Source organism: Pinus tabuliformis, chromosome 9 (assembly GCF_031772625.1).
Source record: "Pinus tabuliformis cultivar Carrire ecotype Pingquan chromosome 9, CPIR1, whole genome shotgun sequence".
Lineage (NCBI taxonomy): Eukaryota > Viridiplantae > Streptophyta > Pinopsida > Pinales > Pinaceae > Pinus > Pinus tabuliformis.
The window spans coordinates 1,148,880,529-1,148,952,617 of record NC_142307.1 but is presented as its reverse complement, the minus strand read 5'-3'; the positions used below and the strand labels follow the sequence as shown (position 1 = coordinate 1,148,952,617).

The 72,089-nt window shown below is 35.7% G+C and overlaps 1 non-coding gene and 1 pseudogene across 1 annotated transcript; both read right to left on the bottom strand.

The window, feature by feature from the left end:
- Nucleotides 1-24,967: 24,967 nt before the first annotated feature.
- LOC149152702 (serine/threonine-protein kinase AFC2-like) lies at nt 24,968-25,478 on the bottom strand (annotated as a pseudogene).
- A 23,506-nt stretch (nt 25,479-48,984) lies between these two features.
- On the bottom strand, nt 48,985-49,057 carry TRNAH-AUG (transfer RNA histidin (anticodon AUG)). Its single transcript has one exon. It is a non-coding gene; the product is annotated as a tRNA-His (tRNA).
- Nucleotides 49,058-72,089: the final 23,032 nt, after the last annotated feature.

The following is a 72,089-nucleotide window of genomic DNA, read 5'->3' as shown; positions in this document are numbered from 1 at the left end:
CCATTGATGATAGCTTTTGAAGAGTGATTTGAGTATAGGTATCTTGCTCAGTCATCGGGGTTTGAATAATAATTTAAATTTTGAACGTAATAGCAGGTATCTCTATTTTTGTGAATATTATTATTATTTTCTCACTCTATTTTTTATACCTGGATTGATTTTTGCAAGGAAATCTTGATTTTAGATCCTCGGGCGTTAGGGGAAGTTTTCACTTAGACCAACCAACTCCTGATCTGTGTTTTCTAAAGAGCCCAACTAAATTAGCTCTGGGTTTGTCATAAGATTTTGTTGGTGATACACAAAGGTTTCAAGTTAGTACCTCTTTTTAAAATTTAAAAAATCTAATTTTTTGTGGAAAATTTGATAGATATGGCTATTAAGAGCCTTAGATTATCAGATCTCGAGGTAGAGTTGGATTCATACTCCTTAGATCTGGTAGATCTGTAAATTATTTTTACAGATCTGCAAATTATTTGTATAGATATGTTACTTGTGTAGATATGAAATTTTATAACATAATTTTGAATTTTAACGCTTGGGTTTTTGGGATTTTCTCTATTTTTGTGCATATTGGGTATTGGCTTTTTCTCCTTTCACTACTGAAGGAATAGATTTGAGAAATCAGCCAAGGAAATATTTAGATCTGAGCCAGATCTAGACCCTGGGGGGCAAGATTTGGGCTCAAAGTTTGTTTGCAGGAATAGATCTGAGAAATCATCTAAGGAATTTTTCAGATTTGATATTTTTTGAAGGAGATTTGGGGGTTTTTAGACAGATCTAGGCCATGGAGGGCAAGATCTTGCCGCAGATACTTTTGCAGGGCCAACCATTAAACCCCCATACTTAAATTCAAAAAGAGTCAAGGGATCTCTACTTGAATGGTTCATGAGGCACAATACTTGCTAAGGTTTTGCAAATGGGGTAGCAAGCTAAGTGGGCTTGATTGTGGGGGAAAAACTCCACAGTTAAGCGCGCTTGAGCCAGAGGAGTTCTGGGATGGGTGACCTCCTGGGAAGTCCTGGTTATCGGGTGCAAGCCCCAGAAGTGATGATTGATGCTATGTGATTCGTTCTCCACATTTCACTAGTTTCAATCCCACTTCTTCACCCCTGTGAGCATCACCCGATGCAATGAGTGCTAAGTGAACTATTCAAAAATCATGAGAAATTAGTCAGTTACGACTACCTCTCATGGAAATGGTCATACGTGAATGACTTACTTAACGCAGTTGAATCCCAAAATGATATCTAAAATTTGAAGATCTGAAGCAAAATAATTTTTTTACAAAAAGAGTTTCAAGTTTTGGGGCTCCGAAGCCCAGATCTGCCTTCTCCTAGCCCAACTCTAGCCCTATTGGGGCTAGTGTTAGCCCTTATTAGCCCTAGATTCCCCTTGCTCCATTTCTGATCTGAATATTTAATTTTTCGAAGCTGATCATTGGTGAATTTTTTGCAGAAAAAATGGTAAAAATTTGTGTTTCAGGTATTGAATTTTTTTTGGCAACTTGGGCAAGTGATCTTCAAGGCCTAGGGCCTAAGGGTTTGATCTCTAAACCCTCTTTTTCCTCACTTTTTGATAAAACAATCATATGCCTTTTTAATGGTGGAAACATTTGATGTGGGTTAGCCTAAAATCAATTCCTAAGTTATCTAATACATTAAGGAATTAATTGCTTGAGTTGGGAATCCATCATTAAGCCTATTTCATATTTTAATTGTTGACTGTAATAAGTATATCAGATCTGATATAGTTATGGAAATTATATCATAACAGGCTAGAATTTTTTGATAATTCATGTGGGCAAGTTTGGAAAATTTTCGGTAAATTTTTGGTATAAAAATAACATTGATAGCTTACAATTTTCATTGTCATATTGCTGCTGTCATAACATTTGTTTGTTGTTGTCTAAACAATTCACTTCTGTCCTAAAAATCAATTCTCTGAAATTCAGGAGTTTTAATATCGTTGTGGAAGTAACTGTCATAAGAATCTAGAAGGGTGATCTTCTTGATTGCAGCAAGCATTTCCCTACTATCATAAAGTTTTTTTGCTGCTCTTTTTTATCACTGAAACATATTGGCTGCCATAGATTAAATTCTAAAATTTCAAGTGATTTGAGTTCATAATACAATTCAGAATTTGTTTGAAATGTTTGGCTTAGTTTGGCATTTTAATTTTACTGCTGTTATTAGAGAATTTGCTGCTTTCCTAAATGTAATATTTGAAAATAAGCGCTTTTGGATGACTGTTTGCATAAGTTCAGGTCAACAATTTTTTGGTACAATTATTGGCAATAAAATCCAAGTTTAAAGTCTTATTTTATAAGTTTTTGAATCACATACACACAAGCTCATTGCCTAAAGGAAATTCATTTCACACACTTGGAACGGATAAGTCTAATATTTGAAATTGCCCAAAGGTTTTCTTATTTGGTGAATGGTAAATATTTTGAAATCTATTGAGCTAAGTATCATTGAAAAGGCTTGCATTCAATTTGGATCTAATAGAAAACTTAGGCTATTTGAATATCTCTTGAGTAGTTTTGGAATTTTAAAGTAATTGCCATTGAAGCATAAATTGGATAAATGCTCTAATTCTCTTTCTTGACATTAATATCATTATTGGCTTTTGGCTATTATAATTTTTTGGCATACTAGTGACCTTTATTTAAGAGCATATATCTTGTGTATCTTATTGGCACTTGAGATATCTGGCACTTTGTCTTGTCTAATATTATCTCTTCATTTAATTAAGTACTCTTGTCATAAATTTAATCAATACTAAGTACTTGAGTCTTGAACGATCTCACCTCAAGACTACTCACTCATCCCTTTTCTAATCGCATCTTGTATCTCTTTTCATCATAATAACATTTTCCTTAGCAGCAGTTGTCCATCATGTACTTGTTCCTAAGTTTACTAGCAAGACAGTTGACTCCACAAGGCAATAGTATCAATTGTAAAAATCGAATCATTTAAGTCTTGCTAGATCTAAACAAGTATTTGGTCGCTCAACTGTTTCTCCTGGACTGGTTGGTTCCCAAATAGTCCTCCTTCATTCCATTTTCATAGGGTCCACCCCCGTTAGTCTGCTGTAGGGTGACAATTTAAATAGAGAGATTGGGGATCAGGGTGATAGCCCCCGATCTGAGCCGTTGCCACGGTGCGTGGACATTCTATGCTACAACAAAACCCACGAGCATAATAGGCATCACAAGTTAGCCTGCAAAATAGTTCACAAGTTAACCATGATGGAAACATACAATAACATTCATTCAAAAAGGTTCATACTAATGCAAACAAAATATTTCATAAGCATTAGCGTAAATGAAATAACATATATTGCAAACATAACAAGAATAGTCCTACTATATGCATGAAAACATGTCGGCTCTGAGATTTTATTAAAGTGAAAGTCCCAAGCATACATATACAATTGACGAACTATGAGTCCCAGTAGTGGAACATGAAGCTAACACCTTCTCCTCTAAAGAAATATACTCCCTTTATGCTATGGAGAAGCCAAGGATCAAAAGTCCCAAGATTCTACTCCTAAAGAAAAAGCTTCAGCAAAATCCTAGTACAAAATCCCTTTACATGACAAATGAGGGTATATTTATAACAAAAGGGGTGATTATTCATCTCCCATTGTGACTCTTTGACTTCCCTCATGACTGCTTGGCTTCCTTCAACCATGACCTTTGGAATTCATTACAGATGACTCTTCACATTCCACAGTTGACACTTGGAATTTCACTTACAATTAATTACAAAAAATATCACAATATCGCTCATATCCATGTAAGAAAAAAATGGGTAGAGTCAACTACACAACCTAATAAGACAAACAAGTCAAGATTGAGCTTGGGGAAACTCTAACTCAGCCTCCTCAAATTTTAGCTCCTCGTTCACATAGCGGTGCCAAGCCTTGTAGTGTGCGTGACTTTCCCAAACTATGCGATGGGATCAGGCTGGAAGCGGACTCTAGCCTCCATTGCATATGGCTAGAGTAATTGGGAATCAATTTTAATTTCCTTCTTTCATAGGAGAAACATGGTGTTGATCTAGATAGGGCCACCAATGTAATTCTGCATATTTTTCATGTTCACCTCCATATTTTCCTTGGTGGCGATCTGTCTAAGTTGGTTCAAGTATTCTTCGACCTCCTTCCTGACTTGATTCCTGTGCTTAGCTTCAGTGGCTGAGCCAACTAAAGGGATCTTATGTGATTTCACCATGAAATCCATGCTATTGTATAATCGTGCATATGAGGCCTGAACACTGGCAATGAATAAAGCGAGTTGTTTGTTACTCTAAATTATCATTCGCACTTGTGCCTTCTCCAACTTTTCCTTTTGCCTTGTTTTCTTTGCCAATTCAGATGATGGCCCTTTTTGTTGCATTGACAACTCATGCACGACAGTGATGGCTGTATGGAAAGCCTTGAGGGCTTTTGCCTTATCGTTTCACTTCTACTGCATGCCATGCAAGCAGACAACTGCTTTATGTATGTTGACAAGCTCCTCATAAAGGCTCTACATGGTTTCTCCCAATGTCGATACTTCACCAAGTATGGCTGCCTTAAGTTCTTCCAGTTATACCTGTGCGAGAGCTACTTTCTAGACCTCTGCTTCGAGCTGCTCAATTTATTTCCTTGCAACCTGAACATTCTTTTCCATTTGCCTATTATCGGCCATGAGATTGTTATCAGGAAAACTAGTGTCTATGCAGAGCTACTAGTCCCACTAAGGCTGGTAACTACTTTAGAGACAAACAAACTAAAAACTACTTTCGTTTTCCTTTATGAGAAATAGATAAGAGGGGAATAAGGAGACCAACCTCTGTCTTGGGCTTGGTTCCTTGCTCGATTCCTCTCCCTTCTGATAGGTCTTCGCCACTCGCTTCCTCGTCTACCCAGCTTCAAAGAGCACCTGTAGAATCAAAGCAGCATAACACTATCAAAGAACATAGATCTATTATCATAAACAATATAGGACCAGATGTATATAATGCATATAACCTCAATCATACAAGAATGTGGAGGAAAACTTGAATAACTTTATTGATAATCAAGAAAGAGCAAAGAGGATTACAACCAATTGTTCTGACCCAGCATCATCCTCTCAGCAAGAAAGCCGTTCTTCACCTCATGAAAAGCTTATATCACCCAACAGTATGATATTGCACCAAGAAACCAACAACACTTCCTTACAAGATACAAAATTCCAGCCTCTGGATCTCTGGGATGAGGGATCCATATATAGATGTTTGCAAGGGGGGTGAGTTAGCTTTTGAGATTTGATTAGTGTCCTCTCTCTGATAGTTCTTGATTCCACTTGGAGACTGATGATCTCTTACTCATCCCTGGGCGAATGCAGAGAGGCAAGTGTCACAGGAGAAGTTTCTGGAAGATTCCATGCTCCACCTTGCGGATTGACCCTGCCATTTGTCCACTCTCGCCCATCACACCCCATAGAAGGGCTTCTCAACATGCATCGCACCTACTGTGTGTAGGCAGGTGGGGTGCAACGCACTTTGACCATGGAGCAGGTGAAATGGTCCAGTTTTGACCAGTTCTGAGTAGTTTTTCATGGAGAACTTATGGGAGATGCTGTAATCGGTTGACCTTGTTATTTTAGGGGTTGGAACAACACCTTTAGGGACTTAGGAGCCCTTGGTTTATGGACATTTATGATTGGGTTTACAGTGCCCAAAAATGTCTATAACAGTTGCCCCCTAAAGAATGAGGTCGTTATTCTTTTGATGTCGGGTGAAATGCTTTATCATGAGGATCCGAAGTTTTTTCGAGCTGGAAGGTGACCTGTAATAAGATACAATACAATACATTATCTTCATAATATTTTCATGATCTAACTGAGGCGGGCATTTCCCATGCTCAGCTTTATAAATTCATTTTCATGTACAGAGGACAGACAATCGTCTGAGTGTAGACTGATGATTCTGGTAGAGCGATCATCCCTTAGATTGGATGATTATCTGTGCAACAATGATGTACATTTGATGTTTTTATTTTCTTTAATATATATCGCAACCTGGATGGATGAAACTAGATCCGGGGTCTTCAATCTCGTTCGATCTTCACTCAAAGTACAAGTCGATCCATGTGAGAGATGTTCTGGAGTCGAACATGGAAAGACATCGCCTGATTACCAGCCAGTGATGTAAGCTGTTAACAGGCGCGAGAGGAATCACCGATAATGATGATGACCCTCAAGGTACTACAGTACAATTCACGTGGTGTGAATAAGGGACTTGGCATCAAGCACCACGCAAAATATTTTGGTCGAAGGCCATTGATGTAAACCTGTCGCCGGAAGTGAGAAACTTGCCATTGAGGCATGCAAGCTTCAAAGTACTGAAAGGGTTGTTCCTAGATCGACTTCTTGGATAATGAGTTGATGTCGAAAAGAAGTGATCCGTCATAGGAGGGCCTTAGTGAATCTCACATCAATGACACGGAACAGAGCAAATGATTTTAATGGAGGTGGAAACGATCTGGTGATATAAGTTTCAGGGTGGCGATCATGAAAGAATGGAGCGTAAATGTATTGCAGTGGGTGAGACACAGGTGAATTCTCTGAGCGACTTCTCTTGAAAATATCGGTGATACTGACATGATGGATTGGTAGCATTAACCCCAAATATGGATGGTGTGATGGAACCATGGTGATGTGACCAGTGAATGGAACAACCCAACCCGACTCGGATGCGGTGCGAAAGTGTCATGTTCAAGAGCGACTTGCTACCAACAAAGTTTCTTCAAGTTTTCTTCCCAATTTTTCACCAGTCATTACTGACCAATATCTCTTTATTTTTGTCAAGCTTGAGGAGGATAACATATGCTTGTTCTATAATTTTCCCTTCGGGCAAACCCATCGCTATGTTTTAACAAGCCTAGCGATAGTGAAACTCGTTCTTGTCTGCTATGGACAAGTTTGTCGCTATTCGGTTTTAACGAGTTTAACGACAAAGATAACTCGGTCCTTTTCAATTTTAGAGAGTCTGAAAAGGGACGTAAAGGAAACTCCAAAAATCCTTTTTCATCATCTAATCCCTTAAGTCCGAAAAAGTATAAAACAATACAAAAGGGATGAATTTCGGTACTTTTAACGAGCCGAACAAAACAAGCGCTCGATCTTTTTGTGTAATAATCCCTCAAGTCCAAAAAAGATTAAAATCTAAAGGAGGGATAGCACTTCCAGTCACTTTAACGAGCTGGAGAGGCCAATGGCTCGGCAATCTTTTCATATTTTACAAGTCAGTTGAAAAGAGCTTAAAGGAGACTCGTTTTTTGAGGAATGAGTGATAGATTTGGGTAGCAGCTGATTCCAGGTAAGGTTTGGAATTTTCCAATCATGGCAGTGTCACAAGGATGGCTAATAGGATCACTCTTCGCAGCTGTTCCTCAAAAGGGGTATACAATCAGGTGGAGGTGAATGATCGGCCAATACAGAGTGGAGGTGATGATGAGAACATGACCAAGGCTTCAAAGGTTGATGATAATACATTCACAATGGTTATTTACCGGAAATTGGTTCATTTTTTAATGAGCTTAAACTCTGGAGGAACATTTGCTCATTGCTTATGTTTATTTTTTAATGAGCTTGAATTCCGCGTTAAAACTGCTCGATAATCCAGTCGTATAATAAGGATGTCTCATCTAAGATGCCATTTTTTATGGATCTTGCACCTTACAAAGCTTTGCCCCGGATCCTTTCTTTATGCAAGTTAGGAAACAACCAATCCTACGAGTTTAAAGGGTTAGAGGACCTATAAATTTTAAAAAATAAATGGTCGCTCTTTGCTTACATGCCAAAAGGTTTGCATGCCCCCAGGTATAGCGAAAAATTTCCAGGTTACCAAAGATTGTTCTATCTGTATCACAGACAAAACACTTCCTCGGTGATGTCTACTGAAATAGACAAAGGTGAGTGGTGCAGACGCCTCCACTCACATAACTTTGACGAGGGAATCTTATTCCAGCCTAATCCCATTTTCCTAAATGGACGGATGTGTCAGACTAGTCATATATCCTCCGCGGAAACCTACCCTATACCCAAGGTTTTCCTGTCGAAACAGGCCAGGGTGCATGCCCCCTGGGTTTCAGTCATGTCCTTTGAATCACTCGCGCTCATCAGGAGGATGGACTGGGGATTGATGAGACATTCCTTGTGCGAAAAGACCATTCAGGGTTGGTATATGGCTATTTTCTATGTGTGAACCGGGGAACGAAAGCTGGTCTACGAGCTTGACCACTCTTCCTTCATGCGGAAAACACATTATTCTAAAGAGTGAGGAGACAATGGCTCCCATGCAATAAATATAGTCTCGTCCAAGGAGTAGATTATAATCCAAGGGTCCTTGGACTACCATTACGTTCATGTGAACGGTTTTCTTTCTCAATGTTATTGGCACATTGGGAAGAATCCCTAATGGTCGACTGGTTCCTTTGTCAAAGCCTGTTAGATTTCTCATCTTAGGTAAAAGCGATGGCGAACCAAGTGATTTCTAAGCAGTTGAGGAAAGGATACTCACAGAAGCCCCTTCATCTATGATGGTACCGGCCATGACCATTCTATATATTTGAGCCATGATTCGAAATGGTACACTAGCCGGTAAACAGGGTCTGCCTAGTAGATTCCAGTCAAAGGAAGCAACCAGGTTGCTTGGAGGTGGGACCGAATAGATGGCCAGATATGACTCTGACGAACTTCCTTCCTGCAGTAAAGGAATGGGTAGACTGCCCCCATGTTCATCGGAGTCTGTGCTTACGAAGAGAATTTGAACGGTGTCGTTCTTGTTCTCTTCGGTGACTGTATCATCTGAAGATTATTCCTCTGAAGGCAAGACCGGGTCAACTACCGCCTTGACCCTTTGACTTTCGTCTGGTGTGGATTCAGATGGTTTATCTTCAATGATAGATGCTTCGGCTGACCACAAGGGCGTGTCAGCTGGATTTTCAACTAGTGATGGACTCGACAAGAGTTTCTTATATCCAGGAGGAAGCCGTAATGGTGAAACTAGACGGTCGTCCAAAACTCTTTTAGCTTCGTCGAAGAAGGGACAACGGTGGACGGCGTGATCGCCTTCACACAATTTGCAAGGAAATTTATATTTTCCTTTTTGTCCAGGGGCTTCACTTTCACTAGTTGACAGTGTGCTTCGAACATGATCATCAGAGGTTGATGACACCAAATTGGGCAAACGAGGAGACTAGTCCCTTAAGATCCGAGGGATGCAAGGACAATCTTGATGATAGTGGTCTCCTTTGCAAATGACACATGGCGATTTAGGCATGGATGGTGCAGTGTGTGGATTTCGCTAGACGATGCTTGGTCACCCCTTTTCGCCTTTGGCTCCTTCTTCTTCTTCTCTTTCTTCTTCTTCTCCTTCTTCTTCTCGGTTACTTGATTTTTGGCTTTACCAGCTTCATCAAGCGAAGAGGAAGGAGGAAAGGAAGAATTGGACAAAGTAGAGGGTTGGGGGGTAACTCTGGTATCGTTTAGTTGCTGACTTGATTGTTCAGAAATCACGGTGTTCTGAACAATAGAAGTTGAGAAGAGCCATACGAACAAGCCGATTGTCAATCCTGGAAGAGACAATGTGGCCATATGGGGTGCACCAACATCTCCCCAAGAGGAGAAGGGACTAGGATTTCCTCCAAGGGGAACCCCTTGGTTGGTGGACTCCATTTTTCTCAACCTAAGACCAACGTAGGAAAGGTGATGTTTATTCTGATTAAAATAAATTTTAGACGCTTTGACACAACTTGTTTTTTCAATTTTTAAGAGCCGAGAAAAAACAAAAGATGACTCTAGTCGCCTTCGATTTTTAATGAGCTTGAAGTGACAAGTGCTCAGATGGACCTTTTCCTTTAAGGAGTCTGAAAAGGAACGAAAGAGATTGCTCTGGAAATCTAGACAGAGGGATTACCAAACCAATCGCAAAACTACAGAATACTTTTTACAGTACGACAGTCAATCTTCCCGAATGCTGTGTTCAGTGCATTGCAATCGATAGGGCGGCAGACACGGCTTCCTATGGATAAAGGATATAGCCTATTGTGGTCTCCCAAAATATACTCGATGGTACGTGGGAGCACAAATCCGTACTGGCACTTGTCATCTCAAAGTGGAGGAATCACCCAACCAACAGTGAAAACAACAGTTACTAGGCTTTACGACGCCGGAATACGTCCTAGCCTAGACTTCTAGATTTTGTGCGTTAGGTTCCAAAGCATTTTTAGATTCATTAAATTTCTTTTATAGTTGATCTTTCTTAAGAAATTTTCCTTTCAGGTTCACCGCATGATGTAGATGTACAATTCCTAAAATGCAATCTAAGATGATAAATAGTCGTTTAATCTTCTTCTTGCAATGAAAATCCTAGCTACTAAGGAAAGAGAGATGATTTTCTTTCAACATAGAGCAGAGAGCACACACTATATGCATTGTCCTAAATCAAACCAAGAAACAGTCTAAATGCAAATGCACGTGCATGTATTTTTTTTCAGCCTTCTTAATGTGTGAATGATAAAAAGAAAGCTAAGCGCAAATCTGAATTATTTTTCAAAGCGACAATTACTAACAAGCTTCTTTTCAAAACAAAATGACGACAATGACGACACTTTGCTATTCGGAATTGAAAACTTGCTTTCGACACTTGAAAAACTACTAATTCAAATCAAATACAAGAGCAACAGTGTAATCGACTATCAAGAACAATCAAATTCTCTTCTATGACTGAAAACGACACTTGCGATACTTTCAAATCAAGAAATGACAGTATAATTACGCTACTTCTTTGTAAAGGAAAACTGAAAATGACTCAAAATACATAAAAACATTTACAATTCTTTGCACAATGGATGCGGAATAATGGAAAGGAAGGGGGTTTCAGCAGAGGTGTACTGACTACAGGCAGCAAAACTCCTGAATAGAGCTGAAAAGTATGAACACAGAAGCCAAAATCTAAGAGCAGAAGAGGTCTGATCAGCGCACCTATAGCACAGGGAAACTGAAATGAAACACACCTACTACACTCGGGAAGTGCGATGCATTCAGGTTTCAAAGAAGACACAATGCGATGGACTAGGGATGAGACTTTAGCTGGGTTCCAGGTCATAGTTTGCAGCTCAGTTCAGGGATTTAGGCCGAGCAAGTGGTAATCAGTAAATCAATCACAGGGGTAGATCTAAGGAGGCTACTAGAGCCACCACAAGGGCAATTAGAGAGCTTGTAAATCAATTGTTTAATTCATAAACAAAACCAGAGATAGACTGAAGCAACATTGATCTACTTTGCACTTGCATAGCAAATGCAGTTCGAAGGCTAGCTGGCTTGACTTCAGGCTCCGTCTGTAAGTTTATAAAGTAAATAAATGTAGATAAACAAACAATCTATTCACTCCCCAGCGGAGTCGCCATTTTGTTATCGGGAAAACTAGTGTCTATGCAGAGATGCTAGTCCCACTAAGGCTGGTAGCTACCTTAGAAACAAACAAACTAAAAACTACTTTCGTTTTCCTTTATGAGAAATAGATAAGAGGGGAATAAGGAGACCAATCTCTATCTTGCGCTTGGTTCCTTGCTCGATTCCTCTCCCTTCTGATAGGTCTTCGCCACTCGCTTCCTCGTCTACCCAGCTTCAAAGAGCACCTGTAGAATCAACTAGCATAACACTATCCAAGAACATAGATCTATTATCATAAACAATATAGGACCAGATGTATATTGACCACACAATGCATATAACATCAATCATACAAGAATGTGGAGGAAAACTTGAATAGCTTTATTGATAATCAAGAAAGAGCAAAGAGGATTACAACCAATTGTTTTGACCCAGCATCATCCTCTGAGCAAGAAAGCCCTTCTTCACCTCATGAAAAGCTTAGATCACCCAACACTATGATATTGCACCAAGAAACCAACAACACTTCCTTACAAGATACAAAATTCCAGCCTTTGGATCTCTGGGATGAGGGATCCATATATAGACGTTTGCAAGGGGGGTGAGTCAGCTTTTGAGATTTGATTAGTTTCCTCTCTCTGATAGTTCTTGATTCCACTTGGAGACTGATGAACTCTTACTCATCCCTGGGCGGATGCAGAGAGGCAAGTGTCACAAGAGAAGTTTCTGGAAGATTCCATGCTCCTCCACCTTGCGGATTGACCCTGCCATTTGTCCACTCTTGCCCATCGCACCCCATAGAAGGGATTTTCAACATGCATCGCACCTACTGTGTGTAGGCAGGTGGGATGCAATGTACTTTGACCATGGAGTAGGTTAAATGGTCCAGTTTTGACCAGTTCTGAGTAGTTTTTCATGGAGAACTTCTGGGAGATGCTGTAATCGGTTGACCTTGTTATTTTAGGGAGTTGGAACAACACCTTTAGGGACTTAGGAGCCCTTGGTTTATGGACATTTGTGATTGGGGTTGCAGTGCCCAAAAATGTCTATAACAGAGATACTCCATATTTGACTTGGTAGCACTTGTGAAGGCCAAGTTGGCTGCAACTATGGATTCTGGATTTCTCCTTGTATCCGTCACAATCACCCCTTCTCTTATGAATGAAGGAGATATAATATCATTTGGAAAGTGTTTCTTTCTTGATTGTACAATATTCTTCTAAAGCTCATCGTAAGTCAGATTGTACATATTCATGATGGGACCATCATCGAGAGGACCAATTTCCTCTTCTTCACTTAGATCTTGCTATGCCGTCAAAGGAGGGGGAGACTGAGTGGTAACCTACTGAGTGCTCGACATAAGATCAAAATCTTGGTTTAGTGGCTTTGGTTTCACCTCCATGTCTTGAATCACAATTAGTTCTTCAATTTCTTGAGAAAATTCCTTCTCCTGTATCTATTTTCTCTCCTCTTCTTGTAGTCTTTTCTGCTCTTGTTCCTTGGCTTGTTTCCCTGCTACTTCTTCTTCCTCTATTCTCCACCTTTATTCTTCTTCTTGTTTATGCCTTTATTCTTCCAATATCCTCTTCTCTTGTTCTTCCATCTGCTTCATCTCTTCTTCCTACTTCCTCTGTTTCCTCCTCTTTTTTGCTGCTATGGTCACTTTCAAGATGATTAGATATTCTTTCATCTTACGGCTATGATCTTCCACCAAACTGTGTGCAAATTTCCTCTTCCCCTCTTCACACATTGGGTTATGCCTTTCTACTTGTGTTGCTTATGGAGTGACTTATTTCTGAGGAGTAACCTATGATGTTCTTGCGAAGCTGGCTGGTTTGCGAGACTTGGAGGCGTTGTAACAATTCTTCGTCTCTTCCTCCTCGAGCCTGTAAAATGTCTCGCTTGGCGACTGGAAATGAATCCTCATACAATGTTCTTTGAATACATTCCTAGGATCATACAGGTTGAAGTCAAAATGACCGAATGTGAATTTCTCTATCTCCTTTCCTTTAGTGTCTACAACTTTCAAATTCTTGATCTCATACAATCTAATTTGTAGAGGAAGAACGGGCCAAGGTGCCTTCTTCTCCCAGTGCAGCACTCCTGATAACCCTGTGGAGAGATGACAAGTGAGTTCTTGCATGACCATCTTGTCAGTGGAATACCTCGGCAGAAGATGTGGAGGCTTCAAACCTCCAAACACTCTGAGGAAGGTGCCATCCTATGAGGCAGACCAATTTTCTAACTCTAACACTACTTCCATTTCCCCACGGGACATGGAAGGTGGCTCTTTTTGAAAGATTAACCTATACGATGGAATGAGGAAGTGATCAATTAGATTTTCAATTACTCCTTTGTAACTACACTTCGAAAGAAGCTTGTAGTAAATGTGTGTCTTAGGTTCATTCGGGTACCGGGTCCAACTCATGCCCATAGATCTGACAACATAAGATTATCAAGTACTAATAATCCTTCTTTAGGAATTTGGTCTTGTAAGTGTTGCTAGGTGTTTAGCAGAATTTAGAAGGATTTTTCACCTAACTTTTCATAATATCCTTTGCACTCAAGAAGTTGGTGACCACATAGAAGTGGGAATCCATGTAAGATTCTGGTAGCAAAAAATGATACATAATCTGAAAGTCATGTGCCATAAAATATGCAAGCCTCTGTCTACTGGCACTATTGAGAGTCATGGTATTGTTATTTGTGTGGGACAATATCCAACTGACAACATCTGGACATGGAAAAACCAGGTACCTGCATGCGAGCTTATGTAATCCTGACCTTTGGACATTCACACACACATCCCAGTCTTAAAGATCTACTTTGAAACCTTTTGCTAAGAATACCTCATTCACCTTCTGCCATGTAATGTCTAACTCTTTCTCTATGAAAAACTAGGTATCTGATAAAACTAGAAAATTCATTGGAGTACTCTCAATTGCCTCCCTGATTCTTCTCTCTATAGTGTTCTTTGATACAAATCTCTTGGGAGCCAAAGTGGAAGTAACTAATTAAGGGAAGTGCTAAAAAACTACAATATCTATAAGAGAAAAATGCACTCATGGAAAACATAAGTTAAGCAGAATGACTTACAAAAAAAGATCAAGGCAAGAACCACAAGAATGAGAGGGAAAACAATTCAATTCTTGGGCTAAGGGAAGAGTCTCGCCTCATGAACTTCACATTTTGTAGTCTCAGCAGTCAAGGGTGAGGCTTGAGGCTTGAGACTGTGTAATTCAGAGTCTTAGCCTAGGCAGGCTTATGGAGAGACTGGGCATTATGGGGTCTCACTATACAAGGATGAGGCTTGAGCCCTAGAACTATGCAATGTGTAGTTGCGCAAGCCAGGGAATACAAATTGCATAGTCTCTGAGGCCAAGCATGAAGTTTGATCCTTGGAGTTGCACAATTCCTAGTTGATCATGGAAACTGCTAGACAAGTAAGGGGAAAATCTACCCGAGAAGAGGATGGGAAAGTGGCATATCTGAGTGATAGTGAAAGTAAGAGTGGATATATGACTAAGGAAAGATAGATAAGTGAAGATCAAGTGTAAAAGATCAAAATGCAAAAGGAAAAACAAACATGCATAGGGAGTCACCGAAACAACAATTGCTAATGGGTAAAATCAAGAAGTTGATGTGACACTTGTAAAATGTGAATGACAGATCAAACCAATAGTTGTATAGGCTAATTGTTATAGGCCATTTTGTCCCATCTAGTCAATAGGCCTACAAACTAAATCAATCAACATCCATGAACATCTTTTCATCATCCCTACATAAATCCATAAGCATGACTCTCTCAAATCCTTGACCTTCTGACCTTGACTGCTTCATTCTAGTGCTTTTAAAATTCAATGCACCCTAGCCCTTTAGGGACTTGCGTTCAACAATATGTTGCTTAGTTTTGCACCTGCTTTGATCAAAGCAGGTTGGACCTTGTTGGGGGTGCATTGATTTTAGAAATTCAGGAAAATTAAAAAGAATCCTGAATCTTCCTCTTCCAGAAGCTTCTAGGAGTTGTTACAACCATGTACCTTCGATAAGAACTTCGAATCCTATCTGATCCTACCTTGGAGTTTTCACTTCTTATTCCTTGGTCTCATCCTCCCATCAAGAGTGGATCTCAAGCCTAGATTGGTAAATGGATACGAATTCCTAAACTACTATCCTCTCCTATATATTTATTGCCATCCACAATATAGAGGTTGGCTTTTGGAGACTAATCATACCCTCATGCTGCTGATTTGAACATAAGATAGTTATAATTACCATGAATTAGGGTGACCTTGGGGTGTGCATTTTGGAAAGGAAGGACAATTCAACTTTGGGAGATCTCTACAAGACCAGCTTCGAATTTTGGTTGTACACTCTCTCCTTTCATATTAATATAAAGAGTATATCGTTTTTCGATATGCATTATGTTATGTTTACATTCATATATTTCAATGCTATGTTGATCCATTAAATAGAGTGATTGGGTAATGCTACATAGACGTTGTAGATCTTTGGCTTGTGTTGATTATTTGTGCAAGTTATAATTGTAGTGATCGGAGCTATAGTTGGAGATTACAAGTGAAGAGGAGAGAAGAGCTTAAGACATATCACAAGTAGGAATCTTTCCATTCACCAATTCCTCTAAGGATTAATTGATAGTCTTTGATATTTGTTGTTCTAGACCAGGCCACTAGGTCTAGGGAAGATACTTCTGTTCACAGTCATAGATTCTGTATAAAACTAATATAAGATAAAACACCAACAACTATGAAGATAAATAAGCAAAACAACACTCACAAAAGAGAAATGAGAAAAAGTGAGAGAAAAAGTGGCTAAAGAAAAACTCACCTGGAAAAGTGCCGCAAACTCAACCGAAGGTTCCTTGATCTCCTTGGGAAGGCTAGAGCTCCAAAATCAAATGTGAAAATGAGCTCTAGGGGTGTCTATTATATGGATCTAGGATGGTTAGGGTTTTTGATATATATGCCTATGATCAAGGAAAAAGTGCCACTTTCTGAAAGTCATAATTAGCAACTTAGTGGATTGAACCATACATCAATTGGGAACCATCTATTTTTTAGGGATGCCAACTCTGCTTTTTGACGAAATTGATTTCTCACACTAGTAAAGGGGATTGCACAATTCCTAGGCTCAAGGGATTGGGTAATTCATTGCCTCAGTCAATTGCACAGTTTCTGAGGGTAAGGATAACTTTGCACAATTTCTGAGCTCAAAGCTACATTGTTGTCCAAGATTGCATAGTTTCTGAGCTCAAGGCTAGCCTGCATATCTATATTTCAGATTTCAGATCCTCAAGGTTGGCTTGCCTTCCAATATTATACAATTTTTGAAGGGAAGACCAACAAAGCTGCAAAGTCAAGGTAAGAGTAGCTTGTGTCTGAAAAGTATCAAATCAGGGTCAAAACAAGACATCACAAGCACTAGATGAAATATAAGCCTTTAAGATAACATGAATACTTGAGGAAAGTGAATGATGAGCTCCTAGGGACAAAAGGGAGGCTAAAAAATATAAGCATGGGAAAAGTTTTGTAGGGTGGTTGTAGCAACTCCAATAGGTTCTTATGCCAGAAAAAAACTTCAAGGTATTCATGAAGGGACAAGGTTGATGCCTCCTAGGCAGGGTCAACAATTCATTATTGAAGTTTCCTCCAAGCTCATAGTCACCACTAGGAGAGATGAAGATTACACTATGTTTGAAGTGGAAATTATAATAAAATATGAAGGAAAATAAGTGTAATAAACTACATTATTTATCCATTTTTTGGGTAGCTTGGAATAGGTCAAATATTATAAAATTATGAAAGTAATATTACATTGGTTTATAATAATGTTTGTTTTTAAGGATTTTTGACTTTGTGGATCTTTTTATAAGTTTAATTAATTGTATTTTGATTAAATTTTATAAAAGATCAAAGTAAGATAAATAATAAGGTTTATTGAGAAAATCAGGTGGATAGAACATAAATTGTTGAAAATAAAGCTAAATAAGCTACTAGAATAAACGATCAATCTAGTTGAACAGGGAGTCTCCATAATTTGGATTTTTCCTTTGTCCTAGAATTCATTGTGTGTGTGCATGTGTAATATATAAAATTTGATAACATACTATACAAGTATGTGTTATTAAAGTGTATATTAAATAATTACATCAACTACAATAATGGAATTATTCTCTCCAACCATTCAATATTTATCCATAGCCATTTCCAACCTACCACTCATACAATTTTCATATATTTAATCATTGGCCACCATTTGTCACTTCTTTTCAGGGTATTGTGAACAACCATTTACCCTATTACCCTATAATCCTACCATTCATATGCAATATGGTGTTTCTTGATGTAGATAAAAGATCTAATGACTTCTAGGATGTGGATAAGAACATATCCTTTTAGTTTACGCAATTTGTTTTGTGGACAACATAAAAGGGAAAAACCTACTTAGTTATATAAAAAACTTCCTTTATATTAAAGAGAAGGAAGAAGACTCCAATTCAAAATTAGGGGTCTATAAAACCATGGTTAATGTTTCACTTTCATATGGTGGGAAAAGGAAGAGTAGATCGAGTTATAATTGAATTCATCCTAGGAAATTAGTCATGAGACTTTTAAAAGGGCCTACAATGAAGAATATTTCAAATAAAAATAATAATCCAAAGGATTTGTAATTAAACTTAGAATGCTCAATCCATATGCTTCTCTCTTTTGATTTCTACCTAACAATTATAAGAGCAAACTCTTACATCTTTAACATTTGCTAGATTTATGTTAAGTGAATGCATGTATCTTATCCAATGATTGTTAGGTAGAACTGAAAGGGAGAAGGAGATGTTGAATGGTGTTGTCATTGATGCCAATTCTAGTCTTTGAACACTTTTAATATGTCATTGGATTACAATAACTGGAAGTACCAATGGACAAAATCTACAGAACAGAAGGAAATGAAGCTCTAGTCCATATTCCTTGCTCTTATTGAGGAAAATGAATGTGAAGGAAAATGAATTTTCATGCAAGGCTATCATATGATGATGGCATTCGTTATGCCATTTCTAAGGGTATGTATCACACCATGTAACTCCTCATGGTTGAGGAGATATGACTTCTCAAAGTTGAAGCCTTGGAAGTGTGGTCATGGTGCTCAAGTTTAAATGGTGTCTTGGTCCAAATTTGGCATAAGAAAACTCATAAAAATAAATAATGCTTATGGATCTTGGTTGTTATAAAGTATTGTCCAATTCAGCCCTCAAAAAGGAATTTATATATTTTGAAAAATGGTGTCAAGAAATATTAATGTCGAATTTCAAAAACATTACGTATATAGTTTCACAAATAAGTGAGATCCACAAAGAAAATTTAATGTATTAGACACATTGACTCAATTTTTAAGGGGTTTTAGGGAATTTCAACCCCCCTTTTGATGCCCCTCCTTCAAGTATATATAGGGCACCCGGTTTCCCTCCAATATCATCAAGTTTACTTGCATTATATTATGTATTTTCTCTAAAATTTGTCTGAGGCCAAGAGGAGTCACATTGATCTAAAGGAGACCTAGTTTCTTCAACATTTTTTTGTTAGGATTTATTTTTTATCTTTTTCTGTTGTGATTCACTAGTTTGTGGTAGATCTAAGGCCAATTTTGGAGCATAATTTTCCCTTCTCTGACACAAAGTTTCAATGCTTCCTGATGCTAATTTCAACCTATTCTGAGGCCATTTTGAGGCATAATCCGAGCTCTATTTTGAAGCAGATCTAAGGCAAGGGGTGAGGCATACACATGCTAGTCAGGTCAAGTTCCTGAGGCAGTTTGTTGGCCCATTTGAGAAGTTTTTAGAGGTTTACTGAGGTCTGAGTTAGTGCTATTATGTTTGTTGTGTAAGGCCTATTAAAGGGCTGAATTAGGACATCCATATTCACAAAAAGGGGGATGTGTTTAGGCGGTAGACTAAAGTATGTTAGGGGTTGAGTTTTCCCAGTGTAGTCCACATGATATTAGCCCTATTTTTTCCACGTAAGTAGAGCTCCTAAGGTAAAGTCTGGGCAAAAAATAATGGACTAATATAGCCATAGAAAGAAGGACCAATAGATTGCAGGCAAGGGGCAAAGTTTTGTTGACTTGGATGAGTATATTAGATCACAATCCATGAATGTCGAGCTACTGATCTGAATCCAATTTTGTGTTAATTTTTCTTAGGGTTAGATTTTTCTTTGTGGTAGATAATTGCATTTTAAATTTTTCATCATTTACATATCACATTCACCCCATAACATTTTAGCATCATTAACAATTATATACAAAGAACAATAACATCAACATTGGAGCGAAACATAAAAGGAACAATAGAAGAAAATCATGCACAAAGGGGATATCGGGAATTTGGTCAGAGACTAGGGAAAAATTCCACAAGGGGGAAAACCCATTCAAATTCTTCTTCTATTAGATATTCATCAATTGTTTAGTTGAGATAAAAAGTACATCCATAGTGAGATACATCATTAAAACATGCGTTCTAGGGACAACCCAAGTCAGTTCACAACTATGTTTGTGAATTGATCATTGTATTATACAAATAAACCTTAGATAAGAGTGTAACTATCATATCCATGGTACTGTCAGTGTTGTCATTCATCAATTCACTGATATGAAATGAGGTCATTGTTATATTCTAGATTACTATTTACAAGTTTGTTGTCATGTCAATTATCAACATATACATCACTTTCTCATTCAAAGGCACTACCATATACAAGATCACTTCTATACAATAGGGCCACTGCCAAAGACACTATCATACATAGATCATGGTCCTGATATTCCGAGTGAATTTTCATATATACACACACACACACACACATCAATATCCAAGCATAAAAAATACTATTTCACTGTTACGAAAATCATTTACGCTTTCATGCGATGCTATTATCACTTCTAATGTCACCATATCAAGGTCACACTATCAAATAGGGTTACTGTTATCAAATTTTACTGTCAAAGTTATGCCACATTCCATCATTATTTTAAAGACAATTCCAAATCTTCAAGGCATGCCACCAATGCCTTACTGTTATATAAATTATTAATTTATTGTTCATGCTTCAAGGTTGAGATATGTAATAAAGTCAAGCAATGCCTCACTAAAATATAATTTGATGTCACAGTGTCACAAAGTTTAGTGATGTGAAAGTTAGAGAAAAAAGTATATGATATAACGATGCTAATGATAGGAAATTCAAACCACAAAAGTTATTGTAAGTCTAACAATGCCGAGCCATTGTGAGGTTAGCAATGCCAAGACTGATCCACTGAATAGAATCGGGTCTACAAGCTAGAGATATAGAGTGAAATTATTGATTGTTGTAGCACTACCACCATAGAGAAAGAACTATGCCACTGTCTTATAGTTTGGTGCATAGAGTTGTGATGCTAATTGAAGAATTGATGCATACCTCAGAGAATAGTAAAGCGATGCCATCTTAAAATGTAGAGAGCGATACCATATAATATAACCACAATCATTATAGCGTATAAGTGTGATGCCATATTATAGCTATAGAGAATGAGATTTGAATGTGAGAAAGATCCATTACTGAGAATATAGTGAGCTTTTTCGTTGACATTAGAAATTCAAATGTATATGAACTACAAGTTTCCAAAATAGCAAACCATTATAATTTAGAATGTGTGTCTCAAAGTATGACGAGCCACTGAATAATTTGATCAATAGAGAGTGGGGGCTATAATGAGCATCATTAGATATGGGTTAATAAATGACATAAATTTAGCCTCAGAGATAACATGTGCGAGTCCCTTAGTGAATAATGCAAGCCATAGAGTGTGTGTCCCATGAGCCATAATAGCATATGAACCATAGATGGATGCAATCCCGCCATAAGCCTATAATGCGAAAAAATACAAGCCAATGAAAGAAAGTTTTTATGTATCGATGCATATTAAATAGCTTCAAGGCTCTCCTTATATATAATTCAATGTGACCATTTAATTTGGGAAGCCGACTTTTGGATTTTGGAGGGAAATATTAAAATATAAACTCATTCATAATAATAATAACATTTAAATATTCATTCCAAGAAACTTAATAATTTCATGCCCATGTTATTATGAAATTAATATTTCTTTATCCAATTTTTATGAAGCAAGGGGGTTTCTATTTGGGGAAATTCATCCCAACACTGCCCAAATTTCAACACTCCCTCTTAGCTAGGGAGGAATTTCCATTTGCATCATAAGTTTAATCTTGGATGTACAAGACTGTTGCATCATGCCTCATTTCTTAGAAGAAGCATAATCCATAACCGATGGTAGGGGAGATCGATTATATCCTCAAACCTTGTTGATCTCCAGGTTAAGTCCCATGACCTCCATCTCAACTATATCAAAAAGATATCCATCTCATCACATATAATCTTTAATTGAGTTTTACTTTGATCATAAGTTGAATAATTATGTCTCTATCTAAATAATAAGAATCATCATTAGGGAGCTCCAAATTCCACCATATATCTAATGAAAATAAGCAAGATACAACTTACCATGAAAGGATCACAACCATGCTAATTGTCTGATGACAATAGGTAAGATATGATTTGCCATGAGAGGTAAGGATCACATCCATCCTATATTCCAATGATAATGGGTGATATACAACTTACTGGGCAAGGATCACAACCATCCTATTGTCTAATGATACTAGGCGAGATACCACTTTACATAAATGGTAAGGATCACATCCATCTCATTGCCTATTGATCTTTCCATATTGAACCTCAAGAGTCAAGTGGTAGAACACATGCATCCCATCACTTGATAGAGATACCACTTGCCATGAGAGGTAAGGATCACAACCATCCCAAGTATCCTTACCCATTGGCCAGATGGGTGGAAATCCTATTAGGCCCAACTTGTAGGTAGGATGCATACTACGGTATACTTTGTCTAGTTCAAAACATGATAAGGGGAGATACCTAACTTGACATAAATGACAAGGATCACACACACCCTATGGTGATAATAGGTGAGATACAACTTACTGCAAAGGGTAAGGATCACAACCATTCTATTTTCTAGAGATACCTCAACCCCAGGAGCTCTCTGGCTCAATTCATCTCCGTAGGAGCTCAGACAGGGGGGGAGACCATAGCTCAACATCCTCAATTGAACTATTACCCCTTCTTCTCATCAACACCTTCAATAGTCTTACGACTGTTATTCCTAGCCATAGTGCATGAAACCTAGAGAATATTATGTCAAACACAAGATTTCATGTCACAACTCAAGAATTCAACTATTTGCATGTTTATTAATCAAAATGTGATGGAGTCTTATAGCTCTTGTTTGCACCATATCCCAAATATAGTGATATGTGATCTCAATGTGCTCAGACCTATCGTGGAACACATGATTCTATGCATGTTAGGTCCCACAATACGTCATTGTATACCATAGTCGTGCCCAACATATGCTTAAAAAACTCCAATTTTTTTTTTCTCAATCATACTGACTTATATCTAGTCATGTTAGCATCAATGCATATGCCAATCAAAGCAACAAATTTTTGGTACATGTATCATCCAGGAAATCATGGTAGACCAAAGACAACACTCAGATGTGTTATTCCTTTATGATCATTTTTTCAGTCCCAGTTAGCATCGTAATATCCATCAAGTTTCTAGTAGTGTGACTCTCTCCATGTAGATATCTTAACACATACTCAACAACAACCCAACATACATATCTAGGCTCTATCTAGCTCATGCTACAAAGGCTCTAATCCTACATTTCATGTGTTTTCATATCTAAGTCTTACAATCCCGATTTCGATAATTGAATGTTGGAATTAGAATACATATAATTCCACCAACACCACCATCGAGTCCACCTACTCAGCCAGAATAAAAATGGCTCTTCTCATGTCAAATGCTGCTATGAGTAGGTCTCGGGTGTTGATATCAGTATCATAACAATTTGATTTTTTATCCTTTCCTTTTATCTAGATGCTAGAAGCATTCCTAGGGGAAAAGGATGTCATTTGTGACAGGGAAATTTGTTGGAATAGTTATTTCACTTAGGGGAGAGAAAATAACGAAAGGGAGATTCTAAGAACCACAAAGATGAGTGAGGAGGCACCATGTGTCATGGTGTAAGGGGTGTTGGTAGCCTCTTGGCTAGAAGGTCGACAAAAATAGAGCTTGAACCAAAAATTGACACAACTGCAAAAAATAAACATAAAAACCTCTGTAAATAGAAAAATAAACAAGAAAACTATTTCACATCACATAGAGAAATTGTTGTGAATAAATACACAACAATGGAACCTAGATTTTCCATTAACAGGAACATAATTTACATAATATGCATCCTCCCTACCATGGAGGCAAGGAGGATGTGTTTCGTCCAACAATCCTCTCACACATCCTCCAAACCCTTCTGCAACAGTAGAGAGGAAAAAAATTCAATTCAGATCCTCATACAAAACCATTAACCATAAACCTTACCATGAGCTGGAGGAGAATATTTCAATGTTTTCAGGAAAATATCTTTAACCAATTTTCCCTCCATTACAAATTCATTTTCATATCATTTCATTTTTCATTTACATTTAGTTTTCATAATTAATCTTTCTAACTGTTACATTTGACTTCCAACAAGCCACCAACACAAATCTTTGGCTCGTCACGAGGTAGGTGCAATCAGACAACCATGCTTGCTTGTGATGCTACTCTGTGATCCCAATCCACATATGAATGTTGAACCGTAGGTTTCTCTGTAATAATTTTCTCAACTTTGCACTGCCTACTTGAGCACCTTTCTCTTCCTATGGGTGTCCCATCCTCTTTCTCCGAAGACCCCATCTCTTCTCTACTCTTGTGGGTGTCCCAATCTCTGCTTGCAAGACCCCACTCTCTCCTTCTCTCTACCACTCTACTTTATACCATTATGTCACTGATTACTACAACCTGCATTCAATTCTCTGCTACTCTCCCTTCTTCCACTATCCATATCTTCTATCCCCGCTTGGATTCTTAATTTATATCTCTTCTTGGTGTCATTGAAATTCATTGCTGCTACTAGGGGTTTCATTTGCAAAACTTTGCCTCTCAACTTTTGTTATTTTGGGATAGCTGAAATACAGTGTGCCAATTGCTTTTTGCATGACCCGTTAGCAACACTTGGTGGGGTTCTTAAGAAATATTTCCCATATACTCTATCCCAAAGTTCATTTTTTCACTTCCTAGGTTCTTTATTAGTTGAAAAACATAATACTAAAAATAAACCAATATTAACATAGGTTGTTGGTGCACATTTATTAGAAACAACTCAAAACAAATTGACATGTAACAAAGATTAAAATGTTGCTGTAAAAATTTATGGCTTCTTTCTATTTTAAGCAATGGCTCCCCCAACACAATCCATTGCACAAGTCTTGAACTAGGATAACTATCCTTAGTAATTCTATTTGCAGTTTTTTTGTAGAGTGGTTTGCATGCTGCATTATCAAATCCATGTGCCATTTATGTCATATTTTCTGACTTTATGAAGTAAATTGACTTCTATCATTGCTGCCTATCTGTAATTTTGTAGTCCATCGACGATTTTTATGTCCAAAATATCCATTTATTTTCTAGCCCTCAATTCCAACACTTGACCAAATGTTCCTCCGCCTATTTTACCGAGTATCTCCAAATTTGAACATGTAGTGGCCATCCTTGTCATCACTGCACCATGGTGGTGAGCGAGTGCGAGATCCCTCTTCTTTTGGATTTATATTGGAAGAGGTAGAACGAATATTGTCTTAACACTAGGTGTAGAGTTTTGTCCCACCTAAAAATTGGGAGTTATCCCCTTCATTTCTACTTGTGATACCAAAATATTTCCCAGTAAATACTAGTGTTGGTTAGACCAAAAGTTGTGAAGGAAAGACATCCCATCATGACATTAACTTGTGACTCTACCTAGGATTTTCATCGAGCATATGAGGATAATGATATTTTGCAACAAATTCCATGGTTACTGCACACAATCTCAATCCTTTGATGGAAACACTAGAAAATTTTGAACACAGACTGGTCACTAATAGATCATAATTTTGGGTTGTCTCAACTACAAAGTTCTACAAATATTTAGATAGACCCAGCCACACGAAACTAGGGACTTGTACATCAACACCTCCATCATTTGTTTTTCTAATAAATGCATTCAAAGAAAGAAATGAGGTACCAATTTGTTGAATTTGGTGTCGCTTAAAGAGACACCATAACTTAGTATTTCGCTCAGCAAAATGCAATGCCACTCATTTTCCAGTGTCACGATGCACTATGAGTGCACAATCTTATGGATCGAGTGTCCATAATCCTGCACAATATTTCCTTGTATCCATGCATGGAATGCTTCAAAATTTTCCCTACACAACATTAAACACATGCCACTTCTCCTCTAGGAAGCCATCCAACCTTACTAGTTATCTATTACCCACCAGAAACCTAGACAAATTCCAACCATGAATTTAAGTATTTTTTGTTATTCTTGAGGATACAGGCTAGTCAGGCCCATAACCTCTGTTTGAGCACAAGTTAAACCAATTTGGCTTCTCTCCATCATCACTTCCACCAGGTTAAAGAGGAGAACCAAGCTTTTCTCAGCTGACACAATTTGTTGGTGACCCTCTTCGCTAGAAGGGAAAATAAAAATAAAACTAGAATGAAAATTTGACATAGCTACAAAGACTAAACTTAAAAATAGTTGTGAATAGAAAAATAAACTAGCAGCCTATTTCACATCACACAAAGAAATTGTTGCAAATAAATACTTAACAGTAGAACCTAGATTCTCCATTAACAGGAACATAATGTACATAATATACAACCCTCCTTGCCATGGTGGCTGGGAGGTTACACTTCCTTCAACCCTCCTTTCACACATCCTCCAAACCCCTACGCATCACTAAAGAGACAAAAACTTCAATTCAACTCCTCATACAAAAGCCCTAACCCTAAACTTTGCCATAAGTTGGAGGGGAATATTTTAATGTTTTCATGGAAATATCTTTAACTAATTTTCCCTCCATTACACATTCATTTTCATTTCATTTCACTTTTCATTTACATTTATTTTTCATAATTAATATTTCAATCTATTACATTCTACTTCCAACAAGGGGTAACAAGTTGGCGAGAGGCAACTTATAAAAATTTGAGCCGTGGAAATGATATTGCCCGCATGTGAGGTGAATTAGGGTTTTTTGAGTAAATAAGATTGAAATAAGTAACTATATGGGTTTATTTTTCTTAAGAATTCACTTATGAGGATAAATTAACCACTTAAGGGTTTTATTTGCTCAAATGATGGATTTTTATTGAGGAATGTGTGCTTTTTCATAAGGTGTGGCTAGGGTCTAAATTTGACTCAAAATTTTGAAAACTCTAGGAGAATGGGGTCTTAACATGCGGAATCCATAATATGAAATGTTTTACTAGCTTAATTTACAGGATTTAGACTTAAAATTTACTGAATTTGCCAAGTTAAAATTGTAGATACGCATGGGTTAAGCTAGATGGAAACAATTAAAAATGAAAAAATGCCCCCCCCAGTGCCTTTATACCAATTAGGGTGTGACATGTGTGAGGAAAATATTTGGCGAGAAAATTTGAATCATGTTAGTAGGATGTGGGGTCGGCTACATGGAGGGTTGAATTGGCATAGCAGGGCTACATAGCAAATGAAATAGGTGCTGGACAGATGTAGCTGGTGTTGTTCATGGGAAGCCTACATGGAGGGCCATGTGGCATTAAAATGAGTGACGTGTCAAGACACAATTGGTGTGGAGTGGCAACATGGAAAGACTGGTAGGGAGCTCACTAGAGGGACATGTGGTGCCCACCCACATTGTTCTATGTTTTGAATTTGAATATTTTGGATGGATGCGTAGGGTATGAGGAGAAGGTACGTGGCCCCTTCTCCATTGCTCCATCCAATTATCTATTGAGAATTTTTTCGACGCAGAGTGTCATGAGTCAGTGGATGGTTGAGGTCTTCCATCGTTTGATCTTGATTATTGCACATGTCGGTGTCACTTGTGTCCATGGGCTATAGGCCTATGCCAGTGTTCACCCAATGGAACCTTCCCATTGGTGTGGTGTGGTGTGCATGTGGTTTCATGGAGTAGTTTTAGAGCCTATTGACGATAGTGCCCACCCATCAATTTCATCGCCTCCCTTCCGAAAGATATCTCCACAACTTTATTAAATATTTTCCCTTTAAATCTAAGTTCCTTTGACTATCATCTGACCTTTCACCCTAGGGTTAAATTTTACAAAGGGATGTCACATTCTTGTTACCAACATTAGCTCTGTGGGGGAAAACTAGTCCTTGCAGTCTCTTGAGAACTTGTAATTCTAGTGCCTCCTTCCATTGGGTTTTGGAGTTTTGTTGAAAAGGCATCTGTTCCACCTTTGTAACTTATTAAAAACTAAAAATTATGATGCAACAAAAGAAACTTTTGGAACAAACTTCATGAAAACACTTTTTTGTTAGTACATAGTTGGCCAGTATTTATGTGAAGAACTTCTTTAGGAACCTGCCATTGAAAGGATTCCTAAGGAAATATCCATTGAGGGTCTCCAACTAATAAGTTTTAATCTAGAACTTCTTGTACTCAGAATGGACCAATCCATAGATTGTCAAATTTGTCATGCTTTCCTTTATCATATCAGATTGAGTCCCAGAGGTTTTTCTCCTTAGATATTTGATCAAAATAAATTTCATCTTCTATTGGTAGGCCTCGGTTTTTCTCAGAACATTTTCTCTTTTATGTTGAACTTCTATCATCTAATAATACTCTTCTGCATTGGGCTAGTATCTGGATCCTCTTCCTATAGCAAAAGGTAGTTTTCTCTCTCCTGCGCCATGCCATGTGTCAGCCAGTGTATGGGATCGGGTGGAGCCCATCCAATACCACTTACTGCCTGAGGTCCACCTGAAATACCATTTACTGCGGAACTCAAACCTTTTGTTGTTTTATTCATAAAATCCTTCGGGTCCGTTGAAAGCTTTTACGCCTGTTTAAGTCCTTCTCCCTTAGTTTCCATGCGATGCGATATTGTGGTTAATCTAGACCGTTGATATGTGTGCTTAATCAAATGGTTCATGTTGTATCAATGATCGTTCATCGCAATTCTCTTAAGGTCAAGGCCGTAACACTTCCACTGGCTTTCTCCAATGCGATTTTTCCGATTTGATCCGGGCCATTAATCTGTCTGATCCGACGGCTCTAGTGCATCCTGACTACGCTTCCACTTTCCTTTGGACTTTCAGGTTTTTCTGCCATTCCTTCACTGTTTTCCCTTGCGATAGTGTTTTCAATAGTTAATACACATGAAGACTTAGAGGTTTTAGGATCCATTTTGGATCACGCCTTCCCACTAAAAAGCTTTTGGACCACCAAAATTTGGCTTTTTACGCATTGATCAAGTGAGGATACAACTCCCTCACTTGTTCAATTTCTATCCATCGTGCCTTGTTTGGATTTGAACCTTTGAGTCCCACTCTTAGGTACTCAACATCCCCTTGACACATAGTTCTCACCTTCTTGTCTAGAATTGTGTCTTCCTGTAACTCATTGAGATACTCAGTGAACAGATCCTCAATAGAAGGCAACTGACTTTGCTCTTCAGGATCTTCAATCATTAATGGTTCATACAATCTCAAGTTTTTTGCATTAACGATTGAATAGATCCACATATAAGCTCGCAAATCAAGGCGAAAAGCATTTTCACCAATTTTATCAAGTATCTTGAAAGGTCCATACCTTGTTGGTTTTAGCTTCTTACCTTCACCTTGCATTATGTCTTTGTTGATGTATATCCAGAATTGATCACCAACTTGAAAACTATGCTCAACCCGATGCTTGTCATGTCTTGCCTTGCACTTGGCTTGACTTCTTTCCAGCTATTCCTGTACTGCCTAGTGAATTTCCTGGATTTGTTCAATGAACTTGGTTGCTTTGTCCACATCACGGTGTCCATCAACTGCTATGTATTTACCAAAGATAAAATCCAAGGGATGCTTTGGTATAAAACCAAAACAAGTCTCAGAAGGATATCTCTGAGTAGAAGAGTGCTTGGCACGGTTGTAAGAATGTCGCACATAACAAAAATGCTCATCCCAAATCTTGGGATGCTTTCTGCAATAGCCTCCGAGCGACTAGATCACTATCCTGTTGACCACTTCTGTCTGACCATCTATTTGGGGATGAAATGTTGTTCTCTTCTTCAACCTGGTGTCCATCAACTACCATAAACTTGACAAAAACTTCCCAACAAATCGAGAATCTCGATCAGATACAATAGAAGTGGGTAAACCAAAATGAACCCATACATTCTGAAAGAACAACTTTTCCATTTATTCAAGTATAACCTGCTTGTTTCAAGGTATCAAAATACACATTTTACTGAACCTATCCACAACAACATACAAATAATCATGACTTTTTCTAGATTTTGGCCATCCCCCAACAAAGTCCATGGAAACACTTTCCCAAGGATGAGAAGGAATTGGAAGTGGAGTGTACAAGCCTAATTTTCTATTACTGGACTTGCTTGTAGCACACATTGTACATCCTTCGATATATCTAGAAACTGTCTCATGCATTCTTGGCCAATAACAAAACCTTTGCAATTGTGCAACTATTTTACTTACACCAAAATGACCTGATATAAGAGAAGTATGTGCTTCTCAAATTATGTTAATTCTTTCAGTTTGTGGAATGCATAACTTTCCCAAATGATATAAGAGTTCATCCTTTACTTAATAATCCAATTCTTCTACTTGCTTGCCATGACTTAAAGTTGCATATACATCTTTAAAATATACATCTTGAGCATATTGTTCAATGTAGCTTTCATGCATTACTAAGTTATGCTTAAGTATAGTAGATGCATTTATGATTAGTCTTGATAACATGTCTGCAACCTTATTGTGTATGCCCTTCTTATATCTGATGAAAATATGAAATTGTTGTAGAAAACCCATCCACCTATAATGTCTTGATTGCTGCAATTTAGTTTGAGAGTGAAAATATTGAAGTTTCTAATGATCTGTATGTATGATTGTTTCTTTACCCATTAGGTAATGTTTCCAATTTTTCACACTTTGTACTAATGCATACAATTCTTTATCATATGTGGGATAATTAACTACTGCAGAAGTAAATGTCTTAGAATGATAGCATATGGGTTTACCGTGTTGCATCAACACTGCTACCATGGCATAGTCACTGGCATCTGTCTCAATCTCAAATGGATGTTGAAGATCTGGCAGTGCTAGTACTGGTGCTATACTGATTTTATCTTTTAAGGTGTCGAAGGCTTTCTGCTATTTTCCTCCCCACTTAAACACCTATTTCAATCCTGTTAAAGCATGTAATGGAGCTACAATCAAAGAAAAGTTAGCAATAAACTTTCTCCGGTATTGTGCTACCCCTAGGAAACTCCTAAACTCTGTAGCAGATTTGGGTTTAGGCGAGTTCACAATAACTTCAAACTTAGAGGGATCTTTCTTCAATTCACCACCCCCTACAATATGAGCCAAATAATTTAAAGATGTTCTGCCAAATTCACATTTTGACAGTTTTACATAGCGATTTTATCTTTTTAAAACATCTGAAGTTTGCTTTACATGCTTTACATGGTCTTCCCATGTCTTAATAAAAACAAGAATGCCATCTAAATAAACAATTACAAAATCATCAATAAATCGTCTGAGTACATCATTCATAACTCTCATAAATGTAGCAGGAGAATTAGTTAAGCCAAAAGGCATAACCAACCATTCATACGGTCCTTGCTTTGTCTTGAAAGTAGTCTTCCATGCATCTTGCTCTGTAACTCTGACCTGATGATAACCACTTTGTAAGTCTAACTTAGAAAAGTAAACTGCTTCTTTCAATTGATCTAATAGATCATCAATACGAGGAAGAGGATAACGATTCTTAACCGTTATTTTATTTGGTGATCTATAATCAATGCACATTCTCCATGAACCATCTTTCTTTCTCACTAGCATGATTGGAGATCCACATGGTGATGTGCTTGGTCATATAAACCATTTATCGAGAAACTCTTGTACCAGCTTCTTTATCTCTTCATTATCTAAAGATGACAACCTATACATTCCAATGTTAGGTAATGAAGCATCCTGCTGCAAACGAATATCATGTACTATTTCTCGCTTGGGTGGTTTTTAGGTTCTTGAAGTAGAACATCATACTTTGAAACAAATTTAACTAAATCAGCTTTTTGTTTAGAATCACAATCTTCAAATGCATTGCTTTTATCAGGATCCTTTTCCTTTACAACCATTAGTAAAAATTACTTACTTGAATTCAAAATTCTTTTCATCTTTCCTGAGTTTATGAGAGAATAATTACCTTTGAGTGTATGAGCTCTTACAATATATTCCATTCCATCTTTAGTGAGTTGATACTTACTTTCAGCTCTATAGAAAATAACTTTCCTATCATACAAGTATGGACTTCCCAAAACAATACCACATATATCCAATGGAACTATATCTAACTCAACCTCATCTACAAATGTTGATCCAATAGCAAACCTAAGTTTACATTGTCTCGTTACTTGTAGCTTTGTTTTATCATACACCCATCCTAATGGATATGGCTTCTCATGAGGGTTTGTTTGTAATCCCAACTTCTTTACAATTGTTTCAGAAATCAAATTTACTTGTGATCCACTATCAGGTAAAGTATCAATTGTATTATGCTTGGAAATTACTCTAATACGAAAAATCTCATTTCTTTCTCTCTTATTACTTTCATTATCAGCAGATTGTGTAGAATTACTTGTGGATGATTCAGATTCTTTACCTTTAATAGCTGTGGCTGTAACTATTATTTCATCGCCTGAATATGATTCGAAGTCCTACCAAATAGTTGCAACATTCTTTCTCTCATTTCTTCCACCAAACTTCTTAGGTTTCCATTCTGGATGCAAAAGCCAGCAGTGTGCCTCATCGTGTCCTTCTTTCTTACAGTGAGTGCATGAAGGTTTATCCTTCTGTACAGTGTTTTCTTTCCTCTCCTTCCATTTCAGTTTCTTCTTTTCCTTACTCTTGCTTACAGAATATTTAGATGTTCCCCCAACCTCTGGCTTTACATTCTTACCTCTAGCTTCTAGATGTGTGGCTTGAACTGATACATCATCTAAGCTAGTGGAATGAAACATGAGAATAGTATGCTTTAAATAACCATGCATACCAGCTATATACTTCAACAAAGTCTCAAGTGAGTCCAAGGATATACCTAGAGTTAAAGCTCTTTTCCTGAATTCTTGAGTATAACTTTGTACACTCTAACCCTTCAACTGGTGAAGAGTTTGCCAACTCATCATTGCTTGCTGCATGTAAGCTAAAGGATAGAATTTCTTTTTGATAGCAGAAACAAATTCATTCCAGGTAGAAACTATTTTACCATGTTTTTGCAGATCAGCTTGTGTCTTGCCCTCCCACCATACTAGTGCAGTTCCTCCAAGTCGAAGGCTAGCCAACTGAATTTTCCTCCCTTCTAAATCAATGTTTTGCACCCTGCAATATACATCAATCTGTCGTATCCAATTATCTAGCTTATCTGCATTTAGTTCTCCATCATAAATTGGCAAATCAAACTTCAAATCTATTTTAATCAAAGAAGTTTCTTCTTTTTCTTATGACGATTAGTTTTATGTGAAGAAGATGATGAGGATGATGAAGGTGATGATGGAGGAGATTTTGGAGAAGGAATTTCTCCTTTTCCTTTGCCTTCTGGAGGGGCAACTAGAAAAGATTCGTCTGCTCCTTTGTCTGGTTTGGGTGTTGAAGTGCTTTCGCCTAGACCCTTCTTAAACTCTAGATACATCTTTTCCACCATGGTTCACATGTCTATAAGACTGTCCATAAACTGAGATTCTAATACCAGTGGAGTTTCTTCTACCGTTCTCCTCTAAGAATAAACTCTTCCAATGTCTGGATTAGCCTCAACAAGTTCTCCTTCTCCTAGTTTGATATTTAATCTAGTTAGCATTCAAAATCCAACACAAGCTTGTCTAACCTTAACAAAACCAAATGCTCTGATACCACTTGATTTGAAAATGAGATCTTAAATCAATATAAAGGTATTACAGACTCATGTGCAGGAATTCCTATATTACTTAGTGCAACGGATCGAAAATATTGTGAATAATATAGAAAATGAGTAGTTAGAAAACATAACAGACACACACATCAACACAACAAATAATCAAGGAGTTCACCAGATTTCCTGGCTACATCTCCTGGTCCAACTTTTAGTGTTGACCTCTATATTAATTCTTTAAGATAAAATTATTACAAGTGTGAGCTCAAACCGGGTCTCAACACAACAGTGATGAAACAACAGGGATTTACTCGAAATCCTCAAGTCTACAAGAGTACGCAGACTCTCCCTCTTGCTCTCTATCTTCTTCTTTCTCTGACTATCTCTCTGTGGCCGTCTGAGTAACTGCTTCTTCTGTCTCTACCATTGAATGTCTTTTAAGCCTATCGGCACTATCAGTTTGTATTCCCTTCTCAGGCTTTCTGGCTCCCAACCCCTGTCTGTTCATCTCCCTTTCGAGCATTAAACAATCATTGTAAAATGCTAAAGGTATGGTGGCCACCTGTTTGTAACAGAAAGGACCACTTGCGTGAGTGAAATCCAAAAGAATCGCTTCTTTGTTTGCACAGAGAAGTACACAGAAATACATTGAAAAACAGTGGAAAATCCGCCAAGTTTAGACTTCAAAATATATTGAATCCAACCTATAATCCTATCGGGTCTGTTGTTGCATCATTGTCACAAGTCGCAAGCCCATATCCCATGGTTTCCTTTGTATTTGAGTTTATAATGGAAATACAAGGAAATGCATAGAATACATTAAAAACCCTGACAAAAACATTCTATCGAAACTAAAATTATATAGTGCTGCATTTATAAACCCTTTCGGGTCTGGCTATCGCAAGTCGTATGTTGTATAGGCCCTGCTCCTTTGTATCGCTACCATGCGATATTGCAATGAGATATCGCGATTGGTGATCGCATATCACAATGTCTCGAACCCTCAGTAAGTCCTTCCTTTGGCCATGTTTCAATGCTATATTGCGATACGATATCGCAGTTAATCTGGACCATTGATCTATGATTTTTAATCCGACAACGGACGATTATTTCGGGTGGCCCATTTGCATGAGGATTACCCACCTGAAAAGGTGGTTTTCTCTCTCCTGCACCATGCCACGTGTCGACCAGTGTATGGGATCGGGTAGAGCCCGTCCAATACCACTTACCACCTGAGGTCCGCCCGAAATACCATTTACTGCAGAACTCAAATCTTCTGTTGTTTTATTCATAAATCCTTCGGGTCCACTAAAAGCCTTTGCACCTGTTTAAGTCCTCTCCCTTAGTTTCCATGTGATGCGATATTGTGGTTGATATGGACCGATGATCTGTACGCTTGATCAAACAATTCACATTTTATTGTTGATCTCTCATCGCAATTCTCTTAAGATCAAGGCCCATTAACACTTCTATTAGCTTTCTCTGATGAAATTTTTCCAATTTGATCCGGGTTGTTGATCTGTCTGATCTGACGGCTCTAGTGCATCTAGCTGCACTTCTACTTTCCTTTTGACTTTTGAGTTTTTCTGTCATTTCTTCATTGCTTTCCCTTGCAATAGTGTTTTTGATAGTTAATACACATGAAAACTTAGAGGTTTTAGGATCCATTTTGGATTAGCAGTTGATGAATGGCGCGACATCTTTATCAATATAAATATGATGTGTACATAGTTGTGGATCGATGCCCTTCATATCTAAATATTCCCAAGAAAGAGCATGTTTGTATTTTTAAAAATTTTGGATCAACTTTTCATGTTGGAGGTCATTAAGGTTGGAATTAATGTTCCAAGTTTTTCTAGGCTCAATTTCAATAGGAATATTGTTGTGAACTATAGTCATGGGTATGTGGTTAGCATTCAAATTGTCTAATGGATCTTCTTGGGCTTCATTATCAAGCACAACTTTCAACATTTGACAAGTTGGGTTCCCAATAATAGAAGGTTGATTAATGAATCCATTAATTACATCATCCTTAGTTTGTTTTTTAAAGATAAGAGATTTATCAATAGTAAGAGGAGAGCACAAATTTCCTTCTTGATACCATCAGTGGATATGTTGTCTTTAGTGAGAGGATATAAAATAATATTCTTAATGGTTGGTCCTTTAGCAATAGTCATGATTCTAGTTTGACACCCTATGTATGCATCTATAGTGGCAAGCCATGGTATTCCTAATATCATAGGGTGTCCTTCTAATTTATTTATGGGATTGAGGACCAGAAATTCTACTAGATATTCCCAAGAGTCTACAAAAACAATAATATCATCCAAAGTTCCCTCTACTTATAAGATAGATTTATTAGCCAGCTCCAATATAGTTGGAGTTGGTTTAAATATAATGATTCCAAGGAGTTCACAATTTTCAAGTGTTGTAATATTTAAGGCTGCTCCCAAGTCCACCAAAGTATTTCGAAAATTATATCTCTGAATATGGACAGTAAAAACAAGGTTTCCAGGGTCATCATATTTAATGGGTCCATGTTTTTAGGAATAACTCATTTGTCTAGGGTGGTAAAATATATGGCGACAACTGCCAAGTATTAGGAGAATATTGTTGGCCCTACCATATTGATCCAAGAAGTTGTTGTTGAGCAAATTTTGTAGAAAAAAATATATAAGGGCCTTACAGCATACCTGATGGGCGGTTATGCCTTTGACATCGTTGTGCCACAAAATACACCGGTTCTAATTCTTATTCAACTCTCTTAAATACAACCTTCAACCTAGGAGGTGAAGGGAAGTGATCATTCAAATTATTTTTGGTTGAAATGGCATATGTCTCAACTGTATCCAATGGACATTCCTTATGACTATGCTTCTTTCGACAGCAGGAACAGAAAATAACCAATACTTGTTCTTCTTCAGCCTATTTCTGTTTTACCCATAAAACATCAAACTGTGTTATTAGGGTACTTAAAATATCAATTTTAAATTCTTCTAAAATATTACCAATTTATGCTCATGTAACTCCTCTCCCTATAGTACTGCTAGATCTATTGATAGGATCGCAAGTTCTAGGTTTGGTTCTTGTACTTCCTCATGAACTCCTGATACATAGTTAATCATATTGTTCTTTGGAAATGTCACCTTGCCCCATTAAATTAACTATTTTTATCCATTCATCTTTCATGCCCCTAATCAAAGCGGTTTTCAATACATCCTTGGGTAGAGTAGTGTATGGTGATCTTTGAAAATTATAATGAAATATTTCATCATATTCTTCTAAGGTTTCATCTTCTTTTGATACCATTTTAAATATTTGTTTCCTTAAATCCCTAGATCGGCAATAGTCCTGATATTTAGTGAGGAAGGCTTCTTTCATTTGATCCCATGAGGTTGTAGTACCACCCCCTATTCCCATGCACCATCGTAATGTTGCTCCCTTTAAGGTATAAGGAAAGAGTTTTAATTTTTGAGGGTCATTAGTATAATCATAACCTCTGCATAAAACATCAAAGTCAAATAAAAATGCATTTGGATCTTTAGAAGCCATTCCATGAAAATTTTGAAGCTTCTGCAATGAGATAGCCTTCATTGGTGTGTTAGCCTTTGAATCAACAATAGGATATTCTATGGTTGAAGTTTGTGTTCATGTTTTTTTTTTCCTTTTGGTTAAAGATCTTCCAGTAATATTCAAGAATCATGTAATCAAGAGGTACTATCTAGAAAGTAATATGTTGACTAGGTTTCGGACCTTGACCAGGTCTCATAGTATTACTCATATTAGGAACTTCAATTTATCTCCTTACAACGAGTGTTGCAAGGAATTTTGGATCAGAAGGTCATGGGTATGGTTCACTCGTCTCACCTCCCCCCTCCCTTAAGTTGCAAGAGTGCCCCTCAATCTTACTAGAAGGATTGAGGTGCCTAATAGATATGTTTTGGAAGCTCTACTTAGGTCCTACAGTTTTATCATGAATCTCAGTATTAGCTGCAGCAGATGACCCTATTACTCAAGGGGAAACAATAATATAAGCCTTCCCAGATACTTCCTGGGGGCCTACCGCCACTTGAGACTTTGATTTGAAAATGATTTCGTCTATAAAGGTCATTATTCCAAGGCCAAATTGAGCTTAGGTTTTGCTGGTTTCTAGGGTATATATTTTTATCTATATCTATTTGGTTCCTAGTTCTAGACTTATTTCTATTCATACACACCAAACAATCTAAATGTATCAGTTGAGGGTAGGCACTGGCACCAGCTTTTTACTTGAGTGCATGTGTAGGTCATTACCTTCTGTCTTTAATACCCATTCCTCAGGGATACAACTAGCATTCTCTTTGACAACCTCCTTGGCAATGAAGCCAAAATTTTGGTCCAATTAATTATTCCTAAAAAGGACCAACTAATATTCTACACATTAATCTATCAACTAAGGTTTCATTTTGTTATTTCAAGCTTATCGACACTATTTGTGCAAGATGAATGAAAATATGACTGGTTGTTATGGTCTAGTGGAAAAGAAAGACTACAATATTAAAGGAATCAATTCAAGATGCAATCTCTAATTATCACAAACTATGAAAATTATTAACTTCTACAGATCTTTGAAGGAAACAATAAAAGAAAACATAGTGAACAGAAATTTGTTTCCTAGGGAACAAGTACTAAAGAGTGAAAATATGACACTACAAAATCAAACTCTCTAACAGTTATTGATCAATTGAAATAGCAATCTAATATAACCTACATGAAATGAAAGAAAAGAATACTTCTTAATGAATTAACCACAACAAATACATTCTCATAACAGTTCCAATAAACCTTATTCAAGACAAAGCATTCCATTTAAAAAATAAACAGTGAGAAATTAAAAAACATTACACATATGGAAATAGATAGAATAGAGAAATCAAATGCTAGTTTTAATGGTACAAGTGAAGACAGTGTTGTTCCCAGAATCGGGCCCAAATTCGGAATCAAACTTCCTTGTAGAAAAATCAACACATCATACTAAGTCTGAATAATAAATAATCCTTTTGAATTGCATAGAAACTAATTACAAATAATCACAAGTTTGAGTTTCTATCAAAAAATAATATTACAACTTGAAAAACCCTTTCGAGGTTCAACCTCAATTTTTATATCGTAACATCAAAGGATAAAGACCAGAGAATCTATTTTTAATAATGAGCGATCCGGATAATCTAAAGATTCTTAGGATTTCTCGTTTAAGTTACAATGATCTTAATGTTACGAGAAGCTAGGTCAAGAAGTCATCCTAACATAATTCGTTCCAAACAGGGTGTCAAAGTTTGAGGCTTGCACAATATTCTTTGACCATTCTAGGAAAGAGTATCAAATGTCAATGAGCCAATAGATTCGTGTCAATATTGAGGATCCATTTGTTAGAAATATCATTTTATTAATCGAATTCATTCAAAAAATAATCAAATGATAAATGTGTATAGAATACTATTAAATTCCATACTATACTTATTAACATAACTTAATTTCACAAAAGACTTTAGAAAATGATATGAAAATTGAGAAATAAGGCAAGGAAAATATGACAAATATGAGGCCCAGCAATAGGATTGGGAAGCCATACATTGATAAGATAACATTCTTAAAAATTAGGAGCTTCTAACTTGCAGTGAATAATCTTGGAGCCATCCCTCTATGGTTCCTCCTACCATATCTATTTCTTAAACGCATCCTCCTCAATAGTTTATAAAACTAAAATTTCACAGGGCCTCTAAAGGAAACCCTAGGAAATTTGGTTATGGTGGTGTCTTCTAGGACCACATAGAAAACATCCTGTATCGCTTCTATGTTCATTTGTTTATGAATAATAATAATAATAATGCGACAGAGCTCAAATCCTTCGAGATGGGGTTACAATTTTCTTAGATTCAACACTTCCATAAAGTGGTTATTGAAGGTGATTCACAAATTTTGATAATTATGATAACCAAAATCCTTTATGGCATGGAACCAAGTAAAGTTTCAAAAAATTGGAGACTATAAAGTAGTTTGGCATGAGTTTTTAGGTCCCTTCCTTCAATCCTAGCTATCATTTCACATGTTATAATATTTGCAAAAAAAATAGCGTATCACCTTGCTAATGAGGGTTGCAAAGATCAAGAAAGTCTGCTAAATTTCACATTTCCTTTCGTCACTCAAGCCTAAAACAAGAATGCTCTATCGTGACTTTCACGAGCCTTTCTTACCTATATGAGGTGACTAAGAGGATATAGGTGGGAGGGTGCATTCCCACCTACCCATCAATATTTTAGGATGATTTATGTCACGCTACGCCCCCTGATGACAATAACTAAAGACATGATTGATCATAGAAGATAGTGCAAATGCAACATGCTCCAATTTTGGTTTGTTATGGAATTATTGTAGGAATAATTTTGATTCTTTTAGGTATTAATGGAGTATTTATTATGGTGTAGATTGGAATCCTAAAGCTTCCCATGGAATCATTCTGTTTTGATATTCCCATGAAGCACATTCTTGATTTGTAGAGTTAGCTTTTAAGTGTAAAAGACAATGAAAAATGGCATGAGCCAAATATTGGTTCAAGGTACATAATAGTGCAGGGTTGTGAATTATGGTCATTCATGGTTTTTGGGATTCATAACTTGATGTCAGTTCATCCATCGATAACCAGGGTTTTTAAATTTTCTTGTATCCTAAGAGTTCTTATTATATTCAGCTTTAGCTTGAATGCCTAGGTCCCTTCTCATGTGCATCCATTGAGAACCCATAAGGTAACTACCTCCTTTCTTGGGCCTTGGATTTTATTTCCACTTCTCTCTTAGTAAATGGTAGGTTCTATAGCCTTTTACTCCATAATGTTTGCCATTCTATGGTTAATTCAACCGCTTTCTCTCCTTCTCTTTCTCCCTCCTGAAGAAGGCCCCTCTTGCACTCAATGCCCTTCTCTAATGTAGTCATTTATTTCTTGCTTTCTTTATTGATTATTCATTACTTTCCCTTTATTCCTCATCAACATCTCAGAATTAGAAGAGGTTATGTATTTTGTGAAGAATAGGGTAATCCTCGAGTGAAAAAAATGATAGAATCCTCCATGAGGCTTTACTAAGAACCTACTTCTCAATCCACCCAAGATGAGATAGCTAAATTAGAATGAGAAATAGAAATGGAATAAGTATTTTTTATAGATACAAAGGTGGCCAAGGATGTATATTGGGTGTTTTAGATATACGGTACACTAGGGATTGGTTTAGTCAATATATGTACATAGTGGATATATATAAGAACCTAAAAAAGAATGAAATATGACTGAGGAAATAATTCTAATTTTGGATGATATTTAGCCATTCATGAAAGGACTAGATAGGCATATACCACAAATTGAAAAGCGCTTAGGCCTTATTGTATCAAAAGTTTCTTTCATTACAAAAGAAAGGAACTACTTGTTGTGTGAGTATCCAACTCACACAAGACAATATGAATGGTTTTGTTTATTTTTACCTTTTAGGCTTTCTATGTTGGATTTTTGCATTCATGTCTATAGTCAAATTAGGATACTAGATCTTATACTACAAACTCCTCTTTTCATTTTTTTATGGATCTGTGATTTCATAATGTTTGGACGTTGAAACAACGTCCACTTCTACCATAGGTCCAGTTTTGTAAGTGGAAAACCAAGGAAAACCCAAACATGATATTTATTTGGTTTTGATCAATGATTAGAAATTAAGTTTATAGAAAAACATACACAATATTCTTGTCTTTCAGTAATCTCTATTCAAGTTTTTTTAGTACAAACCATAAATAATACTAAAAGTATAAGGTAAGGAATCAAAGACTAAGACTTCAATATTTTCTTTTTTCAAGTCTGTGTAATATTTTTTCTTCTATAGTTTATCATCATAGTTTTTTCAAAAAATGGTGAAGATATACATTAAAAGTAGTGAACTAAGTGATTTTATAAGTCCTCGTTTTGAAAAAACTCAATCTAGCTAATGTTATAAATTATAGAACCATTGAATAAATCCAAATTTAATGAAGCATGTATCAAAGGTGGTAATACCTTGATTCCAATGGTGCAAATGTTATGAAAAATGGAGGCTCTAAGCTCCCCTTTGGGCCTTGAGAAATATGTGTGTAACACACCCCTCATATCCTGGCCCGAGGAGGTGCCTGCTATTTAATCTGACTCCCAAAGTGCAGTTATGAGAATGGGGTGAAAATCCTCGGACATATTTATTTTTTATTTTTTTCTCTATCTATTTATTGGAAAGTTGTTAAATAGATTAACCTCGGCAAATACATAACCCTCCAAATCAAGGGTTGCAACCACATAAAGTTCCCTCCCACTAATCTTCGAGGACTCATAAATTCATATACCAATATTTTTTTGAGATGTCAAAAGGGATCCCTTTCTTTAGAGTCATCAATATTTTATTCCCTTGGCCTCAAGTTATTCCTTGCCTTTTTACCCTTTCCTACCAAACAAAAATTGTGGAAAGCACATAGATTGAGTGATAGATTAAGTAGTTGTTGTAACTTCATAAGACAACCAAATCAAACCTATAATCTCGCCTTATGAATCTTCAACATTCATCATCCCTGGAAAGGAAAAAAAAAGAGTGAATAAATTTCATAGATGACAGAGCCAAGTGCTAATCCTTCACATCTATAGTCCACTCTCAAGGATTGGTGGTGTTCATGACCAACCCAAGCGAGTGAGGTACGTGACCAAGATTGACCTATCTTTTTTCTATCACCAATTCCACACCTAAAAATGTATGACAGATAGTTTTCAAGACTTAATTTGGGTCTAAACAAGTGGTTTCTTGTGTCTTTTGACCTCACCATCACCCTTACCTATTTTATGGAGTTCATTAATGAATGTGTTTTCCCTCACCTTGGAGAATTTTTTTATATTCCACTTTAATAATATTCCATTATATATTAAAATATAGGAAGAAAATTTGGAACACAATCGCATTTTCCTGGATCTTCTTCACAAAACATAAGAATTATTTTTTTGTTATGACTTATGACTAATACATGGGTTTTGTTATCAATTGAGAAGTTCATACAAATCTATGGTCTTAGAGTGACCAATTCCAGTAACCATATTGAATCTCTATACTTCCAACAAAATAAATTTCAATAGAAAATTCATTTGGATTACTCCTGTGTAGCTCACCCCTTCAACCAAATTGACAATCAATACTCTCAATGGATTCCAAAACAAGACATAGCATTCTAAACGCTAAAGGATGCCCCTTTTTAGGCACCTGTGATTTAATTCTCAGTTCTGCAATAACCATTTGGAACAAAGATTGACTCCACTCAATATCCAACTGGCATCATGATTAAGCAAGGAGGACACCCAATTGCATCCCGTTCAGAAACCTTGACTTAAACCAAGCTCAATTCCTTCATTGTTACAAGGATTCCTACTTGATGTTTCAAGTACTCAGGAAATGGCAACACTACTACTACATAAACCATCCCCCATACTAATCATCATCTCCTTCAATTTTCAATTCTCAATATGAAATTTAGGCACAACACCATTTGAAATGAATTTCTTATATACACCAATTTTATATGGTTATCAAGAACAAACAGGGAAGCTAAAATATAGTTGTTGATTTTCTTAGCAGACTCCCTGCAAGGTCTCTTCACATACTTGATGTAAGGTATGCAACATATGAAGAATCAAAATACATTTATGTGATTGAACCATCTTTTGGTCCTACCATGGAATCCATCCAACATTACACTATAATTAATGTGGCCCCTTTTTTAGACTATACACTCAAAGATGGATTATTGTATATATTGAATCCACTATGTTCCAATAGGTCCAACACATCTTTATCTCTATAGGATCATTTTTCATCCTTTGGAAGTCAAATTGGTGTATAGAAAACATTGTTACATTTACAAAAATACTTCTTTTGGCTCTCCATGAGGAAACAAGTTGATGATAAAGAAATGATTAATTTACATCCAAAACACACCATCTAACAATAAAATTGTCCTACATTGGCCCTTACCAGTTCCTTATAAACCATGGGAATCCATTTTTGTTGAGAGGATTCTTAGGCTCATGATTCATTACACATTTTATGCTTGTAGTAGCCTTTTGTTTTTATAAAGCTAGGTAAATATTAACTATTATACAAACCATACATGGCTTCCACTTTAGTCATGTTGTCTGAAAACTATTATTTATATAATTCATAGATAAGGAAACACACAATTAATTTTATTCATGAAAATATATAATAGTTCATATAAAGTTTTATTAAATAAAACAATGCTCCTCTCCATTAGTCCTTCTGTAATGTGATGCATGGAAGAGCCTCATTGTTGATGAAATATTGAAGTAAATAATATCACTAATACCATGTACACTCAATCAGATGTTACAAGTGCTTAAGTGTGTTGAAAACGCTCCACAAGCTTTCCATAAATGAACATTTCAAGTATAGCATGGATCTATTTCGTAATACCATTAGATGGATAGGATAAAGTGAAACATGATAGAGGAATGAAGCAAAAGAATAGGGTTCTTACTGAGACAGTTTGATGCGTATTGTATGTGATTTGTTTTGAGTAGCAGGTTGGGGTTACTTTATCTTGTTAAATAGGGATCTTCAATATGTGTCTTAAACTCCCAAATAGAGTGCTCCCCTTTCTTACTGTTGCATCAATTGATCTATTTGCTACCAAATTTTTAGGACCACTAATTGAATTTGTAAGCATCAAGGATATTCCATAGTACCTACCTGCCCTATAGCAAAATGAATAAAATTTTAAAGGGATTATTTTGGGTTTAAAACTTAATATTTGTGACCACTTCATTTTTGACATTATATCCTCCATTCGAACGAATTTTGTTGAAGAAATGGCATAACAACATAGACTTAAAGGTAACATCATTTGTGGAAAAAAATTTCTCTTTTTAATTTACAAATGTATATAAAATAAATTTACTTTATTTACTAATGGGTCAAATATTCAATTACAATAATTCCTATAATCATGAGAATTTAATCAGTAGGATTCTTGTAATATGTCGAATATTTGAGGAGGCCCACATTAGCAAAAATTCTCCTAACATTTGGAAATTAATCTACACGATCATCTGATGAAAAAGACTCATTCAACTTATTCATAACTTCTCACATCCCAGACGTCAAAGGATAGACAACAAGGCATATTTCATTAGCAAATTTAGGCCATTTTGGGAAACTACCTTATTATTCTCTAATAGCTAAATATTGATTAACAGAACCTATAAGACAACATACAAATCATGGAAAATTGAGGATATTATGCAAGAACTATTATATTTCTTTTGTATCACTTTATTTTGAGTATGAAATGTTGAAAATGACCTTGTTTCTAGGAAAGTCAGTTTGACATTAATATTTTGTATAAAAGTAGATGTACAAGGAAGATATAGATTAGAGAAAAGAAATACTTTTGATACAGTTTTTATATATAATATTGTATTAAGATTCTAGTTTATTATTAATACAAGGAGATTTTATGTGAAATTGTGCATAAGTTGTTGTAGTTCATAGTACTTTACTAGCAACATAAACCAAGATGCCCCCCTAGTATGTGTCACATATTTCTGTTGTGTATTTTATTAAGTTTTACTACCTTTTTGTGTGGTTTATGTTTATCATTTTTGTGATATATTCAAGAAATTTATGTATTTTGTTTTCTTGTAATTATTCAAAATTTCCTCTAATCATTTGTTGTAGCTTCCTGTAGTGATATTTTAATCATGCAGGAATTCTTGTAATGCTTATTGAATTTCTTATAGTGGTCCTGTAGTCACACCAAATTCTACAAAATTCCTATAAATCTGTGCTTTGTTTTCCTATAACAATTTAGTTTAATAGCATATCACAATTAGTTAATAGAATTTTGTTAGGTTAATTTCTTTAGTTAGCATCCATTATGTTCTTAAAACTTGAAATCACTAGAATAACCAGATTTGTTATGCGTAGATCAATAAATAGGAAATTGAAATAGTTTTCATTTTAGATTAAAAAAATTATTATTGTATTTGATTGAATTTGTTTATCAAAAGTCAAACAACTAATTTCATTTAGATTTTTTTTCTTCATAGTCTTAATCAATTTTGACCAACAATTAAGTTAGACAAAGTATCTAGTGAAAGAGTGTGATATATCTTTTTAAATCTACAACCCTATGTCATTGAAATCAAAATTCAATTTAGAATTCTGAAAATCATTATAAGTTGAACTCAACTTTGGGATCCACCTATACTTGCTTTGTCCTTGATTTTACATACGAAAGTAGTTAAAAACTAGTTTACACATATTTTATTTCACCTCGGAGTTTACCTACCTGAATTGAGAAAGTAAATGTTAAATCACTTATCCCACTTTATGGCTTGACATTTTTGGCCAGCTAGTTACCAAAGAATGGATTGTCGAGTTGTAGTTGATGAAATTCCTCTTCATTTGCAAGTCCTTATAGAACCTTTCAAGAAATGGGCATTATATTTTGTGCAACAAGTAATTTGGAATTAAGAAAGAAAATGTACATATTGGTTTGCACAAAATATGTGACCAAGTGGTAAAAAAATGATAGTGGATTTTATTTTTGAAGACAATTTTGTTCATTTTGGGTACCTAGAGATATAGTTATTGATCAGAGGGATCAATATACAACAAATTTTGTTCATTCAATTGTGAAGGAATACAAAATCAAACACAATACTCAACTCCTTACCATCCACGGATCAATGGCCAAGTGGAATCTACAAATAAGGTTTTGGAAGGCATCTTGATAAATATTGTTCGGCTTCACCGACCAAATTGGGTAGAGAGGCTTCCTGAGGCCTTATGGGCATATAGAACAACATGGAAGAGTACAATCAATCACACCCCATATGAACTGGTTTATGGAAAATAGGTAGTTTTCCCAATGAATTTCAAATCAAAACTTTCAAAATTGCAAAAAGAAATGGGATTAAACATGTAAGAAGCTCAATAAAAAATAATTTTACAATTAAATTAATTATATGAGATGTGGTCAGATTCTCTACAGAAAACCACTCTTATACAATAGCATGGAGCTAAATGGAACAATATATTTATAAAGAAGAAAAAGTTAAAAGTTGGGGATTGGGCCCTATTGTTAGACTCAAGGTTTAAATACTTTAAGAGTGAGTTTACTACTAATTGGTTCGGTCTTTATGAAATTCAAAGTATATTTGGTAATGGTGCTAGAGAAGTAAAAACAATTAATGGCTCCTACTGTTGGACACCTAAGCCTTAATGGGTTAGTGTGGAAGCCGAATAGACAAAAGGAGTCCAAGAGACCTTGGGATGTGAAACCCAACGGTCAAACCATGTACTATAAATGTATATCTCTTGTTAATAAAAAATGTATTCTCATGTTTTATCTTTCAGATTATTCTTGTTGCCCATGTGTGTCTAACATGGTATCAGAGCAGGCGTATTCTTGCCCTGTGTAATTTCTTTGAGCCATTTGTTTTATGGTCTTTATGAGTAGGTCCTATTTTTAGTATTCCTACCTTTGTAACTCCATTTTCTGCCTATTTTCCTATTCTACCCATATTTCAGAACTGACACCCCTAACCTGCTCAATCATGTGTGAGCCACTAGTTTTGTGGCATTAGTGTGCATTTCATCTCAACCATCTATTATTTTTCTGTCATTATAAGCCTAGCGTGTAAAATGATCCTCCTCACTGTGCACCTACTCAATGCACTGAATTCTATCTGAAAAACTTGCGCTGTTGTGTCTTGTCAGATAACAATTCATTATCTATCGGTCAACCCATGATCAACATATACAAATGCCTGCAATAACTCCTTACATGCGTTGGTTCACATGAGTTGGTTGAATGCTACGTATATGCTGGTCAAAGCATTCAGGTGGACTGTGTTTCTTCCTGTGTCAGGTCGGCTCCCTTTACGGGACTGGTTAAGAGGTTGTTATATGACTGTTACATTGTGAGCTGCAATAAAATGGTGATTTGAACTATCATGAAGTTCTTCACGACAATGATTATTGCAAACCCTGGTGCATCGAGCGTTACTTCTTCTAGAATCGTTGGAACGTTTGCTACAACTTGCCACACCTACCACATTGTAAACCTTGGCTCTCAAACTGTGGTTTTCCTGTCAAAGTCTTCTCAAATGTCTGAACTAGAGTGCTTAATAGCTGCACCAAGTGACTCGTATCCGATCCATTTAGATTGCTATTGAGGGAAAGGAAAGGAAAAAATAAAAGCTAAGACGATGTTGGAAAGTCTATCTTTGTATCATCGCTCTAGAATATGAGCGAGTTCCCTGATTTACTGGACTTTGTAACCTCTAACCGGCATTCCGTTAATGTGACGAGCCATGCCAACATTGTAGTGGATTGGAAAGAGACCCCTAAGGCTCATATCTTTGAGGCCAGTGTGTATTGCAGATAAGCGATGAATGTGTATTGGAGGAACCAATGGATGAAAAGAACAAGGTGTACCATTTTGAAAGACACAGTACGATAGTTTTTCGCGTCATTTCTTGCTTCTAAAGGATGCTAAGATTCATGAGGAGGTGAAGGCAAAGATGGAGAATGGTATGATTATTTTGAACGCTGCTTTGAACGTTGCTTCTGTTCACTACACGTTATGATATCCCTGTTATCACATTGAAGTCTGTATGTGATGGCCATGTTCAAATGATGCTGGCTGTAAATGTTACGTGTTGAATGAGAGACGCTGGTATATTTTAAATCAGAGAATGGAACTTTTAATATTTAGGAAAAGCAGATGTTTAGAAGAGAAGATGAAGATAAATCCAAATCTATGTTCCACTACTCGTTGAAATCCTCTGAAAAATGGAAGATTTGGGATTCATCCCTAATTCAATGAAAAAAACTTCTTGACCCGCACTCGGCAGGGAGAAATATTTAAAAGTGACTCCACCGGATCAAACCCAGAATCTCTAGATGGAACTACTTGACCTGGACTTGGACCCGGCTGCGAGCAATATTTAAAAAGGTTTGTGATTCAATTCTGTGTGAGTAATTATTGATATTTCATGCAACCCTAATTCAATCGAGAAAATTAGTTGACCTGGACTTGGCTGGTAGCAATATTTAAAAGCGCATCCAGTGGATTTAACCTAGAATCTCTCGACAGAACAACTTGAACTGACTCTGCTAGGAGGAAAAAAAAAGCGACTCCACTGGGGATAGAAAGTAATATTAAAAGCACCTCCACTGGAACCCAGAATCTCATCTCTCGACAAAACAACATTAACTGACTCTGCTGAAACCAGAATCTCTCGACAGAACAACTTGAACTGACTCCACTGAGAGCCAAAATACGACTCCACTGGGGATCGAACCCAGAATCTCTGGTTTCATAGACCAGTGCCTTATCCATTTGGCCATGGAATTTTTATTGTGTTCTATATTTTATGCTTTAGTATGTTTTTATGTTTTTATGTTTGAACTTTGTATTAAAAAGAAACACATCTAGAACCCTAAAGAGCCTTTTCGGAGATCGGCGACTTATTGCAATTGCCTCAACAAAATTTAGAAGCTGCAAAATAGCACCCTTTGCAGTCTCAACAAAGCAAGTGTCTTGAATAAAACCTAGTTGCTCAAAGATCTCAATGCAAAGGCACTTCTCATTGCTAAGAAGAACTTGGACAACAATCTTTACAGCTTGATTCCGTTTTTCTAAATTCCTCACAGGACAGAGGAACAGTCTAATTGAGGTGACTGAGTTGTTGGTTCTTTTACTGGTTAAAATTATGTTTCTATGGTCAATGAAACCATGACTTAATTAATTGCTGCATTGATACACTATTTATTTAATTCGTGCTTGCTGGTTGCACACTGGTCATTTGCTAACATTTATAAAGGATATTATTGTGTAATGTGAGTGGGTATTACTTTTCTGCATTGAGTAGTAGTTGTGATCAGTTTTTAAGGTGTAAATCTGACATTGAAGAAAAAATGGCCAGAATCAATGAAGTATTAGAGTTTCTCAAAACTCTGATATTGTCTACTAATCATGATACATTAAAAGTTAGCAAAGTTTCTCTCACAGACATTCATGTCTGCCTACAAAATGCACAAGAGAAAATATATTTTTTGTAGCTCGAAACTCAGCTACAGAAATAAGAATTAAAACAGAGGAGTCATCATTCTGAACCTGTTTCTGTTTAGAAGATTGAAACAGACTGCCATAAAGTAGCAAGGTTACATGCATATGTAGAAGTTCAGTCTGCACTTCCCAAGCCCATCATTAGACCTTGGGAACAGCTTGTCCACAACAAGCACAGAACTGGTCTTGGATATGACAACGACTTGTCCTTTCATATTCCAGACTACGCCAGCCCATTCAGTTTCAGAGTGTTGGATTCATTCATGACAGTTCACCTGCTCCTCATGACAGTTCATCTTCAGTTGTTCCAGATTCTGCCCCTCTTCCATAGCAACAACAACAACAACAGATTGTGAAATGGTAACACTGTGACCGAGTTGGCCATTTGAAAGATCATTGTTTTGATCTTCATCCATGTAAGCACTGTCATAAAACCACCCATTCTTCACACAGATGCTTCAGAAACAAACGTCATGCAAGAACAAAGATTCATCTTGGACGGATCGCTTCTTGGCAATGGGCAAAAATAGCCAAGAAGATATTCCAATCACATTTCAGAAGTTGTTCCAGAGTATTGAACAATCTTGTAGTTGAGTTTTCTCCATCATCTCACCTTGCATCTGACAGGGGGGGAAATGATGGTCATCTACAAGCTTCAAAGTCACATCAAGTGAGCCTGAGCCACAACCTGCCACACCAATTTCAAAGTTGTAGCCAGAAACAAATATGCCCCTGAGCATGCCTTCAGTTCACAATTTGAGACACTTCCTCTAGCAGAAGACTTCAGCTTCTTGCTAGTTTCGGAAGAATTCCAGGAACAAAATTGATAACACTTCCTCTAGCAGAATACTTCATCTTCTTGCCAGTTTTGGAAGAGTTCCGGGAATTGCATTAAGAATTCCAGAGTTGTTGGCCATCCTTAAACCATCACAGGTTGAGACTTCCCTTTTTCAAGTTGAAGTTCTCCCTTTTATGCGGGGTGAGACCTCCCTTTCATGGTTGAAGGTTTCCCTCTTCAAAACAATAGGAGCACTTCTTCTAGCAGAAGACTTCGGCTTCTTGCCAGTTTGGGAAGAGTTCCGCGAACTACACTAAGCATTCAAGTGTTGGTGGTCATCCTTAAACCACCGCCCTTTATACCAACATTTCAAAGAGCACATTCAACGTAGTGTTGCCATGCATTTTTGCACATTTTGTATTACAGCTCTCTTCTTGGACTCATACATAACCCTTCAGATTAAGGGGGAGAATGTTGGACACCTAATCCTTAATGGGTTAGTGTGCAAGAAGAATATACAAAAGGAGTCCAAGAGACCTTGGGATGTGAAACCCAACGGTCAAACCATGTACTATAAATGTATATCTCTTGTTAATAGAAAATGTATTCTCATGTTTTATCTTTCATATTATTCATGTTATCTCATTTATATTCAATGTTCATAGATTGAAGTTGTATCATCAACCAGTTTCTAAAGATGATTGTATTTCAAATTTATTTCAGCAAGCAGAGAAGGACATTGTGGATAAAAGGGGTAATTCCCCTAATCCACTTTCATCCTGAATTTACATTTTTGAAAATAATGAGCTAAATCCATTCCTTCTTGTGCCCATTAAAAAATATGAGAAGGACATCTATCAATTATAGGTTTATCCCTTTATCTAGTCTTGATAGATTAATAATGGAAAAGGAACCCCCGTAGAGTGTTCTTTAAGTTTTTCAAACTCTCTAAAATTGAAAAAAACGGTGAGCATCCATCATCCCGGGCTCAAGAAAAATTCACATGATAATAGTTGTGTTTTCTTTAAGTTTTTCATCCCATTAAAAATTAAAATACCAACGAGCATTAACTATCTTGGGCTCGATGAAAACCCATAGGATAGTGTCACAAAAATGTAAATAACATGGCTTGGTAATAAATACCAACAAGGAAGTGATCTTGTTCAGTAGGGGTTTCTTTATTTTACAATAAAGTGTATGAATTATTCCCTATAATTTCAGAATTTAGAACACAGTTTTCTGTAAATTCCTATAATTTCATAACTTAGAACAAATTTTCCTTTAAAATTCCTTCAATTAAAGCAATTTTTGAGCCCCAACATTTTGAGTTATTAGTCCAAGAAAATTTATTTCTAATTACTCCTAACAAGTAACTGCATCAAAGAAAATTTTGCATCAACATTCAGCTACATAAATTTCAATAAAAATAAAAAAAGAAAACAATTGAAGAATAATTCATGTAAAGAAGTTTCATATTCCTGCAATTTGAGAAGTAGTTCCATGTAATACCAATTTCAATAGAAAAGATAGTTTCAACAAGAAGTTTTTTTTTCCATCATCGAGCAAGAGTGAAGGTACTAAACAAGGTCATATTCAGTACTCTTCAACAAAGTTAATGAAGAAAATTGGTGTATTTATATTTATTTATTATATTGGAAAACTTTAGAAATAAATGATTTTATCATAAACAATCCTATGCTATTTTTCATCATTATCTTACGTGACATATCATGTCCACCATTCCTCTATGAAATTATTACTATCATGTCCATTACTCCTCTTTGAAATCATTACCTTTTAATGTCTAAAATTGATAAACTAGGCATTTCAAAATCATAATTGCAGCCTATATCTCATTATGTCAAATTTCACTGAACAATTTGATAATTATGAAGTGATATTTGTACTTTAAGTTTCAAATATCTCTTTCATTTAAACAAAAACCATTTTAAACTTTTGCATTTCATATCTTATGGTCATCTGAAATCCTAAAATTCTATAAAATCTAGTGTTGCTACTCTATGTCATACCTTGCATACCATAACTCAAACTACGTTTTTATTCAAACTCTTGGTTAGAAACTATGTATGACTACCACAGGGGTAGTCCACACTGAACCTTATGGCATAGTAATCTGAGAGAGGTTACACTCCTGTAAAATACAATTCCATAGAGAGATATTACTCCCATTTTTTGAAAAAAAATAGGGACATAATACTACAATTACAGAGGAGTTCACCAACACATTTAATGGGGAAATTGAAAATATTGGTGATCTCACACTCACTTTCTTAGAGGAAAATCTAGCTAGGGTCATAGGATTGGAACAAAATGGTGAGAAACGGTTCAAAAGGCAACGAGTAAAGAATAGGGCATGGACAGAGTTTCTAAGGAGATGTCTCAAGGATCCATGGGAAGATATGGTCTATTTTCTGCAAAAATATGTTATCTATGAGGGCAGGTACATCATTATCTTCCTTTATCATATATGTCTACTAGAACATGTTAAAAATAATCCTAGAAAAATAAATTTTCCATTTTTCTTGTATAAGAGACTCTTGAAGATGTAGAGCATGGTTCAGAAATGTCATGGGAATAAGGAAAGTTTCCTTTGCCACCATGGATTAGTCAAATTACTTTTTTTAAATGACTTTACTAATTTGAACCAAACATGGATTGATTTCCTACAAAGAAATAGATTTAAAGTTAAAGAAACAACTATTGAAAACCTTAATAAAGGAAATTTAGGTAATGAAGAGCAGGCCGAGAGAAATAGCCCAGGCATTCCAGAAAACCCTATTCTAGATATGGAACCTGAGAAAAACCATCAAACTTAATAACTTGAGAAAATTGTAGGAGATAATCAAGGAGAAGAACAAAATAAACAAAAATCATAAAAAGAACAGGAATCACCTCCTTCAATATAACTTGTGGACTCAACCTCTTTGGGAAAAAGAAGGAAAACTACCTCCATAGTCGCATCAATGGCTTGCAATAGGTCAATGAGAGGGTGAAGTAGCTATTAAAGGAATCATATGGACAAAGTTACAATCTTGTTGAACCACAAGAACTTCCCTAGAAACCTAAAACTAAAGATCAAATTTTCTATGAGGAAGCGCTGCAGGAAGTACAAGATGAACAAGATAGAGAAATTAAAAACGAGCAGAATATGTACATTGAAGAAGGTTTTACTGAGGAAATCTACACTAATTAGATTCAACCATTTCAATAGCTGTAGGAAGTCCATGAACAACATTCACCACGAAGGGAAATTCAAGAAGGACTAGACCTAAGGACCAACAAATCAACATTCTATTGACCAAACTAAGGAAAAAGGACAAGATGATTAAAAAGTTGAAACAAGAATTACATGAGAAGTGAATGAAGTGGGAAAACCAGAGAATGAGATATCAAAATATAGGTATCATAAAATTAATAAAAGTGCAAAGAACTCAAACAAAAATACATAGATATGTATGATGAGAACCTTTACAACATCAAAATTAACAAAGGGTTATTATTAAGGATTAAAGGTTTAAAGGAAAAATTGAGAGATGGAGTTGACAGTGCTGAACCCTCAAATACCAATTCAAATCTCCTCATTGAATCAACTGGAGCAGTGTAAGGTAGCATAGAAGTTCAAGTTTGACCGGGTTTTTGCAGGTCGTAAAGTGAAATTTTGAGACAATGAAAATAATACTTTAATTTTTGTTGCATAAGGTTCATGCAAAAATATATTCCTGAGGGAGATGTTGGGTTAAAATCTCAATATATCTGGTCGCTTCCTTTTTGACATTACATCCTCCATTTGAACCTTCATTCCATATATTTTTACCAATATTGTTGAAGAAATGGCGTAAAATGATAGGGTTAACGTTTAAATCATTTGTGGAATTGTTTTTCTCTTTTTAATTTATAAACATTTACAAAATACATTTACTTTATTTAATAATGGGTCAAATAGTCAATTACATGAATTTTTATAGTCATAAGAATTTAATCAGTAGGATTCTTGTAATGTGTCCATGATTTGAGGAGGTCCACATCAGCAAAAATGATCCTAACAGTTGGAAATTGATCCACATGATCATCTAATGAAAAATACTCATTTGACTTCTTCATAACTGCTCACAACCCAAAATTCAACTGACATATAACAAGCATATGAGATCAGCAAATTATGTAGTCCATTTTGGGAAACTGCCTCAATCTTCTCCAATAGCTAGAGATTGGTTACCAAAACCTAGAAGAAAACATATGGTTCATAATTGAGGATATTATGCAAGAATTGTTATCTTTCTTTTGTATCACTTTATTTTTAGTTTGAAACACTAAAAATGACCATGTTTTTGGGAAAATCAGTTTGACATTAATATTTTGTATAAAAGTAGATGTACAAGAAAGATATAGGTTAGAGAAAAAGAGAGACTTCTCATATAGTCGTTATATATATGCTTTTGTATTAAGTTTCTAGTTTATTATTAAAACAAGGAGGATTTATGTGACATGCTACATAGTTTTTTGTAGTTCCTAGTACTTTACTAGGAACATAAGCTGGGGGGGAGCGCTGGTATGTGTTGCACATCTTTCTGCTGTGTATTTTATTAGGTTGAACTACATTCTATGTGGTTTATGTTCATCATTTTTGTGATATATTTGAGAAATGTATGTATTTTGTTTTTCCTGTAATTATTCAAAATTTCATATAATCATTTGTTGTAGCTTGTTGTAGTGATGATGTAATCACACAAGAATTCCTGTAATGCTTACTAAATTTCCCGTAATGGTTCTGTAATCACACTAGATTCTATAGAATTATTCTAAATGTGTGCTTTGTTTACTGTAACAATTTAGTTTAATAGGATAACACAATTTGTGAATAGAATTTTCTTAGATTAATTTCTATAGTTATCATCATTATGTTTTTAAAACTTGAAATCACTAGAATAACTAGATTTGTTTTGCCTAGATCAACAATTAGGAAATTGAAAAAATTTTGATTTTAGATTAAAATAAATTTTAATATATTTGATTGAATTTATTTATAAAACATAGACCGCTAATTTCATGTAGATTCTTTTTCATCACAATCTTGATCAGTTTTGACCAACAATTAGGTCAAACAAGGTATATGGTGAAAGAGTGTGATCTATCTTTCTGAATTTGCAGCCCTGTGTCAACAAAATCATAATTGAATTTTAGAAGTCTAAAAATCGTTGTAAGTTGAAATCAACTTTGGGATCCGCCTATACTTGCTTCATGTCCAATTTTGCACGGGAAATTGTTTAAAGACTAGTTTACATGTATTGTATTTCACCTTATTCTTTACCTACTTGGATTGACAAAATAGATGTTAAATTATTTATCTCACTTTATGACTTGACAAAATGCATAGAACTTCTCAACAAGGAGAAAATTGCAATCCATAAAGACATATATTTGTGACATTGAGTGATAAACCACCCATATTTATTTTAAGAACCCAATAAAAGCTTCCAACATGGAGGGGATCATGCCCCCTCCCTGCCTATATTATTGAGAACCTTTTTCAACTTACCTTTTGTAGATAGAGCTCAGAATTTCCTGTACAAATAAGGAACTAATGACTCTTCATAAATAAATGGAAAATAAATGTTATTGATTACATTTCATAGAAGAGTCTTAATACTCCTAGGTCATTAAACAATAGTAATTTCAGGTAGTTAGGGAACAAAATCCCATACCCCCTTCAAGGTAATTATATACATGGGCATAATTGTAAATCTCAGTAGAGTTATCTTTATGATTTGAGGGCTATGTTGATTACTTTGGTGTTGTGAGAAATGTAATTTATGCACACAGACTGCCCTCCTAAATATAGTTATGTACGTTCCTAGGTCAAATCTCACAATCCTATAACTACACTCTTTCTTTGCGTAATGGAAATATGTACACATTAATTCAATCAATTCATGCCTGAACACTTTCAATATTCATGAAAAAATAATATCAACAACCATATAAGAAATCATATACATTCGATGGCACTATTGCAGGTCCAACTAGCATAATCTAAAATTTATTATATGTATCAAGCATGTGAGGTGCTTATCTCAAATGTGATTGAAAAACTGAGTTTGGGACTTTTAATCTTCGCCCATCCTTAGATTGGGTTGCATCGTGGTCTTTCTTGTAGCCCAATAACCCCCAAGCAAGATTCCAGAGAATGAAGGTGGAACTTTCTCAAGGGATTAAACTGACCTTGCTACTCAAATCTAATCAGGGACTTTTTGAAGTTTGTTACTTCCACCAGCAACTAAAAGTGAGATCAATGGCTTCCTCTTATTGTTGCAATAGGAAACTTTCCAAATGATTCTTCTGAGAAATCATACTCATCTCCTTATTATTGTTGGAAATAATACTGAGAGGGGGGTGAATCAGTATTATCAGATCAATAATTTTTTATTTCCCAAATATATTTATATACGCTACTTCTGTGAAGTGAACTAGTGTGTACATGCTACTGTGATTAGTGAAACTAGTGTATACCCATAGAACTTATGATTTAGTTAATTTATCAAGTGTTGATCTATAACCAGTGCACCAGTAACTTATTAAACAGTGCAGTTAAAATAGAATAAACCATCATGCATAAGCAAAACACATGAACACCAAGATTTAAGGTGGAAACCAAATGTGGGTGAAAACCACCTGCTGCTCTCATCTTGGTCTTCTTTTAATAATAAGAAATTATGTTTACAATCTTGTACTCATGCAGACTCATACTAGTATGCAGGCACCTACCTATAGAAGGCTACAACCTTCTCTCATTTTCCAGATTCTACTGAAAGGGAGTTGCAACCCCCTAGCTCTTATACTAGCCAATGTGTTTACTAGTACATAGGCGTTGGCCTACAGAAGACTACGACCTTATTTCTTTTTCAAGGACCACGTTTCATAAATTTTCAGACTGGATGCTCCCGACACACAACAATATACATGAAGGCCTCGTTTCATCAAATTTTCATAGTGGACCCATTGGAAACTTTGAAACTCAAACTGCATGAAACAACAATCAGTTAATCTGAAAAATCAGATCATTGTCACTAGTACATTGTGTTGAACCCATAAACCTACATCATCATTCAGAACTAGCTGCAACCTCAAAAATCATGCATCAAAATGTATACGCTACTTTACTGAACCCAACCTGCGTGTATACACTACTTCCTTTATTCAAACATGCGTATACCTTCATAACAAACATAAAAATTATGAATGAAGTCTGTACCAACCAACAATATAATAAACATCTATTGTCAATTTATAGAGATTTACACATGCAGTAGCATAGATCACCCTTCTCACTTATACAATCAATCAACCAGATATCAAAATCCTTATGCATTCAGTTTTACATTCAGTTCTAAGAAGACTTCATTGAGTGATAGCAGTAAAACAACAAAACTGATCAGATAGATCATTCAGCTCTGAAGAATAGGCTTTTCATCTATATGCGCTACTTGGAAGAGTAGAACCTGCATGTACATGTGCTTTTTCCGAGAGAAATCAATGTATAGATCTGCAAATATTAACTCATAACTTTTATCCTATTCCGGACTTCAGACAAACCCAGATCATGACATTTAAACAATAAAGCAGGTGTACACAATCAAATCTAACCCAACCAATATCAGATCATTCAATGATAAGTCATTTCAGGTCTCATGATCCTGATCCAACATTGAATTCAAGGTGCACACAATATTTCAGATCAAATCACCAACATAGCCCCTGCAACATAAAATATACTCCAGATAGAAGTATTCCTTAAAAACCCTTTTCACTTGCACACTTTGGCCTTATGATCTTCTCCTCCCTATATAGTTTTAGGCCTTTCTCAATACCTCGGACCAAAACCACTTAGGACCTGTGGAATTCTTGGACGGGATCAAATAGTCATTAGTCCGCTCAATATTGTGGGCTAATACCATGGTATTGACCCTTGGTATTCTTTACTCTTGAAATTCCTTGATTTTCCAACCTGTACCCACTTTTCCTCTTGCGGGAGTGTGTGTATACGTATACACACTTTTTGTTCTGTGGACCTGCATGTATATGCTGTTTTAATTAAGTGGGCCTATCTATACATCTTAAACTACATTTCACCATCCTTTACCTTCAGCTTCTTCATTTCGATTAGTATACTCTAGTTCCATCTTCCGTTCTTCTGTACCAATGCCCTGTTACATATAAATGGATCTATTACACTATGGGTTGCCTTCATCAAAACTAAACTGACCTATGAGCGAGTTTCCATCAAGGACAACACTTGTATCATAATCCCAACAATCTCCCCCTTTGGACTTGATGGCAACCATGCTAGTGTTGATTACTACAAGCTATAGAAACTGTTGGAGTTAACAAGCAACACCAAAATACTATCCCCCTTTGACATCAAGGGAAAAGGGTAGACCAATTTATTCTCCCCCTTTGATATACATTATGTTGTCAATGCTCCACCTGAGTACATGCCGAGTCTATATAGATATGTTTCAAAAGAATAACATGACTCTATAACTCAACTAAGTGAGTATGACCTCCCTATGACCAATGACTCAGACATACATCAATCACCCGACCAAGTGGGGATACACCATATTTGACTCATCCACCCAACCAAGTTGGGATATACCAATTGTTTATACATGATAGAAATACCGCAATTATTACATCATTCATCCCATGCAAAGTGGGGATACAAATTACATAATATATCCAATAGGACTCATTGAAATATAGACCATGACAAAAGAAGTCATATTGCACCCTAGATATTTACATGACTTATGCAACAAATGATATAAGTATCTGAAGCCATATCTGAACTCAGAAACCATGATGCCAACAATGCAAAATGTGTGTGAAGGCTAATGTTCCCCGTGAACCTGTGCTTCCTGTGCATTGTCAACAAGTCATTCATCAAGGAATCTTTGTCAGTCAGATAAAAATCAATGAACAAATCATGTCGTTAGACTGTAAACATCAATATCAGACAAAGCACCCATATCAGAGTCTGACCCACTCTTTTTCTATCAGAGAAACATATGCGCTCCTTCAGCCATAGAAACTCGCGTGTATATGCGACTATACTTCATGAAATCCGTGTATAATAACCTTCCTCTGAAAATTAGATTTTGACAACAGGATGGTGCAGCAACTACCCATAGATTTTGTCTGAGATATTCAAATGTTTCTCTGGGAAGCGGTTTAGTGAATATATCAGCAACCTATTCTTTGGAGGAACATACTCCACTTTAACCTTTTGTTTAAGCACTTGTTTTCATAGAAAATGGTACTTAATGGTTATGTGCTTGGTCTTGGAATGCATGACTGGATTTTTTGAAATACTGATGGCACTTCTATTATCACATAGAATGGAGATGTGTGGAGTACATGTGATCTGAATGTCTTGCAATGTTTGCATCATCCAAAGTAGTTATGTGCAGCAAGATGCAGCAGCCAAATATTGTACTTCATCTATAGATAAGGTAATCGAACTTTGTTTCTTGTTGAATCATGACACCAACCGTGAACCCATATAGAATGCTCCTCCACTAATACTCTTTTGATCATCCACATTTCCTGCCCAATCAGCATTTATATAAGTATGAAGAGTAAGATCTGTATCTTTAGGATACCACAGACAAAAGTCCCGAGTTCCTTGAAGATGTTTGAAAATTCTATTGACTGCTTGGAGATGTGATTCCTTTGGATTTGCTTGGAACCTTCCAACAATTCCTACTACATGCATGATATCAAGTCTGATACCTGTTAGATAAAGCAAAGTCCCAATCATAGATCTGTAAGTTGGTTGATTCACTGTTGGTGATTCATCGTTATAACTAAGACTGCATCTAGTTATCATTGGAGTACATACTGGTTTAGAATCTTCCATTGTGTATTTCATTAAGATCTGCTTGAGATATTTGGTTTGTGAAAGAAAGATACCATCTTTTGTTTGCTATACTTGTAGACCAAGAAAATAAGTAAGTTCACCACGTAAGGACATTTCAAATTCTTGCCACATTACTGAAGCAAAATTCTGACTCATGGATTCTTCATTTCTACCAAAGATGATATCATCAACATAAACAACAACAATTAGCAGTTTATCATTTTCAATATTTGTGTATAAATTTCTATCTGCAGAACCTCTTGTGAAACCTTGTTGTTGTAGATATTTGTCAAGGTGGTAATACTAAGCCCTTGGAGCCTGTTTTAGACCATAGAGATCCTTTTTGAGCTTGCATATGAGTTTTGCATCATTTCCAAGAATGAATCCTTCTGGATGTTCAATATAAACTTCTTCTTCTAAATCTCCATTAATAAAGGCTAATTTTACATCCATTTGATATACTTTGAATTTTCGAAAACTAGAGAGAGAAAGAAACATCCTTATGGATTCAAGTCTAGCAACAAGTTCAAAGGTTTCTTCAAAATCTGTACCTTCTTGTTGATCATACCCTTTACAAACACGTCTTTCTTTGTTTCTAATAACCTCTCTCCATTTTCATTCATATTATTCTTAAATATCCATTTTGTTCCTATAAATTTTTTATCATGAGGTCTAGGAACTAATTCCCAAGTATCATTCTTTTCAATTTGGTCTAGTTCTTCGTCCATGACCTTGAACCAACATTCATCTTTGTAGGCTTCATTTACATTCTGAGGTTCGGTGGAGGATAGTAATGCTAGATAACTTGAGGTCCCTGTAAGAGTTCTTCTTGTCTGTACACCAGCCCCTTTTTCTCCAATAATTTGAGATTTTGGATAATTTTTTTGAACATACTTGGATGGAGTCATTTCCTTGTCTGTTGTATCTTCTTTTGGTGCTTCATTTTATTCTTCTTCTATATCATTTTGATTTGATGCGGGAAAGCATTCCCCACCTTCCTCATTGTCATATTTCATTTGTTCTAGATTTCTGCATGCTTAATCAACTACAACATCAATCCTTTCAACAATTTTCTAAAGTCTTTTGTTATAATATTTGTATCCTTTACTTTTGGGTGAATAACCAAGAAGAATTCCTTCGTCTGCTCTGGGTTCAAACTTACCAAGTTTTTCATCAGACCTTTTGATGAAACATTCGCTTCCAAACACTCTAAAGTGTTTTACAATAGGAGGTTTACCATATCAAAGTTCATATGAAGTTTGATTGCTATTTACCCGAACATTCGCTTTGTTGAGAATAGTCACGGTAGCAAATGAAACTTCACCCCAGAAGGTTGTAGGAGTTCCAGATTCATCAAGCATTGCTCGAGCCATTTGTTGAAATATTCCACCACGCCATTTTGTTGAGGAGTTCTTGCGACAAATAATGGCCTCTTTATTCCATGTTGTTCACAAAAGTCGAAGAATTCATCTGATATGAATTCTCCCCCTCGATCAGATCTGAGACATTTGATTTTTCGATCTAATTCATTTTTAACTAAAGCTTTGAAGGGTTTAAAATTTTCAAATGCTTCATATTTATTGTAAAATTTGGGCAAATCATTTTTATAAAAAATGGAAACTGGCGAATATCATTTTTGGAAAAATCATGGAAAATTAACCCACCTACAAATATTAACCCCTAAAATTTTCCATGGAGAATTATAACTAAGTAGCTAACTTTTACAAAAATGAAATTGGCTGAAACTTCCCATCTATCACTCAATAGTCTCATTCTCAAATAAAACTCAAACAATATAAAAAGAGATAGTGAAACATAAATTATTTTGACTATATAGGCTACAGTCAAAGTTATCCAAGTTGTAATATAAACTAAAAATTGCATCCTTCCTTCTTGTACATATCTTGGATAGCTCCTTCCAGTAGATATGATGGATCATTTGATCTAATAACCAATGATCATCTACCCTAGTACTTAGGAAAAAAGGAGGTTTCGGACCTTGACTAGGTCTCATGGTACCACTCAGATTAGGAACTTCAGTTTCTCTCCTTACAACGAGTGTTGCAAGGAATTCTGGATCAGAAGGTCATGCGTATGGTTCAATCATCTCACATCCCCCCTCCCTTAAGTTGCAAAAGTGCCCCTCACTCTTACTAGAAGGACTGAGATGCGTAACAGATATGTCTTGGAAGCTCTGCTTAGATCCTACAGTTTTATCATGAATCTCAGTATTAGCTGCAGCAGATGACCTTGTTACTCAAGGGGCAACAATAGTATAACCCTTCCCAGATACTTCCCGGGGGCCTACCGACGCTTGAGACTCTGATTTGCGAATGTTTTCGTCTATAAAGGTCATTCTTCCGAGGCCAAAATGACCTTAGGTATTTGGTGGCTTCTAGGGTATATTTCTGATCTATATCTATTTGGTTCCTAGTTCTAGACTTCTTTCTATTCATACACACCAAATGATCTAAATGTATCAGATGAGGGTAGACACTGGCACCAGATTTTTACTTGAGTGCATGTGTATGTTATTACCTTCTATCTTTAATACCCATTCCTTAGGGATACAAGTAGCATTCTCTTTGACAACCTCCTCAGCAATGAAGCCAAAATGTTAGTCCAATTAATTGTTCCTAAAAAGGACCAACTAAACTGCTACACATCAATCTATCAACTAAGGTTCCGTTTTGTTATTTCAAGGTTATCGACACTATTTGTGCAAGAGGAATGAAAACATGACTATTTGTTATGGTATGGTGGAAAAGAAAGACTACAATATTAAAGGAATCAATTCAAGAAGCAATCTCCAATTATCACAAACTATGCAAGTTATTAACTTCTACAGATCTTTGAAGGAAACAATAAAAGAAAACGTACTGAATAGAAAGTTGTTTCCTAGGGAGCAACTACTACAGAGTGAAAATATAACACTACACAATCAAACTCTCAAACAATTATTGATCAATAGAAATAGCAATCTAAGATAACCTACATGAAATGAAAGAAAAGAACACTTATTCTTAATGAATTAACCACAACAAATACATTCTCATAACAATTCCAATAAACCTTATTCAAGACAAAGCATTCAATTTAAAAAATAAACAGTGAGAAATTAGAAAACATTACACATATGGAAATAGATAGAATAGAGAAATCAAATGCTAGTTTTAATGGTACAAGCGAAGATAGTGTTGTTCCCAGGGTCGGGCCCAAATTTAGAATCAAACTTCCTTGCAGAAAAATCAACACATTATACTAAGTCTGAGTAATAAATACTTCTTTCAAATTGCATAGAAACTAATTACAAATAATCGCAAGTTTGAGTTTCTATCAAAAAATAATATTACAACTTGAAAAACACTTTCGAGGTTCAACATCAATTTTTATATCGTAACATCAAAGGATAAAGACCAGAGAATCTATTTTTAATAATGAGCAATCCGGATAATCTAAAGATTCTCAGGATTTCTCATTTTGAGTTACAATTATCTTAATGCTCCAAGAAGCTAGGTTGAGGAGTACACCTAACATAACTCGTTCCAAACAGGGTGTCAAAGTTTGAGGCTTGCGTGATATTCTGTGACCATTCCAGGAAACAATATCAAATGTTAATGAGCCAGTATATTTGTGTCAATATTGAGGAACCATTTTCCAGAAATATCATTTTATTAATTGAATTCATTCAAAAAATAATGAAATGATAAATCTGTATAGAAGACTACTAAATTCCATAATGTACTTATTAACATAACTTAATTTCGCAAAAGACTTTAGAAAACGATATGAAAATTGAGAAATAAGACAAGGAAAATATGACAAATATGAGGCCCAACAATAGGATTGGGAAGCCATACATTGATAAGATAGCATTCTTAAAAATTAGGAGCTTCTAACTTGCAGTGAATAATCTTGGAGCCATCCCTCTATGGTTCCTCCTACCATATCTATTTCTTAAACACATCCTCCTCAATAGTTTATAAAACTAAACTTTGACAGGGCCTCTAAAGGAAACCCTAGGAAAATTGGTTATGGTGGTGTCTTTTGGGACCAAATAGAAAACATCTTGTATCTCTTCTATGTTAATTTGTTTATGAATAATAATAATAATGCGACAGAGCTCAAATGCTTCGGGATGGGGTTACAATTTTCTTAGATTCAACATTTCCATAAGTGGTTATTGAAGGTGATTCACAAATTTTGATAATTATGATAACCAAAATCCTTTATGGCATGGAACCAAGTAAATTTTCAAAAAATTGGAGACTATAAAATAGTTTGGCATGAGTTTTTAGGTTCCTTCTTTCAATCCTAGCTATCATTTCACATGTTATAATATTTGCAAAAAAATAGCATATCACCCTGCTAATGAGGGTTGCAAAGATCAAGAAAGTCTGCCAAATTTCACATTTCCTTTCGTCACTCAAGCCCAAAACAAGAATGCTCTATCGTGACTTTCACGTGATTTTCTTATCTATATGAGGTGACTAAGAGGATATAGGTGGGAGGGTGCATTCCCACCTACCCATCAATATTTTAGGATAATTTATGTCATGTTATGCCCCCTGATGGCAATAACTAAAGACATGATTGATCATAGAAGATAGTGCAAATGCAACATGCTCCAGTTTTGGTTTCTTATGGAATTATTGCAGGAATAATTCCCATGGACTCATTCTGCTTTGATATTCCCATGAAGCACATTCCTAATTTGTAGAGTTAGATTTTAAGTGTAGAAGACAATGAAAAATGACATGAACCAAATATTGGCTTAAGGTACATAATAGTGCAGGGTTGTGAATTATGGGCATTCATGGTTTTTGGGATTCATAATTTGATGTCATTTCATCCATCGATAACCATGGTTTTTGAATTTTCTTGTATCCTAAGATTTCTTATTATCTTCAGCTTTAGCTTGAATGCCTAGGTCTCTTCTCATGTGCATCCACTGAGAATCCATAAGGTAACTACCTCCTTTCTTGGCCCTTGGATTTTATTTCCTCTTCTCTCTTAGTCAATGGTAGGTTCTATAGCCTTTTACTCCATAATTGTTTCCATTCTCTATTTAATTCAACCACTTTCTCTCCTCTCTTTCTTCCTCCTGAACAAGGCCCCTCTTGCACTCAGTTCCCTTCTCTAATGTAGTCATTTATTTCTTGCTTTCTTTATTGATTCTTCATTACTTTCCCTTTATTCCTCATCAACATCTCAAAATTAGAAGAGGTTATGTATTTTATAAAGACTAAGTTAATCCTTGAGTGAAAAAAAATGGTAGAATCCTCCATGAGGCTTTACCAAGAACCTACTTCTCAATCCACCCAAGATGAGATAGCTAAATTAGAATGAGAAATAGAAATGGAATAAGTATTTTTTATAGATACAAAGGTCTCCAAGGATGTATATTGGGTGTTTTAGATATATGGTACGCTAGGGATTGGTTTAGTCAATATATGTACATAGTGGATATATATAAGAACCTAAAAAAGAACGAAATACCACTGAGAAAATAATTCTAATGTTGGATGATATTTATCCATTCATGAAAGGACCAAATAGGCATATACCACAAATTGAAAAGCGCTTAGGCCTTCCTGTAGATAAAATTTTCTTTCCTTACAAAATAAAGGAACTACTTGTTATGTGAGTATCCAACTCTCACAAGACAAGATGAATGGTTTTGTTTATTTTTACCTTTTAGGCTTTCTATGTTGGATTTTGCATTCATGTCTATAGTCAAATTAGGATACTAGATCTTATACTACAAACTCCTCTTTTCATTTTTTATGGATCTATGATTTCATAATGTTTGGACGTCGAAAAAACATCCACTTCTACCATAGGTCTAGTTTAGTAAGTGGAAAACCAAGGAAAGCCCAAACATGATATTTTTTTGATTTTGATCAATGAATAAAAATTAAGTTTACAGAAAAACATACACAATATTCTTGTCTTTCAATAATCTTTAGTCAAATTTTTTTAATACAAACCATAAATAATATTAAAAGTATAAGGTAAGGAATCAAAGGCTAGGACTTCAAATATTTTCTTTTTTCAAGTCTTTGTAATATTTTTTCTTCTATAGTTTATCATCATAATTTTTTCGAAAAATGGTGAAGTTATACATTGAAATTAGTGAACTAAGTGATTCTATAAGTCCTAAGTTTGAAAAAACTCAATCTAGCTAAAGTTATAAATTATAGAACCATTGAATAAATCCAAATTTAATGAAGCATGTATCAAAGGTGGTAATACCTTGATTCCAATGGTGCAAATGTTATGAAAAATTGAGGCTCTAAGCTCCCCTTTGGGCCTTGAGAAATATGTGTGTAACACACCCACTCATATCCTGACCCAAGGAGGTGGTTTCTAGTTAATCTGACTCCCAAAGTGCAGTTATGAGAATGGGGTGAAAATCCTTGGACATATTTTTTTAATCTTTTTCTCTATCTACTTATTGGAAAGTTGTTAAATAATTTAACCTCATCAAATACATAACCCTCCAAATAAAGGGGTGCAACCACATAAAGATCCCGCCCACTGATCTTCGAGGACTCATAAATTCATATACCAATATTTTTTTGAGACGTCAAAAGGGATCCCTTTCTTTAGAGTCATAAATATTTTATTCCCCTGGCCTCAAGTTATTCCTTGCCTTTTTACCCTTTCCTACCAAACAAAAATTGTGGAAATCACATAGATTGAGTGATAGATTAAGTAGTTGTTGTAGCTTCATAAGACAACCAAATCAAACCTAGAATCTCAACTTATGAATCTTCGACGTTCATCATCCCTGGAAAGTAAAAACAAGAGTGAAGAAATTTCACAGATGACAAAGCCAGGTGCTAATCCTTCACATATATTATCCACTCTCAAGGATTGATGATGTTCATGACCAACTCAAGTGAGTGAGGTACTTGACCAAGATTTATCTATCTTTTTTCTATCACCAATTCCACCCCTAAAAATGTATGACATATAGTTTTCAAGACTTAATTTGGGTCTACACAAGTGGTTTCTCATGTCTTTTGGCCTCACCATCACCCTTACCTATTTTATGGAGTTCATTAATGAATGTGTTTTCCCTCACCTTGGAGAATTTGTTTATGTTCCACTTTAATAATATTCTATTATATAATAAAATATAGGAAGAAAATTTGGAACACAATTGCATTTTCCTGGATCTTCTTCACAAAAAACAAGAATCCTTTTTTTGTTATGACTTATGACTAATACATGGGTTTTGTTATCAATTGAGAAGTTCATACAAATCTATGGTCCTAGAGTGACCAACTCCAATAACCATATTGAATCTCTATTTTTCCAACAAAATAAATTTCAATAGAAAATTCATTTGCATTACTCCCGTGTAGCTCACCCCTTCAACCAAATTGACAATCAATACTCTCAATGGATTCCAAAACAAGACATAGCATTCTAAACGCTAAGGGATGCCCCTTTTACCCTTTTTAGGCACCTGTGATTTAATGCCCAGTTCTACAATAATCATTTGGTATAGATATTGACTCCAATCAATATCCAACTAGCATCATGATTAAGCAAGGACGACACCCAATTGCAGCCCATTCAGAAAACTTGACTTAAACCAAGCTCAATTCCTTCATTATTACAAGGATTCCTACTTGATGTTTCAAGTACTCACGAATGGCAACACTACTACTACATAAACCATCCTCCATACTAATCATCATCTCCTTCAATTTTCAAATTCTCAATCTAAAATTCAAGCACAACACCATTTGAAATGAATTTCCTATGTACACCAATTTTATATGGTTATCAAGAACAAAAAGGGAAGCTAAAATATAGTTGTTTATTTTCTTAGCAGACTCCCTGCAAGGTCTCTTCACACACTTGATGTAAGGTTTGCAACAAATGAAGAATGGAAATAGATTTATGTGATTGAACCATCTTTTGGTCCTACCATGGAATCCATCCAACATTACACTGTAATTAATTTGGCCCCTTTTCTTAGACTATACACTAAAAAATGGATTATTGTATATGTTGAATCCACTATGTTCCAATAGTTCCAACACATCTTTATCTCTATAGGATCATTTTTCATCCTATGAAAGTCAAATTGGTGTATAGAAAACATTGTTACATTTACAAAAATACTTCTTTTGGCTCTCCATGGGGAAACAAGTTGATACTAAATCAATGATGAATTTGCATCCAAAACACACCACCTAACAATAAAATTGTCCTACATTGGCCCTTACCAATTCCCTATAAACCATGGGAATCCATTTCTGTTGAGAGGCCTCTTAGGCTCATGGTTCATTACACATTTTATGCTTGTAGTAGCCTTTTGTTTTTATAAAGCTCGGTAAATATTAACTATTATACAAACCATACATGGCTTCCACTTTAGTCATGTTGTCCGAAAACTATTATTTCTATAATTCATAGATAAGGAAACATACAATTAATTTTATTCATGAAAATATATAATAGTTCATATAAGGTTTTATTAAATAAAACAATGCTCCTCTCCATTAGTCCTTGTCTAATGTGATGCATGGAAGAGCTTCATTGTTGATGAAATATTGAAGTAAATAATATCACTAATAGCATGTACACTCAATTAGATGTTACAAGTGCTTGAGGGTGTTGAAAACGCTCCACAAGCTTTCCATAAACGACCATTTCAAGAATAGCATGGATCTCTTCAAGAATACCATTAGATGGATAGGATAAAGTGAAACATGCATCTGCTAGAAATATATAGTCTTGCATATTTCCCAACATGATAGAGGAATGAAGCAAAAGAATAGGGTTCTTACTGAGACAGTTTGATGTGTATTGTATGTGATTTGTTTTGAGTAGCAGGTGGGGGTTACTTTATCTCATTAAATATGGATCTTCAATATGTCTCTTAAACTCCCAAATAGAGTGCTCCCCTTTCTTACTGTTGCATCAATTGATCCATTTGCTACCAAATTTTTATGACCACTGATTGAATTTGTAAGCATCAAGGATATTCCAGAGTACCTACCTCCCCTGTAGCAAAATGACGAAAATTTTAAAAGGAGTATTTTGGGTTTAAAACTTAATAGCTGTGGCCACTTCATTTTTGACATTGTATCCTCCATTCGAACCTTCCTTCCATATATTTTTATGAATTTTTTTGAAGAAATGGCATAACAACATAGACTTGAAGGTAACATCATTTGTGGAAATTTTTTTCTCTTTTTAATTTACAAATGTATATAAAATAAATTTACTTTATTTACTCTGGGACAAATATTCAATTACAATAATTCCTATAATCACGGGAATTTAATAAGTAGGATTCTTGTAATATGTCGAATATTTGAGGCACACATCAACAAAAATGCTCCTAACATTTGGAAATTAATCTACACGATCATCTGATGAAAAATTATCATTCAACTTATTCATAACTTCTCACATCCGAGACGTCAAAGGATAGACAACAAGGCATATTTCATCAGCAAATTATGTAGGCCATTTTGGGAACTACCTTACTATTCTCTAATAGCTAAATATGACTAACAAAACCTATAAGACAACATACACATCATGGAAATGGAATATATTATGCAAGAACTATTATATTTCTTTTGTATCACTTTATTTTCAGTATGAAATGTTGAAAGTGACCTTGTTTCTAGGAAAATCAATTTGACATTAATATTTTGTATAAAAGTAGATGTACAAGGAAGATATATATTAGAGAAAAGAAATACTTTTGATACAATTTTTATATATAATTTATTGTATTAAGATTCTAGTTTATTATTAATGCAAGGAGGTTTTATGTGACATGGTGCATAAGTTGTTGTAGTTCCTGGTACTTTACTAGCAACATAAACCAAGATGGCCCCGTAGTATGTGTCGCATATATTTCTGTTGTATATTTCATTAAGTTTTACTACCTTCTTTGTGGTTTATGTTCATCATTTTTGTGATATGTTCAAGAAATTTATGTACTTTTTTTTTTCCTGTAATTATTCAGAATTTCCTCTAATCATTTGTTGTAGCTTCTTGTAGTGATATTGTAATCATGCAGGAATTCTTGTAATGCTTATTGAATTTCTTGCAGTGGTCCTCTAATCACACCAAATTCTACAAAAGTCCTATAAATGTGTGCTCTGTTTTCCTATAACAATTTAGTTTAATAGCATATCACAATTAGTTAATAGAATTTTGCTATGTTAATTTCTTTAGTTAGCATCCATTATGTTTTTAAAACTTGAAATCACTTGAATAACCAGATTTGTTATGCGTAGATTAGTAAATATGAAATTGAAACAATGTTCATTTTAGATTAAAAAAATTATTATTGCATTTGATTAATTTTTTTTATAAAAATTCGAACCACTAGTTGCATTTAGATTTTTTTTCTTCACGGTCTTAATCAGTTTTGACCAAAAATTAAGCTAGACAGAGTATCTAGTGAAAGAGTGTGATATATCTTTTTGAATTTACAACCCTCTGTCGTTGAAATCAAAATTCAATTTAGAAGTCTGAAAATCATTATAAGTTGAACTCAACTCTCAGATCCACCTATACTTGCTTTCTGCCTGATTTTACATATGAAAGTAGTTAAAAACTAGTTTATGCATATTGTGTTTCACCTCGGAGTTTACCTACCTAGATTGAGAAAATAAAAGTTAAATCATTTATCCCACTTTATGACTTGAAACTTTTGGCTAGCTAGTTGCCAAAGAATGGGTTGTCGAGTTGTAGCTGATGAAATTCCTCTTCATTTGCAAGTCCTTGTAGAACCTTTCATGAAATGGGCATTATATTTTGTGCGACCATTAATCTGGCATTAAGAAAGAAAAGGTACATATTGGTTTACACAAAATATGTCACCAAGTGGGAAAAGGTAAAAGCTTTGGTAAGAGCTAATGAGCAAATGATAGTGGATTTTATTTTTGAAGACATTTTTGTTCGTTTTGGGTACTTAGAGAGTTAGTTATTGATCAGGAGGATCAATATACAACAAATTTGTTCATTCAATTGTGAAGGAATACAAAATCAAACACAATAATTCAACTCCTTACCATCCACGGGCCAATGGCCAAGTGGAATCTACAAATAAGGTTTTGGAAGGCATCTTGACAAATATTGTTCGGATTCACCGAAAAAATTGGGTACAAAGGCTTCTTGAGGCCTTATGGGCATATAGAACAACATGGAAGAGTACAATCAATCACACCCGATTCGAACTAGTTTATGGAAAATAGGTAGTTTTCCCATTGAATTTCAAATCAAAACTTTCGAAATTGCAAAAAAATTGGGATTAAACATGTCAGAAGCTCAGTAACAAATAATTTTACAATTAAATTAATTATATGAGATGTGGTCAGATTCTCTATAGAAAACCACTCTTATACAATAGCATAGAGCTAAATGGCACAATATATTTATAAAGAAGAAAAAGTTAAAAGTTGGAGATTGCGCCCTATTGTTAGACTCAAGGTTTAAATACTTTAAGAGTAAGTTTACTACTAATTGGTTGGGTCTTTATGAAATTCAAATTATGTTTGGTAATGGTGCTAGAGAAGTAAAAACAATTGATGGATCATAGGTCTCATTTATATTC